Source organism: Zea mays, chromosome 5 (assembly GCF_902167145.1).
Source record: "Zea mays cultivar B73 chromosome 5, Zm-B73-REFERENCE-NAM-5.0, whole genome shotgun sequence".
NCBI lineage: Eukaryota > Viridiplantae > Streptophyta > Magnoliopsida > Poales > Poaceae > Zea > Zea mays.
Window position 1 is genome coordinate 182,761,644 of NC_050100.1, and position 72,089 is coordinate 182,833,732.

The following is a 72,089-nucleotide window of genomic DNA, read 5'->3' on the forward strand; positions in this document are numbered from 1 at the left end:
GGCGCACTACCGTGGGCGGCGGTTCGCTCCTCGTGTGGCGGTTCGCCTTCTCCGCACTCGGAGACCAGCACACCAGCTATATGACTTGTGGACCCGGGCCCCCATGTCATAGGCTGGGTTGCTTTGGTGCGCGTCGGGTGAGATTTTCCGCGGTGTCTCGGAGCGCGAGCGGGAGAGTATGCCTTGAAAAGGGATTTAGCCCGCGCGTAGCAGTTACACTTTCGCATTCTCTCCCAATTGTTGCGCCCCTTCGCCTCCGAGCTCTCCGCGCCCCTTTGCAATCGTGCTCTTCTGCTTTCCGCCGCCGTAGTCGCCATGGCCTCGCTAGTTCATCCCGAGCGTTTCCAGTCTGAGGGGGCACTCAACCTGGTGCGCAACCTGCTCAGATGGAGCGCACCGGCATTCGCCGGAAGGATTCGTGTCGGCTCCACCCCCCTCAGCGATCTCGCCGCCGGGGAGTTCGTGCTCTTCGTCTCCTACCTCTCCTGCGGGTTGGCACTGCCGATCTCGCCTTTCTTCCTGTTGCTGCTGCTTGAGGAGCTCGGCCTCCAGCTTCAGCACCTCACGCCCCACTCCATCCTCCAGGCGGCCATCTTCGCCCACCTCTGCGAGATGTTTGTGGGGGTGGCCCCTAGCACCTCCCTCTTCCGCCATTTCTTCGTGCTGGTGAAGTCTGGGAAGGCTATGGACCACCTCGACACCTACTACTTCCAGACAAGGTCATATTTAGTCGTGGCCTACATCCCCACCCTTGGCGGCGCAAGGTGGGAGAAATGGCGCGGCGACTAGGTGATCGCCAGCGCGGAGGCCAACGATCGCCTCGCCCTGCCGAGCAACGGGCCAAGACTCGACCGGAAGCAGTGGAGGGCCAAGCCATCCCTGGCGCCGGAGTTCCAGCTCATCCTGGATAGGATCAAGAGCTTGGCGGCGGGCGGCCTGACGTCAATGCACATGGTCGGAGACTTCCTGAAGCGCCGGATCACGCCGGTGCAGCAGAGGGCGCGCCTATGTTGCTGGTTCACCGGCTCAAACGACATCGGCTGAGTCCAGCGCGGGCCAGGGACCAACCTGTCCTGGGACGAGTTGGAAGTCTTGGTGAAGGGGATTACCGGTGAGTCTTTCATTCTTGAGTTCCTAATCCTTCCCGAGGGCATCTCCGCGCTCTGCGACGATCCAGGGCTGAGGACGATGATCTTGGCCACGCTGCCGACCCTCGACGAGAGCGGCGTGGTGATTCACCAGACCGACGGCCAGGACCCCCACCGCGGGATCCGGATCTCCAATGCGTCGGCTGGAGGCCCCTAGACTGCCGGCGTGGCTCCCAGCGTCCCCGTCGTGGCTCCCAGCGCCTCCGCCGCGTCCCCCCGCCCCTTGGACAAGGGCAAAGGGGCTGCAGGTAGTTCCTCCTCCCTAGGTGGCACCGGAGGGTCGGAGGAAGAGAGGTGGCGCCGACTGCACCGCGCCGATGGATCATTCATCTCAGACCCCCCCCCCCAGAAGCGTCAGAGGACTGCAGGTGGGGCCAAGGAGGCCGGCTCCCAAGCCCAGGGCGTGCAGAGGCGTGTCGGTCCTCCACCACCACCACCATTGGGTTCGCCGCCACCACAATCACCACCACCGTCGGGTCCACCACCGTCGGGTCCACCACCGCCACCACCACCCGGGGGCGATCTCCCCCAGGGGCACCAGCAGTAGCAGCAACAACAGCAGCAACAGCAAAAGCAGCGGTCGCCCCGCTTCTAGGGCCGCTGGAAGGTCCAGGGCCGCAAGTGAGTGTAGCCCTTTATTATTATTTTTTATTAGTCTATCTATTATGCCAACAGATCTTAACCCATCCTTTGCTTGTTAGGGCTTCCTCCCCCTCTGCTCCCAAAGCTGTGCCTCCTCCGCCCCCGGCTGCTGCCGCCGAGACAGCGCCACCGGGCCCCTAGGCTCTAGCTGGGGGTCTGGCAGCAGCAGCGCCAACGCCAAGTGGTGCCCCAGCGGCGGAGGGGGTCCCCACTGCTCTGACGGCTGCCACAGCCTCAACGACGGCGATGTCGTCGAGTACACCGTCGGCAGCGGCAGGGGAGGCCCCAACTGCGCCCACCCCCTCCATCGAGGTCGACGCGGGGGGCGCGGCCAGCTCCATCCCGTCGCCCACTCCGGAGGAGACGGAGGTAATTTTTGGGCGGCGGCTCCGGTCCGGCACCGAGCCAGAAGCGGCGCTGATTCCCCTCCCCGGGGTGTTGTCTCGTGCCCATCAGGCTCTTCACGAGACCAAAGCGGCGATCCTATGGGAGTGGGAGGCGCTTGAGGCCGAACACCAGCGCCTCGGCGACTAGCGTACCCAGCTGGAGGAGCGTACCAAGGCGACGTCCCGCCAGTTCGCCTCCGAGCGGTTCGAGCTTGAGTGGGACCGCAAGGACTACAAAAAGGACCTCCAGAAGGTGTACGCCCGGGAGCTGGAGGTGGGCCGGAAGGAGAAGAGGCTGGACAAGAAGGAGGAGACCTTGTGTGGCAGAACCGCCCGAATTATTCCAGCTTAAGTGCCGAAGTCACGCCCCAGGGGCCGTAACACACTTAAATCGGAATAACCCGTCAGTCCCTCAGATCTAGTCTGATAGAGCCACTTAACCAGGATCAAATTCCACAATCTCACTCGAAGGTGAGTCATAGAAGAAATACAATAAAACAGGAAACCTCAAGTTAAGTACTGAGTTATTACATAAATCGGAGTTTCGAGTAGCAAATAAAGTTCACAAAATAAAGTGCAGCGGATAATCGATGTCGTCGGTATCGAGGAATTGGGCAAGGCCTAGCCCACTACTCCTCGTGCTCCTGTCCTGCCGGAGCAACATCCCACTCGACCGTCCAACCTGGTGGCAGGGTGGTAGGCCAAGTCACACCATCAACCATTTCCTGAATGGTACCTGCAAAAATTGTGCCACAAGCAAGGCTGAGTATACTAATACTCAGCTAGACTTAACCGGCGTGAGGAGTCTACTCCTCTACCTCTAGACTATGCAGCTGTTTGGCTGAGGGGTTTGATTTGCCAAAAGCACTAGCTGTTTCTAAAATCAATTTTTAGCTTTTCAAATTCTATCCTCATTAACTTAGCTAGATTTGCTCCTTCTAAGCATACATGGTAACAATCATTTAGTTCAATCAACAAGTTATCTCATGTAACCACATTTCACTTCTTACTCGATGCAGTACAAGGGGTCAAGCAGTCTCATTAGCTACGAGAAGCAGACGATTCGAATCGAGTTTTAACCTTGCAAGGTAAACCTAAACACACGGCATGTCAGGGTACTCCGACCCCACACATGACAATCGTCCCCATCGATTCCCCATTCGCGTCCAGGCCTCACCGCCTTGGCATACAATGCTCCACTGACCTCGGCTGCCGCCGTGCAGTGACCGCACTTGTACCCACCATAGCTAGCATGGGAGACCCAGTCTCAGGTCGCATGAGGGATAAAGTCCGCGCCCGACTTCAATCAGGTATTAGGTTTACCGGTTACCATTTTTCCCGGCATGTGCTTAGTACGTTCAAAAGCTTGACTCAGGTATCCACACATTAATCCTTAATTCATTTTTCCCGTCTCATGGACAAGGCATCCTCCCTGGATCCAAGTCCATAGACTAACATATATCCCATTATCAAGATGAATACAATCGATTCCTGACCTCGCGCGAGTGCTAGAAAAATCACTCGACTTCTACCGAGATCCTGATTAGCAAGCAGCTACTCGACCTAGCATACTAGTATTCATCTCAAAAAGGAATCCTAAGTTCATGCAACTAGAGGTTTCAAGCAACTCCTACACTTAAGTGCACATTGCAATCCTACAAGCATTAAGTGTAGAAAAATAGCATAATTAACAGGTTATGCATAAAACCGGGGCTTGCCTTCAATTGCTGGGGCTGCGGGGAGATCCTCAATAGCAGCCTCTGAAGCCTGCTCCTGGTCCTCCTCTTGGACAGGTCCTTGCTCGGGGATGAGCACGTACTCTCCGTCGGCAAGATTACAATCTAATGAATGCAATGCGTAAGGTATATGCATGATATGATACGTGCTTCTAGAAATTACAACTTTAAAGGTGTATGATCTTCTTGAGTTAAACAAAGTTAACTTTACTTATGTAAGACCCTTGGGGGGGTATACTTGGTGATTTGGGTTAAACTAAGCTAAGGTAAGTGGTAGGTTTAATTTTGGGGTTCCACTGAATTCCTTTTAAGTCTCAGGGAGAATTGATAAGTTCTCAAGTTAGACTTATTGGGGTGAGGTTTATTTCTTCTTCCCTTTTCTTTTATTCTCTTTAATGTTTTGGAGTAGGTTTGAACTACAAGTTGCTTTTATAAAATTCTAAAAATTCTGCTAAAATTACAGTGGCTTGGTACTAGTGTATGTTTCTCTGTCTCAAAATTTGTGGATCAGAAAGTGGATAGTTTTCCCTGGACAAAATTATTAAATTCTAGGGCAGAAGGGGTGCTTTGAACTACAACTATTATTTAACAGTGGGTAATTCTCTAAAACTTATTTTTGCTGGCTTTTAGGTGTTATAACATGACTTGATACAAATTTATAGTCATTAATACCTTTTAATTATTTTTCTATGGTTTTCTCAAGTTTCTAGCCAAATGGGTGTTTTCTACTACCACTATATTTGAAAAACATCAAACAACAAAGTTCTTATTTTTCTTAGTTATTGTTTTGTGCAAGAGCAATCATTCTGAAATTTGGCATCTTTTTGCTTAAGGGAAGGGGTGGTATGCATTATTTGAATTAAGTGGCCTTTCCCATAAAATACTAGCAATAGGTATGAGTTTGCTTCTTTTTCATGGGTTTGCATTTTTCTTTGGTAGTTTATCACACTATGGACTTAGTTAATTTTTGGTTGCCCATTATCACATGATTAGGGGTTGTTCATGATTTATTTGAAAAATGCTTTATTATCACTTTATATTTATTTTCCTTGCTTAGAAGGTTGGGCTGAGGTGTTCTTTATTTTTGTAGTGGGGCTCTGGTGGTTGTAAATCCACTGGATTTTTATTATTCATTTTGGTTATAGTTTTGCTACTCTAATAATTGATTTTCAGTCCATATAAAGCTAAATAAAACATTTTAATTTAAAACTAGTCCAAATTAATGGTCTCTGTATTTTTCCTAGGTTCTCTGTTACATAAGTAAACTAGGAAAAATAATCTTAATCACTGTTCATTAATTTCCGATGTCTTTCTGATTTTTCCTAAGTTTTGGGCAAAATAGCTTTAAATGAATAAGCACATCATAATTTCTAATGCTAGGGTTCCTACTATTTTTAAACAGTGTCTAAATGAGATTTGAACATCTACAAATTTTCTTAGGTTCAGTACAGAAGAAAAACTAATTTTCCTTAATTAAACAAGGTTTGGTGTGTTTCTGTTTTTAATTTTAAACTTTAAAATTTAGAACAGAGAGTATAGGGTTTATCATTTTTAAATAACAGTTCATAATATTCAGGAGCTGGCAAAATTGGTTTGACAACTTTTTACGAAAAATTCATCAAGTTATGGGTTTTCTAAGTTCTCTAGTCATTTTAAAAAGAATAACAGAATTGGTTTAATGGAAATCCACTTTGCACTGGGGTCCCTGGCGGGTTTTTAAGTTTTCCTCGCGAATCAGTCCTTAAGCTACTATTCACATGAGTCACTGACGTTACAGAAAAACCCCTCGGGTTCTACAAATCCTAACCCGAGGTCCTTCGTCTAACTCAAACAGTAACCGCGGCGGAAGAAAGGGCGGAGGGGCTTACCGGCGGCGAGATTGCTCCGGTGAAGTGGTCGAGGACGTAGGGGAGGTCTCGGGGATCACAACGGTGTGCGGGTCGCCGTCGGAGATGGCCGGAGTCGGTCGGTCCACGCGCGCAGGCGGGGATGCTCGTCGGCGGCGAGGAGTCCGGCCTGGTCACGGCGAGATAGAGCAATTGGATGGGTCAGAGAGGTTCACGGGATGCCAGAGAAGATATGGGTGCAAGGAATCGGTCAGAGACTCACTGGATAGGTCGGTCCACGCACGGCGGCGGAAGACCGAAGTCCGGTGAGGTTGATCTCGGGCCTCCGGTGAAGTCTGGCCGGGTCCGAGGGCTTGACAAGCTTTACGGGCTACTGGCGGAGCTAGCCGAAGCACTGGCTCGACTTGAGGATGGCTGGAGTGGGCTGGCCACGGTGGCCGAAGCTCTAGCGGCAATGGCAGGCGGAATTGAGCTCGCCGGAGCTAAGGAAAGGGGGCTGGCCGGTGAGGGTGAGTGCGGGGCGAAGTGAGGTGCACCCGGGGAGGCTTTATAGGCGCGGGCGGGCACGACCGAGGGCGTGGGTGCGCGGCGGACTTGACCGGACGCCGGGGTGAGCGCGCGCGGGGGTTGGGCGAGCTCTGGCGTGCCGACCAGGGTCGAACACGTGTGCCCGTGCGTTCTGCCCAAGTTCTGGCGCGTGTGGTCGCTCATCCGAGCCTGCTCTCGCCTTGGTCAGTGCACAAAACCTCTTCTCCTCCCTACAAGCTACCATTCTTGTGTGGGGGTCATAGGATTTTGCCTACTGGTTGCAGAGATATGGAGCCAGGAAATCCGGTCTGTCTCCCTGCTCAAACCCGAGGCAAATCCAAGGTTTTGTCGTGTCTAGGGCTCGCGTCCCAATGCCATCTTCTGGCACACGACAGAGGGGTTAGTTAGACACAATTTTGTCAATGGGCCATTAGGATTCGAGTTAGGGATCAAGGTGAACATCCCTGATCTTTGGCTCAAGGTCTGAATTTCAGAATTCTGAAATTCAGAATTCCCATTAAGTCCCCACATGAGAAGCTTGATTTGGGGTTTTATTTGAGTTATTTTGGCCAAGCTTTCTCAACCTTTCTTGTTGCTCATTAAATATACTTCAATTTTTATAATTGGCTCAAGTCATAATTTTAAACTTTTCATCCCCTTTTTCTTATTTTATTTAATTTTGCCCATGGGGCTCACTTAGGGTTTTCATTAGGGTTGTACATTCTTATCTTTTTAAAAGACTCAATTGTTTTGATCATGATACTTTTAAGTATATACTTGGTGAATCCTTTAGTACTTAAGTTAATTTGATGCTCATGCTTACTTTGGTTCACATAAAATAATGGTTCTTGGGTTGGTATTTGAGAGAAACCCTAGGTGACACTGGGGTGTCACACCTTGAACTAGAGGGAGGAGGTTGTCACAGAGCTCCAGGCCAAGTTGAGTGCCTTCAATGAAATCCTGGAGGAGCAGCGGGTCTAGCAGACCGCGGCTGTGGAGAGCCTACAAAGGCTACAGCGAGAGCTCGATGGCAAGGCCCGCGATGCCGCCCCCGCCGAGGAGAAGCTTAAAGGAAAAGGAGAGTCCTTGGACAGGCGGGAGACAGAACCTCACCAGGCGGGAGGCGGACCTCGTCAGGCGGGAGAAGGATCTTGCCTTCAAGGAGGAAATGCTTGAAAGGCGGGAGAAGTCGCTGGCCGAGCATGAGCTTGAGGTGGAGGAGAATGAGCGGACGCTGGAAGAGTGGGTCCGCCAGTTCTAGGCGGCGCAGGCAGCACCGGGCCCCTAGGAGGTGGAGGCGATGAAGAAAACACTTGAAGATCTCCAAGCGGAGCATCGCGCCGGGGTCCAGCACATCGCCGCATGGGCTGGCGACGCGAGCACGACACTGGTGCCGCTAGGGGTGAGTCCCATCCCGGTGTCGGAGCTACCGACGTCCATCTCCGGCGCGCTCCCGGTGCTGGACTTCGCCGCCGACCGCCTCCAACGCTTGGACCAGATCCTTGGCGCCCGTCTAGAGGTCGAAGGCGACAGGCTCTGTCGGGTGGTGATCGAGTACGTCCTGACATGCTTCCAGAGCCACGACCCAACCATCTCCTTGGAGCCGGTGATCGCTGGTCTGGTGGCCGACACTGAAGACGCCGCCCGGGAGGCCGTACAAGATGTCGTAGAACTGGTGGTCGTACGTTTCCAGTGGGATCCTGCTGATGATGAGTAGCTAGATCTGCAGAGAGAAGGCAAGGGTCCCGCTAGGAAGCGGCTTTGTAATATTCTTTGGTCTTTGTAAGATACTTTTGAGTACAATTTTTCGAGCAGTATTAGCACTTATTTGTATGTTATTTGTCCTTGTTGTGTGTGGCATTACCAACTCCTCCCTGGTACTTGGCCCCCCTGGGATGTAGACTCGATGTGTCGAGGCTGGATACCAGTATACCTAAGAAAGAGTTGGTGACCCGGCCCCCAGGAGGTAGCCTCGACTGGGACCTGGACCTGTACACAGCTTCAGCTAGGAAGTGTTAGTAGCACACCCATAGGACCCATCGTCTGGTATCAGCCATCCTTTGATTCATGCAACAGGACCTGCAGGATTGAGTTTGGGAAGCCAAGCCTCATGTCTGGACCTACAAGATCACAGCTCCAAATACTAGGGCACCCGTTGCAGAGTGGGGGAGGTGCAGGCTTAGGGTACGGGACCAGGCTAAGCGGCTACACAGCTCCAGACCACCCCAGGAAACAAGCGCCCATTCTCTAGAACCGGACCCGTAGGTTGTCGGACCCCTGTATCAGGATAGGGGTCCCAAACTGCAAGCCTGGCTTACTCAATTCGGATGTCATCATACCAGCAAGGGTGGGAACTGTATGGGTGGGTTAGATAAAAAATAATATCTGAAAACTTTAGCAGAATTAAACCATCACAGAAGCACATCTAGGGGGGTAAATCTTTTCTTTATAACTTGATATGCATGGGTGCAGACCAACAGGCCGGGCTTATGAGGGCAGACCTCACCGGGCTGACGTACACATATGCACAACCTAGTTACAAAAAGAAGAAACCTTAACCCCTCAGACTTGCTCCTATGGATAGAACTTATGGAGATGCTCTATGTTCCAGGGGTTGGGAAGAGGCATTCCTTCAGTTGTGGCAAGGAGGACACACCCAGGTCAGCATACTTCTGTCACCTTGAAGGGTTCTTCCCAACTGGGGGAGAGTTTGTGGAGCCCTTCTTGGTTCAGTACTCGCCTTAGGACTAGGTCCCCGATAGGGCTGGATATCGAGATGGCCCGACTCGGCTCGGTTCAACTCGAGTTGGCTCGTTATGATAACGAGTTAGCTTGACTCGACTCGTTATGATAACGAGCTGGAGAAGCTGCTCGGCTCGGCTCGTTTGGTAACTCGGTCTGACTCGATTAACTCGTGAGCCAGCTCGTTATCAAAATTGACATAAGCCATAAAGCCAACAACCATACATATATAATATCAGATACAAGTATTTACAAAATAACAGCCATCTCATTCACTTAAACAAACAAAAAATAATTGTATAATACATGCAGCCACCAATTATAGACTTATAGTTCATAATAGTTCCATTCCATAATCCATAATTCCATACTTTCATAGTTTTAGTTCTAGAACCAAAATACATGCAGTGATGCAGCCTTACAGGAGTTCAGGAGTTTAGGACAAAGTTGTAGGGAACCAACAAAATATGTCAGGTTAGCAACAGCCAACAGTTGCAACTTACAAGTTGCAACCAATAATTACAGGCTTACAGTTACAGCCTTACAGTTATAGCCAACAAAATGTAATGACCATGTGCCTCTCATGTCTCCTCTCCCAGGTCCTATCTCTCCCTCTCCTCCATCTCCTCCATGTGAGTATGTGACCATGTGCCTCTACAAGTCATCAGAAAATCAGCAACACATAAATCAGAATCACTTATAAATCAGGGACAGCACCATGTTTTTCTACAAACATGACTACATCTACATGTCATATAATGATATAACTCATAAACGGCAACACATTCATATAATGATATAAGTATAGAACTCATACAATACAAATCAGCAACACTTACAATTACTTGCAACCACACAGTTTGGAAATTCCACGGACTCGATGTCACCATCATCACCTTCTCCCTACAAAATATGTACAAAGTGAGTGTCACATATTCAGATACTGAAATGCCAAGTAAACACTTAGAAGTTACAAGTATTGCCACCATACACTTACAGTTACAAGAATAGGTGAACTTCGAGACCCGCGTATCCAACTAGAAGCACACACCAAAGCCTGAACTGTTGCTGGCTTCAATGAACTCATGTAATCATCAAGGATCCTACCCCCAGTGCTAAAAGTGGATTCTGATGACACACTGCTAGCTGGAACAGCCAAGAACCTCTTTGCCATAGAAGATACCACAGGAAATCTATGACTATTCACCTTCCAATAGTTAAGCAGATCAAAGTGTTTCTCATCTATGGACACATTTGATTCATCTAGATAAATGAGCAACTCAGATTTGGAGCTTTCTGTAGCACTTGACTCTAAGAAAGTTTGGAATCCACTAGGAACAATAGAAGCTAAGGAGTTGCTTGTATCCTTTGAGGAAGAGGCTGATTGGGCATTACTTGGGCTATGTTCACTAATCTTGCGTCGGTATATGACCTCATACTTGTTGTACAACCTTTCCAATTCTTTATCAATGGCATCTATTTCTTTTTGAGCTCTTAAGGAGTCATAAATCTGACCAAAACACCATCTAATGTATCTCATTTTGAACCTAGGGTCAAGGATTGTAGCAATAACCATGACATTGTTTCTCACTTCCCAATATTTATCAAACTTGTTCAACATTGCATCAGCCATACTCATCATGTATGCATCACCTGACTGTTGTGCCAGTTTCAATGCAATCTTGACTTTAATTATATAGGGGTAAAATACATTGGTAGTGGGATAAGTTGATGCTGAAAAGGCAGTAGTTGCTTCTGCCATTGTTCCCAATATTGGTTTGATTTTGTCATACAAAAGCCATTGGGAGTCTGAAGGTTTCCATTCGTAGCTGTTGTCTATTTCAGAATAGTAACCAAAGGCCTCCTTATAGTCAAGGCAAGAATCTAGCATTTTGTATGTTGAACCCCACCTTGTTTTAACATCAAGGCACAACCCTTGTCCTACTTTAACAGAATATTGGTTGCAAACTTCTACAAACTTGTACATACGGGTTGGAGACCTCTTAAAGTACTTCACTGTGTTTCTAAGATCACTTATCAATGAATCAATTGGTTGCAACCCATCATTCACAACCAAATTGACTATATGGGCAGCACAACGAACATGAAAGTACATAGGGTCAAAGCTAGAGTTCTTTCTAGCAAGAAACTTGGACTTCAGATTTGTAATAGCAGAATCATTACTAGAAGCATTATCAAGAGTGATTGTCAAGATCTTATCCTCAATTTTCCATTCAACCAAACATTCAAAAACAGCCTGAGCTATGACAATACCAGTGTGTGGAGGATCCAATTCAATAAAGTTCAGAACACGACATTGCAAGATCCAATCAACATAAACATAATGTGCCACTAAACACATATACTGAATGTTTTGATTTGATGTCCATAAATCAGTAGTTAAACTTATTGATTCAGCCTCTCTAAGACTCTTCTTGAGTAGTTCTTTCTCAGATTCATAGATCTTCATGCATTCATTTTTAATAGTCTTCCTACCAATAGATTCATAATTGTTATTCATCCATTTCATCAAGATATTGAACCATTTATGCTCTACCATTCTAAATGCATATTCATGGACAATTATCATCTTAGCAATTAACACTCTAGTGTGCTCATGATCATATTCAGTGGGATTAACAACAACAGGTCCACCATCTGAAGTAAAGGAGAGACTACCTTGAGCAAGATTTTTCTTAGCTTGTGCCAGCTTGTTCAAATACTGTGTGCACTTGTCTAGGTGTCGGTTTAGTGTTGTAGTGCTGCCCCCTTGATGGTACAAATAAGATCTATGACAGAACTTGCACTTGGCTTTTGTCTCCATAACCCCAAGTTCCTTTCTAGAAGCAACAGTGACCACCTTAAAATACTTCCAGCAACCAGCCCTCTTTACTCTATTCGCCTTGCACTTGGAGGGGGACAACTGAATACCAGCTCTTAACCTCTTTCCTCCTCTATTTGTCTTTTTAGTTTTTGACAATTCATCTCCATCAGTGGAAGGTGGAAACTCATCATCATTATCAAACTCACTGTCATCTGATTCCGACAACATAACCTCCAATTCCTCCCCTTGTCCCTCCTCCATCACAGCATCAAGTTGCTGCGGAAAAAACAGTACAAACATTATTTATCATAAATCAAATCTATTCATGTATGAAATATTGAAATTTATCATACGTTAATACCTTTTCTACAGAGACAGAGACAGCATCACAATGAGATGTGGATGATGAAGGTGCAGTGCTAGCAGCCGCTGAAATTTTCTTAGCTGCTGGCACAAGCTTCCTTGTGCTCGTGCGCTGCAGCCTTCGTGGTATTGGCGGCGGTGGCGGACGCGAATGACCTTCGTGCCCATCCGGTTCTTGGGCTTCCATGGAGGCGAGCCGCTGACCGGCGATGGGCGAGTGGACGCCGGACAGCCGCCGAACAGGGCAGACGGGCAGACGGCGGCGCTGTCGGGGTCTCGGGGAAGACGGGCAGACAGGGCGAGGGCCGAGGGCACCGTCGGGGTCTTGGGGAAGACAGGCAGACGGCGGCGCTGCAGCCTGCTCTGCTCCATGGATCGCGGCGGCCGGCTGCTCTAGGGTTTAGGTTTTGGGGAGAGAGAGGGAGAGACCGAGAGGCGAGAGGGCAGGGAGAAGCGCAACTGCGCAAGCGCCCACGCTCGGCCGCACGGGCGCCGTCGGTGGAAGAAGCACTGGGGCCTGGCCTGGGCGCACGCCGCACAAGCTGATTGGGTGGGCCGTTTCACGTTTGTGTGGCTGCCTGGTTGGGCTGAAGTGTTGAACGCCGTGTGACTGTGTGAGTGTGGCTGTGTGGGCCGTGTGACTGGGCTGGGAGTCTGGGACCTTGCAGATTTGCACAACTCGTTTGGCTCGCGAGTAACTCACGAGCCAGCTCGAGTTTGGCTCGTTAAGAACCGAGTTAAATTGTTAGCTCAACTCGTGACTCGTTTTAAACGAACCGAGTCGAGCCGAGTCACTAATGAGTCGAGTCGAGCGAGTTACCGAGCCACGAGTTTTTTGTCCAGCCCTAGTCCCCGACCCTGAGGTCCCTACTATGCACGAACCGTTGATGGTAGCGCCTGAGCGCTTGGTTGTATCGTGCATTTCAGATCGCCGCTTGCCATCTGCGCTCGTCGATGAAGTCCACATCCTCACGCTGTAGTTGTTCCTGCATAGACTCATCAAACGACTGGACTCGTGGGGAGCCCACAAGGATTTCCGGGGGAAGGCAGGCTTCGGCCCCGTAGACCAGGAAGAATGGGGTCTCCCCGGTGGCTCGGCTGGGTGTGGTCCGGTTCCCCCACAGTACCGACGGAAGTTCACTGACCCAATTTGCACCATGCTTTTTCAAGTAGTTGTAGGTGTGTGTCTTGAGTCCCCTGAGGATCTCTGCATTTGCCCTCTCAACTTGGTCGTTGCTCCTGGGGTGAGCCACATACGCAAAGCAGAGTTGGGTGCCGATGCCCTCGCAATACTCCTGGAAGAGCCGACTTGTAAACTGGGTCCCGTTGTCCGTAATGATACGGCTTGGGACCCCGAATCGGCAGACGATCGACTTGAGGAAGGCAACAACAGCACCCTGGGTGATGCTAACCACAGAGGTGGCCTTAGCCCACTTCGTGAACTTGTCGATGTCGACGAACAGGAATCGGTACCCGCCGATGGCCCTAGGGAATGGTCTCAGGATATCCACCCCCCATACGGCGAATGGCCAGGAGGGTGGAATCATCTGTAGAGCCTGAGCTGGTGTGTGTATCTGCTTTGCATGGAATTGACACGCCTTGCAGGACTTTACCATCTCAGCTGCATCCTAGAGAGTTGTTGGCCAGTAAAAACCATGCCGGAAGGCCTTACCAACCAGTGTGCGGGATGCTGAATGACTTCCGCACTCTCCTCCATGGATCTCCGCGAGTAACTCACGGCCTTCCTCCTAGGTGATGCACCGCATGAGAATGCCGTTGGCGCCACGGCGGTAGAGATCCCCTTTCACCACCGCGTAGCGTTTAGCCAACCGCACTATGCACTCTGCGGATACATGATCTTCAGGAAGGATGTTTTCCTTCAGGTAGTCTCGAATCTCGGAGATCCATGCATCGGGACCACTCTGAGATACTGGCTGTGGCGCTAAGGGGCTGGCAGGACCCCCTGTAGCAGACACAGTCTTCGGTGGGTTCTGTTAATGGTACGCCACCAAGACCGCCAGCTTCGAGGTGCTAGTATCACCCCCTTCGTCCAGTCCGGCAGGCTGGGCGGTGGGTCTCAGCAGCCGTCTTTCGAAGACGCCCTCGGGCACGGGTGCCCAAGTTGATGCCCTCACGGAGAGTTCATCTGCCGCCGAGTTGTCAGCCCGAGGAACGTGTTGCAGTTTCCTTACGTGGAGGAGGTAAGCTGCAAGTTGGGCTCGTTGCAGCTACATTCCCCATGGACTTGCTTGATGATCAGCTGGGAGTCCCCCTTCACGAGGAGCTGGCGGATCCCCAGGTATAGGGCCACCGACAAGCCGAAGATCAGTGCTTCGTACTCTGCCATATTGTTGGTGGCCTTGAACTCAAGGTGCACCATGTACTTCACTTGATCTCCGCTTGGGTCGATGAGGACCACCCCAACCCCGCCAACTTGCTGACGGGTGGATCCATCGAAGAAGAGCGTCCAGTGGGGCTCGGTGAAGACCGGACCCCTGGGCTCCGCAGGTGTGGGGTCTGAATCGGGATCCGGACCCCCAGGTGCACTCGGGGGAGGTGTCCACTCCACGATGAAGTCAGCCAGGACCTGGCTCTTGATAGCGTGGCGAGGCTGGAAGTCCAGCTAGAACTCAGCGAGCTCCGCGGCCCACTTGGAGATATTGCCGATGGCGTTAGAGTTGTGGAGGATGGCCCTTAACGAAAAGGACATCACCACCACGACCCTATGTGCCTGGAAATAGTGGTGCAGCTTCCTGGACGCAACAAGCACAGCATAGAGAAGTTTGCGCGTCTCAAGGTACCTGCTTTTGCTTCGTGGAGGACCTCGCTGACGTAGTAGACCGGCTTCTGAACGGTCCGGACCCCTGCCGAGCCCTCAGGTTCCTGGCCTTCTAGCGCCACCTAGTCTTCTTTTGTTGTCCTTTCGACGACCAGCACCATACTCGCTACTTCTGCAGCCACCGCGATGTATAAATACAACGGCTCCCCAGGTTCTGGAGCTACCAATATTGGTAGGGACACAAGGTGCTGCTTCAACTCTTGAAAGGCTTGTTCTGCCTCTTCAGTCCAAGAGAATGGGTCGGACTTCCGCAACAGCTTGAAGAAAGGCAGCGCCCTCTCAGTCAGCCTTGAAATGAAGCGGCTAAGGATGGCTAACGACCCCGTAAGCTTCTGGACGTCCTTGATACGGGCCAGAGGCCTCATCGCCTCAATCGCCTTGATCTTCTCTGGGTTTGCTTCAATGCCCCAGTGCGAAACCAGGAACCCCAGCAACTTCCCTGCGGAGACACCAAAGACGCAGTTGTCCGGGTTCAGCTTCGTGCGTGTTGCTCGCAGCTTGTCGAAGACCAGGGTCAAGTCTTCCACTAGGGTCGATGAGAGCACCTAAAGGGGGGGTGAATAGGTGATCCTGTAAAAACTTGAAACTTAAAGCCACAAACTTGATTAAGTGTTAGCACAATGAAATCAAGTGGCTAAGGAGAGCTCTTGTGAACCACAATTAACATAGTGAGAACAAGCACAAGAGACACAAGGATTTATCCCGTGGTTCGGCCAAGTACAAAACTTGCCTAGTCCACGTTGTTGCGTCCCAATGGAAGAGAGTTGCACTCAACTCCTTTCAAGTGATCCAATGATCAACTTGAATACCATGGTGTTCTTCTTTCTTTACTCTTTTCCGTTTGCGAGGAATCTCCACAACTTAGAGCCTCTCGCCCTTACAATGAGATGATCACAAAGAAACACAGATGTAAGAGTGGAAAGAGCAACACACACAAGCCTCAAAGCACGAGCACAAACACGCACACAAGTCACAACTTGAGCTCTAAGATCACACACGGAGTTCTCAACTCAAGAGGAGCTCAAATTGCTATCACAACGAATCAAATGCGCTAGAGAGATGTCTTGATGCTAAGAGATGATCAAAGAATGCTTGGTGTACTCCTTCATGCGCCTAGGGGTCTCTTTTATAGCCCCAAGGCAGCTAGGAGCCATTGAGAGCAATCCAGGAAGGCAATTCTTGCCTTCTGTCGACTGGTGCACTGGACAGTCCGGTGCACCACCGGACACTGTCCAGTGCAGATTTCTTTCCTATTCTGGCGCAGCCGAGCTTTGACGATTTGGAGCCGTTGGCGCACCGGACACTGTCCGGTGCACACCGGACAGTCCGGTGCCCCCATCAGACCGTTGGCCCGGCCACGCGTCATGCGCGGATTGCGCGGTCGACCGTTGGCTCACCGGACAGTCCGGTGCACCACCGGACAGTCCGGTGCACCACCGGACAGTCCGGTGATTTTTAGCCGTACGCCGCCGACGAATTCCCGAGAGCAGCCTTTTCACCAGAGCCAGCCTGGCGCACCGGACACTGTCCGGTGCACCACCGGACAGTCCGGTGCACCCAGACTGAACAGCAGTTAGCCAACTCTTTTACCTTTTGTCTTTTCTCTGATTCTAGCACTAAGACAAATATGTTAGTACACAAAAACCAATGTACTAAGTCTAGAATCATACCTTTGTGTTGATTTGCACTTCTTCCACAATTTGGCATAGTTTCATACTTAACCCATTTGTGTTGGCACTTAATCACCAAAATACTTAGAAATGGCCCAAGGGCACATTTCCCCTTTCAATCTCCCCCTTTTTGGTGATTTATGCCAACACAACAAAAAGCAACACATAGAAGTGCAACATCAATGCAAATGAGAACAAGAATTTGTTTTGATTCAAATTTGGCATATTTGGATCATTATTTGCCACCACTTGGTTTGTTTTTGCAAATCAAACTCAATTTCCTATCTCTAAGTCAAATTCACTTGTTGAGGCATAGAGAAAGGTATTCCAAGAGAAATTGATCAAAGGTTCAAAAACTCCTCCTTTTTCCCATAATCAAACATTCTCCCCACAAGAGACCAACTTTTGACAAGAAGAGACATTAAGAGGATTTTGACAAAACAAAAACTCTAACTCTACTATTTTCAAAATTCTCAAGTGGTAGCTGATCCATTTCTTGCTTTGGCCTTATTTTCTCCCCCTTTGGCATCAAGCACCAAAACGGGATCAATCTTGGCCCTTTAACCTCATTGCCTCACCAAAATTGTCAGTTTAAGAGCAAAAGGCAATAAGAGCACGGAGATGAACTTGGAGTAAGTTACCCTCTCATCGGAGTGCAGTGGAAGTCTTTCATGGTCCAAGTCCACCTTTCCCTTTCAATACACCTTTGAGACTTATTTAAGAAAACTCAAGCACATGATTAGTCTCAAAGAGTCAAGTTGTAGCAAATCTCCCCCTAAATATGTGCATTACTCACACATGGCTTTTGAGGTTCGGGGATTTCTTGCACAACTTGAACACCATAAATAAACAACAATATGCATAAAGGAACATGATCAAAGGCATAAAACACATGTATGCTATAAATCAATCCAAGTTCCGCGAATCTAAGACATTTAGCTCACTACGCAGCCTACAAAAGGTTGACTCATCTAGAGGCTTGGTAAAGATATCGGCTAGCTGGTTCTCGGTGCTAACATAAAACACTTTGATATCTCCCTTTTGCTGGTGGTCTCTCAAAAAGTGATGCCGGATGTCTATGTGCTTAGTGCGGCTGTGTTCAACAGGATTATCCGCCATGCGGATTGCACTCTCAAAGTCCCGGAGGGTTTGCCTCATCCAAAGTAGTTGCGCGCAACATTGTCCTGCGGCAACATACTTGACCTCAGCGGTGGATAGGGCAACGGAAGTTTGTTTCTTAGAACTCCAAGACACCAGGGACCTTCCTAAGAATTGGCACGTCCCTGATGTACTCTTCCTATCAACCTTACATCCAGCATAATCGGAGTCTGAATATCCAATTAAGTCAAAGGTAGACCCCTTTGGATACCAGATCCCGAAGCATGACATAGCGACTAAATATCTAAGAATTCGCTTCACGGCCACCAAGTGACACTCCAATGGATCGGATTGAAATCTAGCACACATGCATACACTAAGCATAATATCCGGCCTACTAGCACATAAGTAAAGCAAGGAACCTATCATAGACCGGTATGCTTTTTGATCAACGGACTTACCTCCTTTGTTGAGGTCGACATGTCCGTCAGTTCCCATTGGAGTCTTTGCGGGCTTAGCGTCCTTCATCCCAAACCGCTTGATCAGATCTTGCGTGTACTTCGTTTGGGAAGTGAAAGTGTCGTCCTTGAGTTGCTTCACTTGGAACCCAAGGAAGTAGTTCAACTCGCCCATCATTGACATCTCAAACTTTTGAGTCATCACCCTGCTAAACTCTTCACAAGACTTTTGGTTAGTAGAACCAAATATTATGTCATCAACATAAATTTATATATATATATATCACAAATAAGTCACCATCACAAGTCTTAGTAAATAAAGTTGGATCGGCTTTCCCAACCTTGAAAGCATTAGCAATTAAAAAGTCTCTAAGGCATTCATACCATGCTCTTGGGGCTTGTTTAAGTCCATAGAGCGCCTTAGAGAGCTTACACACGTGGTCGGGGTACCGTTCAACCTCGAAGCCAGGGGTTGCTCTACGTACACCTCCTCCTTGATTGGCTCGTTGAGGAAAGCGCTCTTCACATCCATTTGGAACAACCTGAAAGAATGGTGAGCGGCATAGGCTAACAATATGCGAATTGACTCGAGCCTAGCCACAGGAGCAAAAGTCTCCTCAAAGTACAAACCTGCGACTTGGGCATAACCTTTTGCCACAAGTCGTGCCTTGTTCCTTGTCACCACCCCGTGCTCATCCTGTTTGTTGCGGAACACCCACTTGGTTCCCACAACGTTTTGCTTGGGACGTGGCACTAGTGTCCAAACTTCATTTCTCTTGAAATTGTTGAGCCCCTCCTGCATGGCCAACACCCAGTCCGGATCTAGCAAGGCCTCTTCTACCCTGAAAGGCTCAATAGAAGAGACAAAAGAGTAATGCTCACAAAAATTAACTAATCTAGAGCGAGTAGTTACTCCCTTGCTAATATCACCCAATATCTGGTCGACGGGATGATTCCTTTGAATCATCGCTCGAACTTGAGTTGGAGGGGCATGTTGTGCTTCTTCCTCCATAACATGATCATCTTGTGCTCCCCCTTGATCACACGCCTCTTCTTGATGAACCTGTTCATCGTCTTGAGTTGGGGGTTGCACCATTGTTGAGGAAGAAGGTTGATCTTGCTCCTTTTGTTCCTGTGGCCGCACATCTCCAATTGCCATGGTGCGCATTGCGGTCGTTGGAACGTCCTCTTCATCTACATCATCAAGATCAACAACTTGCTCTCTTGGAGAGCCATTAGTCTCATCAAATACAACGTCACTAGAGACTTCAACCAAACCCGATGATTTGTTGAAGACCCTATACGCCTTTGTATTTGAGTCATAACCTAACAAAAGCCCTTCTACAGCTTTGGGAGCAAACTTAGAATTTCTACCTTTCTTTACTAAAATATAACATTTGCTCCCAAAAACACGAAAGTATGACACATTGGGTTTGTTACCGGTTAGGAGTTCGTATGACGTCTTCTTGAGGAGGCGATGAAGGTAGACCCGGTTTATGGCGTGGCAAGCCGTGTTCACGGCTTCCGATCAAAACCGCTTGGGGGTCTTGAACTCTCCAAGCATCGTACTTGCCATGTCAATGAGTGTCTTGTTCTTCCTCTCTACCACACCATTTTGCTGTGGTGTGTAGGGAGTGGAGAACTCGTGCTTGATTCCTTCCTCCTCAAGGTACTCCTCCACTTGAAGGTTCTTGAACTCGGACCCGTTGTCGCTCCTTATCTTCTTCACCTTGAGCTCAAACTCATTTTGAGCTCTCCTTAGGAAGCGCTTGAGGGTCCCTTGGGTTTCTGTTTTATCCTGCAAAAAGAATACCCAAGTGAAGCGGGAAAAATCATCAACTATAACAAGACCATACTTACTTCCTCCTATGCTTAGGTAGGCGACGGGTCCGAAGAGATCCATATGAAGTAACTCCAGAGGTCTTGATGTGGTCATTACATTCTTGCTGTGATGAGCACTTCCCACCTGTTTACCTGCTTGACAAGCTGCACAAGGTCTATCTTTTTCGAAAGTCACATTTGTTAGTCCTAACACATGTTCTCCCTTTAGAAGTTTGTGAAGGTTCCTCATCCCCACATGTGCTAGACGGCGATGCCACAGCCAGCCCATGCTAGTCTTAGCAATTAAACATGCATCTAGACCGGCCTCCTCCTTTGCAAAATCAACTAAATAGAGTTTGCCGTCTAGTACACCCTTAAAAGCTAATGAACCATCACTTCTTCTAAAGACAGACACATCTACATTTGTAAATAAGCAATTATACCCCATATTACATACTTGACTAACGGACAACAAGTTATATCCGAGCGATTCTACTAAAAACACATTAGAAATGGAATGCTCAGATGAAATTGCTATTTTTCCTAGTCCTTTAACCTTGCCTTGGTTCCCATCACCGAATATGATTGACTCTTGGGAGTCCTTGTTCTTGACGTAGGAGGTGAACATCTTCTTCTCCCCCATCATGTGGTTTGTGCATCCGCTGTCGATAATCCAGCTTGAGCCCTCGGATGCATGAACCTGCAAGGCAAATTTAGGCTTGGGTCTTAGGTACCCAACTCTTGTTGGGTCCTACAAGGTTAGTGATAATAGCCTTAGGGACCCAAATGCAAGTTTTATCTCCCTTGCATATTGCCCCTAATTTCCTAGCAATCACTTTCTTATCCGTTCTACAAATTGCAAAGGAAGCATTGCAGGCATGATAAATTGTAGAAGGTTCATTACTTGCTTTCCTAGATACATGAACAACATTTCTCCTAGGCATATCATGCATAAAAGAAGAACTAGAAGCAGGCATAGCATATGAATCATAAGAATAATTCCTATAAGCATTTCTAGAGAATTTTCTATCACTATAAATGAAGGCATGATTCTTTTGAACACTATTAGCCATAGGGGCCTTCCCTTTCTCCTTGGCGGAGATGGGAGCCTTATGACTTGTTAAGTTCTTGGCTTCCCTCTTAAAGACAAGTCCATCCTTAATTGAGGGGTGTCTACCAACAGTGTAGGCATCCCTTGCAAATTTTAGTTTATCAAATTCATTTTTGCTAGTCTTAATTTGGGCATTAAGACTAGCCACTTCACCATTTAGTTTTGCAATAGAAGTAAGGTGCTCAACACATGCATCAACATTAAAGTCCTTACACCTATTGCAAATCACTACATGTTCTACACAAGAACTAGATCTATTTGCTACTTCTAGCTTAGCATTTAAATCATCATTAACACTTTTTAAACTAGAAATGGTCTCATGGCAAGTAGATAATTCATAAGAAAGCATTTCATTCCTTTTAACTTCTAAAGCAAGAAATTTTTGGACATCTACAAATTTGTCATGCTCTTCATACAAAAGGTCCTCTTGCTTTTCTAACAATCTATTCTTGTCATTCAAGGCATCAATTAATTCATTGATTTTATCAATTTTAGTTCTATCTAAACCTTTGAATACACTTGCATAGTCTATTTCATCATTGCTAGATTCATCATCACTTGAAGAAGCATATGTAATCGTATTCCTAGTGCATACCTTCTTTTCTTTTGCCATGAGGCAGGTGTGATGCTCGTTGGGGAAGAGGGATGATTTGTTGAAGGCCGAGGCGGCAAGTCCTTCGTCGTCGGATGAAGAGCAATCCGAGTCCCACTCTTTGCCAAGGTGTGCCTCGCCCTTTGCTTTCTTGTAAGTCTTCTTCTTTTCCCTCTTCTTTTCTTGATCCTAGTCACTATCATTATCAGGACAGTTAGCAATAAAGTGACCAACCTTACCACACTTGAAGCAGGAGTGCTTCCCCTTCGTCTTGCTCTTGTTGGGATGCTCCTTGCGACCTTTGAGCGCCGTCTTGAAGCGCTTGATGATGAGGGCCATTTCATCTTCATTTAGTCCGGCTGCCTCAACTTGCGCCACCTTGCTAGGTAGCGCCTCCTTGCTACTTGTTGCTTTTAGAGCAATGGTTTGAGGCTCGTGGATTGGGCCATTTAACGCCTCATCAACATATCTCGCCTCATTGATCATCATTCGCCCGCTTACGAACTTTCCAAGTATATCCTCGGGCGTCATCTTGTTGTACCTAGGATTTTCACGAATAGAGTTTACAAGATGCGGATCAAGAATGGTGAAGGACCTTAGCATAAGCCTGACGACGTCGTGGTCCGTCCATCTCGTGCTTCCATAGCTCCTTATTTTGTTGACCAGGGTCTTGAGCCTGTTGTAAGTTTGAGTTGGCTCCTCCCCCTTGATCATCGCGAACCTTCCTAGCTCGCCTTCCACCAACTCCATCTTGGTGAGCATGGTGACGTCGTTCCCCTCATGCGAGATCTTGAGGGTGTCCTAGATCTGCTTGGCGTTATCCAAGCCGCTCACCTTATGATATTCTTCCCTGCACAATGATGCTAACAAAACAGTAGTAGCTTGTGCATTTTTGTGAATTTGTTCATTGATAAATGTGGGACTATCTGTACTATCAAATTGCATTCCATTTTCTACTATCTCCCATATACTTGGATGGAGAGAGAACAAGTGACTACGCATTTTGTGACTCCAAAATACGTAGTCCTCTCCATCAAAGTGAGGAGGTTTACCAAGTGGAATGGAAAGCAAATGAGCATTGGAACTTTGCGGAATACGAGAATAATCGAAAGAAAAGTTTGAGTTAACCGTTTTCTTTTTCTCCTCGTATTCGTCGTCCTTTTGGGAAGAGGAAGACTCGTCGCTGTCGTAGTAGACTATCTTCTTGATCCGCCTCTTCTTCTTCTCGTCCTTCTTCTTTTGACTTGAGCCGGAGTCAGTGGCTTTGTCGTCCCTCGGCTCGTTGAAGATGGACTCCTTCTCATTGTCGTTGACCACCATCCCCTTTCCCTTAGGATCCATCTCTTCGGGCGATTAGTCCCTTCCTTGAAGAGAACGGCTCTGATACCAATTGAGAGCACCTAGAGAGGGGGTGAATAGGTGATCCTGTAAAAACTTGAAACTTAAAGCCACAAACTTGATTAAGTGTTAGCACAATGAAATCAAGTGGCTAAGGAGAGCTCTTGTCCACAATTAACACAGTGAGAACAAGCACAAGAGACACAAGGATTTATCCCGTGGTTCGGCCAAGTACAAAACTTGCCTAGTCCACGTTGTGGCGTCCCAATGAACAAGAGTTGCACTCAACTCCTTTCAAGTGATCCAATGATCAACTTGAATACCACGGTGTTCTTCTTTCTTTACTCTTTCCCGTTTGCGAGGAATCTCTACAACTTGGAGCCTCTCGCCCTTACAATGAGATGATCACAAAGAAACATAGATGTAAGAGTGGAAAGAGCAACACACACAAGCCTCAAAGCACGAGCACAAACACGCACACAAGTCACAACTTGAGCTCTAAGATCACACACAGAGTTCTCAACTCAAGAGGAGCTCAAATTGCTATCACAACGAATCAAATGTGATAGAGAGATGTCTTGATGCTAAGAGATGATCAAAGAATGCTTGGTGTACTCCTTCATGCGCCTAGGGGTCTCTTTTATAGCCCCAAGGCAGCTAGGAGCCATTGAGAGCAATCCAGGAAGGCAATTCTTGCCTTCTGTCGACTGGTGCACCGGACAGTCTGGTGCACCACCGGACACTGTCCGGTGCAGATTTCTTTCCTATTCTGGCGCAGCCGACCTTTGATGATTTGGATCCATTGGCGCACCGAACACTGTCCGGTGCACACCGGACAGTCCAATGCCCCCATCAGACCGTTGGCCCGGCCACGCGTCACGCGCGGATTGCGCGGTCGACCGTTGGCGCGACCGACCGTTGGCTCACCGGACAGTCCGGTGATTTTTAGCCGTATGCCGCCGATGAATTCCCGAGAGAAGCCTTTTCACCAGAGCCAGCCTGGCGCACCGGACACTGTCCGTGCACCACCGGACAGTCCGGTGCACCCAGACTGAACAGCAATTAGCCAACTCTTTTACCTTTTGTCTTTTCTCTGATTCTAGCACTTAGACAAATATGTTAGTACACAAAAACCAATGTATTAAGTCTAGAATCATACCTTTGTGTTGATTTGCACTTCTTCCACCATTTGGCATATCATACTTAACCCATTTGTGTTGGCACTTAATCACCAAAATACTTAGAAATTGCCCAAGGGCACATTTCCCTTTTAGTCGACCCTCTCTTAGTCTTGACCACGATGTCATCGACGTATACCTCTACTCTGTCCCTGATCAGGTCCCCGAAAGTCTTACTCATCGCCCGCACAAATGTTGGCAAGGCGTTCTTCAGACCGTAAGGCATTACGACATAGCAGTAAAGCCCATCCACTGTTACAAAAGCGATATGCTTCCTATCTTCCCTAGACACCTGGATTTGATGGAAACCAGAGTAAGCATCTAAGAAGGACAAGAGGTCGCACCCGGAGGTAGAGTCCACGATTTGATCTATATGTGGAAGTGGATACGGGTCCTTGGGACAAGCCTTATTAAGGCTGGTGTAGTCGATGCACATCCGAAGCTTCCCATTCGCCTTGGGGATGATGACTGGGTTGGCCAGCCACATTGGGTGATGAACCTCTTTGATGAAGCCGGCGTCTAGCAGCTTCCAGACCTCCTTTCGGATGAAATCCTGCCGCTCAACGAACTGTCTCTGAGACTTCTGACTCATCGGTCTGGCGTCAGGGTTGATCTTCAGATGGTGCTCGATCACCTCCCTGGGGATCCCAGGCATCTGCAACGGCTCCCATGCGAACACGTCGGCATTTGCCTGAAGGAAGGTGACGAGCGCGAGTTCCTATTTCTCCTCTAGATCACCCGCAATGCGAGTGGTCTGGGGGGAATCCGCGTAGAGACGGATGGCCTTGATGGGGACGTCGTCCTCTCCAGATGGCCGCACCTTCGGCACCTTTGTAGGTGCCTTGGTGCCGGAGGTCGAGGGGTTCTTCCCTCCGTCGTTCGGGCGCGCAGTTTCTGCCGCCAGGGCATGCAGCTTCTCCACAGCCGCAAGCGCAGCGACGCGATTGCCCCGCACGGTGAGGACCCCGGCTGGAGACGGCATCTTGAGGACCAAATACCCGTAATGGGCAATGGCCATGAACCGGTACAAGGCCGGCCTGCCAATGATGGCATTGAAAGGGAGGTTAACCTCCACGACGTCGAACTGGACGTTCTTTGTGCGGAAGTTTTCCTCGGTCCCGAATGTTACCGGGAGTGCGATGTTCCCTAGGGGATACACCGGTAGTGGGCCCACTCCGGAGAATGGACGAGAGGGTCCCAGTTGGGACCCTGGGATCTGCAACTGCTTGAATGCAGCATGGCTGATGACGTTGAGCCTAGCCCCACCGTCAATCAGCACATGGTGCAGCCGCATGTTAGCGATGACAGGGCGGTGATGAGCGGTAGTATACCGGCCCCTGCCATGTTGTCGGGGTAGTCGGATGCCCCGAAGGAGATGGTGGTGTTCCTCCACCGCTGATGTGGAGCAGCCTTCGGGAACCCCGGGACCGCCGAAAGGACCTCTCGGCGCAGGGTCTTGACGTTCCTATGGGAGGTGAGCTCCTAGCTCCCGCCGTACATGACGTATAGCTTCTTGTGGCGGTCATTGTCATCACCGGAGTCGGAGTCCCCAGCGAAAAGATCATTTAGGTCCCCTCAGGTGACTGATACCCGAGGTCCCGTTCTCCCGCGGCCACATCATCGTCGTCGACCTTTTCCTTGCCAAGCCGGCGACGAGGCGGGGAGCCATCCTTGGAAGTCTGCTCGCGCCGCTCGCTGACGCGCTTCGCGAGCTTGATGATCTCGCGGCACTCCGCTGCGCTGTGGCGACTGTTGGGGTGCACAAGGCATGAGCCGTTGTTGCCTCCCTGTGGCCGTGGGCGCTTGTTGCGCTTGTTCCGGCCCCTAGTCGCGGCTGCGACGACCGAAGCAGCAGACGGTGGCTTCTCGTGGCCGCGGTTCTTCTTCTTCTTCTTGCCGTCCTGAGCGACGGCACCCGAGCCACCCGTCTAGGCAACTCCGGTCTGTGGTGCCGAGTGCCATGCACGACCCTCGGCAGCTCTGGCACACTTGTCGGCCAGAGCGAAAAGTGTGGTGACAGTTTCCACGTCATGCGTGGCCAACTTCTCCAGCATCTTTTCATCACGTACGCCCTGGCGGAAAGCGGTGATGATGGAAGCATCGGTGATACGGGGTATAGTCCCTCGTACCTTAGTGAAGCGGGGATATGAAAGCCCAGAGAGTTTCCCCGGGTTCCTGCCTCACTGCATGGAGGTGGGCCTCCACACCATGCTGTTGATAAGCGCTGGCAAAGTTCGCCGTGAACCGCGCGTAGAGCTCTTCCTAGGAGTAGATCGATCCTGGGGTGAGATTCATGAGCTAGGTCCAGGTTGGCCCAGATAAGGCTACATGGAAGTATGTTGCCATTACGGTAGTGTCTCCACCTGCTGCCGTAATAGCGGTGACGTATACCTGCAAGAATTCCGACGGATTTGACGTACCGTCGTACTTCTCCGACAGGTGTGGCCAGAACTTGGATGGCCAAGTCGTCGCGCGGAGATGATCCGCTAGTGCGGCGCAGCCCACGCCGGCCAACGGGACACCCGCCTGAATTCGGACACCCGTTGGAGTTTGCGGTGCGACCGCAGCAAAGTCGGAGTCGAGGTTGCGACCCTTGAAGTTTAGCCGGCGCTCACGCGCCCTCTCCAGAGAGACGCGGGCATCCTCGCTCGCACGACTGTGTTGAGTTCTGCCCGCAGGTCATTCGACCTCTCTAGAGAGACTGGTGCGTCCTCTCCCGCACGCCTGCGGTCGAGCTCCGCCCGCATGTCCTCAATCGGTGCGGCCCTCACCGAGGGTGAGCGCACTGACGCCGACGCCTGTTGACGCCAGGATGACCGAGGCCTGGGCCTGGCTGAGCCAGAATGCGCCATGCTGAGTAGACGGTCAACATCGTCACGCCACTGCTTCATGGCCCCCAGCGAGGCCATGGAGCTAGGAGGGTGGCGTACCAACTCCTTGGCAGCTGATAGGGCCCCAGGCGCAGCCCTTGACGCTCTGGATGTCTGCACAGGAGTGTGCTGCCGTGCAGAGTGCACAGCAGCAGCACCAGGCGTAGGGCGGTTGGTGGCCCGCGGTGTGGAAGACGCAGCCTCTTCCTCCACCGAGAAGTCCTCGGGCATGAAATCATGGTGCTCAACTATGTGGACCATGGTGTCGAGCAGAAAAACAAGCAAAAACCTAATGCCAAGACCCCTACCTAGCGCGCCAAATGTCGGAGAGGAAATTCTCCGGCCGGATGGCGGAACGCACCCGCCCTAAATCCTAAGATGAGGAGGGGCCTGATCGTTTTGTATGTCTGCTAGATGATCGATGAACACGAGTGAACACGAGGATTTAGAGTGGTTCAAGCCGCCGGAGCGTAATACCCTACTCCATTGTGTGTTGTATTGAATCTATGAGCTTGAGAGCTTGAGTGTATGAGATTCTGAGAGTGTGTCTTGTAACGTTGTGTGCCTTCCCTTTTATAGCTCAAGGGAGGCACATACAAGGATACTGAGCCCCGACATGTGGGCCCAGGGGCAAAATGGAAGGAAGTAACTAATGCCTATAACGCCAGGGTGATCTATGAGCGCCATAATGTCCATAGTCCATATAGTATTGATATGTCGCGCTGCTTCCTCGGTAACGCGCGAGTCATGATGAGCGTAGTACATGCGGCGGTATGGATGTGCCGCCTGCCAATGGAATGGATAGGCACACCGCCTGCGAGATGGTCTAGTCACCGTCAGCCAGTGGAATGGATAGAACTTATTAAATGCTGAGGCGGCACATCGCCTACCAGTGGAATGGACAGGGCTCATTAAATGCCGAGGCGGCACATCGCCTGCCAGTGGAATGGACAGGCAGCGCGCTTTATCCGCAATAAATGCAGAGGCCGCACGGCCTAGAGGCCTTACGTCAGGCTCCGCCCGTTGGCTTACGTCACGTGCACCATGCCACGTGGCAGCATCGGGGCTCCGCCTGAGTGGGGGAGCAGAAGCGTATACGGTAAGGTCCGGACACGTGTCGGCTCCGGACCCCCGCCTGGCCTTGATTAAGGCCTGGGTATTCTTTGCCCCAGAATCCCGGGACCCTGCTGTGAGTGACCCGGACCCCACACAGAGGGGTCCGGAACCCATCCTAGGGGTCCGGTTTGCGCCCGTGGAGGTCCTGGACCTTACCCGGAGGTCCGGTCCACATATACAGGGGTCCGGCACTTTCCCATGGGGATCCGGACCCACTGTTGATACCTTGGACTATATCGTCTTCTCTGGCCACGTGGCGGCCCCAGAGCCGTCCATGTTCACCACGCGACTAGAGATAGTCGCGTGGGTACCACGTCTTCATGCTGTAGTAAGGGGTACCCCTGTTTCAGGGTACCGACAATGCCTTTTATTTTCTTTAATAAGGATTTCCTCTTGGCTGTCCAAGAGTTCATCCTTCTCATGAATGGCTCATATCAATTCATTTAAATTTTCCTTTTGTTGCATGTTAAGGTTGGCAAAAAGTGTAAGCAAATCATCTTCATCTTCACTAGAACTACCCTCATCACTAGATGTAGTATACTTGGGGGTAGTTCTAGTTTGTACCTTCTTCTTTTTGTCGTCCTTTGCCATTAAGTACTTGTGGCCAACGTTGGGGAAGAGGAGTCCCTTGTTGACGGCGATGTTGGCGGCATCCTCGTCGGAGGAGGAGTCGGTGGAGCTCTCGTCGGAGTCCCATTCCCGACACACGTGGGTATCGCCGCCCTTCTTCTTGTAGTACCTCTTCTTCTCCTTCTTCTTCCCCCTCTTGTCGTCGCCCCTGTCACTATCACTAGATATGGGACATTTAGCAATAAAATGACCAGGCTTACCACATTTGTAACACACCCTCTCGGGGCGGGGTTTGTAATCTTTCCCCCTACTTTGCTTGCGGATTTGGCGAAAGCTCTTGATGATGAGCGTCATCTCCTCGTTGTCGAGCTTGGAGGAGTCGATGGGGAGCCTACTTGATGTAGACTCTTCTTTCTTCTCTTCTGTCGCTTTGAATGCGGCGAGTTGCACCTCGGGTGTGGAGGTGTCGCCTTGCTCCAAGTTGAAGATATGTTTGGAGTCTTTGATCATTAGTTCAAAGCTCACAGACTTTCCAATTACCTCATCGGAAGACATTAGCTTATATCTAGGATCACCACATATTAATTGAACTTGAGTGGGATTACGAATTACGAGGGATCTAACAATAACCTTGATCATTTCATGGTCATCCCATTTTGTGCTCCCGAGGTTGCGCACTTGATTGACCAAGGTCTTGAGCCGGTTGTACATCGCTTGTGGCTCCTCTCCTTGGTTGAGGACGAATCGACCGAACTCCCCCTCGATCGTCTCCCTCTTGGTGATCTTGGTCACCTCATCTCCTTCGTGCGTGGTCTTTAGGTCATCCCAAATCTCCTTGGCACTTTTTAACCCTTGCACCTTATTATACTACTCTTGACATAGAGAGGCGAGGAGTATAATAGTTGCTTGGGAGTTAAAGTGTCGTATTTGGGCGACCTCATCTGAGTCGTAGCCTTCGTCCCCCACCGTAGGTATCTGCACTCCAAATTCAACAATGTCACAAATGCTTGCGTGGAGTGAGGTTAGATGATGCCTCATTTTATCACTCCACATACAATAATCCTCACCATCAAAATATTGTGGTTTGCCTAATGGAACGGAGAGTAGAGGAGCGCGCTTAGAAATACGGGGATAACGAAGTGGCATCTTACTATACTTCTTGCGCTCGTGGCGCTTAGAAGTGACGGACGTCGCGTCGGAGCCGGATGTGGAGGGCGACGAAGAGTCGATCTCGTAGTAGACCACTTTCTTCATCTTCTTCTTCTTGTCGCCACTCCGATGCGACTTGTCGCGGGGAGGGGATCCCTCCTTGGCTTTGGTGCCGGACTCCCTTGATGGATCCTTCCCGTGGCTTGTGGCCTTCTTGCCGGTCACGATCTCCCTCTTGGCGTGTTCTCCCGACATCACTTCGAGTTGTTAAACTCTAATGAAGCACCGGGCTCTGATACCAATTGAAAGTCACCTAGAGGGGGGTGAATAGGCAGAATCTAAAAATAAACTTAAGCACACACTACAAGCCGAGGTTAGCGTTAGAAATGAATTCGAGTCCGAAAAAGAGGAAAACAAATCAACGAAAAAATAAAGTGGATGAACACGGTGATTTATTTTACCGAGGTTCGGTTCTAAAGAACCTAGTCCTCATTGAGGTGGTCACAAAGACCGAGTCTCTTTCAACCCTTTCTCTCTCTCAAACGGTCACTTAGACCCAGTGAGCCTTTTCCTTAATCTCCCGGGTCACTTAGACCCCGTAAGGACCACCACACACTTAGGTGTCTCTTGCTTCGATTACAAGTCACTTGAGAAAAGAAATGAGAAAGGAAGAAGGCAATCCAAGAGGCAAGAGCTCAAAAGAACACAAAATCTCTTTCTCACAAGTCACTAAATGCTTGAGATGAATTGGGGACTTGGAGAGGCTTTGATCTTTTGAATTGTGTCTAGGAGTGAATGCTAGAGCCCTTGTATTGAATGTGATACTCAGAAATCTTGGATGCATGGAGTGGTGGTGGTTGGGGGTATTTATAGCCCTCAACCACCAACAAGCCGTTGGGGGTGGCTGCTGTCGATGGGCGCACCGGACAGTCCGGTGCGCTAGCCACGTCACCCAACCGTTAGGGTTCTGGAGCTTTTGACCATTGGAGGCTTTGTCCTCTAGTGGCACCGGATAGGTCCTGTTCATTGTCTGGTGCGCCTCTGACCTTTGTTCTGACTTCTGCCGCGCATTGTAGCGCTGTTAGGGGAACTATTGCAGTCGACCGTTGCGCTGGTAGCCGTTACTCCGCTGGTGCACCGGATAGTCTGGTGGCACACCGCACAGTCCGGTGATTTATAGCAGAGTGCGCCTGGAGAAACCCGAGAGTGGCCAGTTCATTCTTGTATGGTCCTGGCACACCGGACACTGTTCGATGGCACACCGGACAGTCCGGTGCGCCAGACCAGGGCACACTCGGTTTCTTACTCCTTTGTATTTGAACCCTATCTTCAATCTTTTATCGGTTTGTGTTGAACCTTTATGCACCTGTATATCATATACTTTAGAGCAAACTTAGTTAGTCTATTATTTGTGTTGGGCATTCAACCACCAAAATTAATACTGGGAAAAGTTTAACCTTATTTCCCTCTCAAAGACTATGTACCAGAAAGGAAATGGAAACATGTATACGTTGTACACCTATAAATCTATAATACTAGTGACATCACATTTCAGTGTCAATGGATATAGCTCCTAAGAGATGATGTTTTCACCACTAAGTCAGGAAACTATGTAAAGGAATAGTTTTATGGTTCCAAAATCATATACTCGAGCTGACTAACTTGACTAAGTAGAACATGGGAGAACACATTCCAAAATTGTAGTGTTTTGGCACCAGAACAAGCAGTTGGTTTGTTGATATTGATGGTGGAAAGACAGTGAGAACAAATGATGTCAGGTGCCTCAAATGAACCACGGAAACAGGGCAGCAGGGCTCACTTGTTCATCAGGATATATAGTTAAACTAGTTGGATGCCCGTGCGTTGCAACGGGAATATATAATACCAGTATACTACGATAACTTATATACAAAATCTGTGTTATATTGTTATGAGAAAATGTTTCATAATCAATTTGTGATCCTAGCCATACATAAATTTTGTTATTTTAATCTAGTTATTTCACCACTACATTGCAACCATCAGTATCATGCAGACTTCGATATATGCCACGATTTGTATGGTCTCATCATTGGAGAGCACGTTCCACACATGCCGGAAAAATTTCCTCGTACATCGTTAGTCATCAGACACGCACCACCATATGCTCTTGCTTAAACAAAAAGGTAAGTGTGTATGTGTTTGCGAAGAGAATTAAAGGCAGGCCGACACAAAAGCTACCTGACGGTGGCGAGGATGACGAACTGGTCACTGTTGTCGATCCTCCTCTGTGTCACCTCCGGCGCCAAGATGACGCCACAATCCTTGATATAGTAGTCGTCGAACGCACGCGACATGACGAGTACCGATGACTCTTGGTTGGGCTACCAAACGAAGTGCACCCCGGGCTCATCAGCGAGGTAGTACCCCTGGCCGTTGCACCACTGGATGCGCTATTCCACTACATACATCATGTTTGAGGATACTCACACAACGTCAGCAACGTCCATCGTTCCAGCGCACAAGAATTCATGTCTGGTCAGTAGCGACTTACGTGGCAGGTTGGGCTTTAGGTGGACGATGAGTTGGACGGTGTGATGGCGTCGTCGTCGGATGCGGTGTCTAGAACAACCCGAGAGTCGTCGACGTTGGCGACAACCATGAGGCCCCCCTGCTTAACGATGGACAGCATGGTGCAGCAGCTCTGGACCGCGTCCAAGCGGCGGCTTCGCGGGAGCTTGTCGTACATAGCGGCGCATGCGACCACGTAAGACTGCTTTTAGAGTTCGAACTGACAGTCGTCAAGCTTCTTCTCGTCATCGATGAGCGACGACAACGCAAGTGCCTCCTGCTCATGGAGTTTGTTCGGGGTTTGAAGTAGGAAACATGGATTCATGCTTGGCGTTGGTTTATGAAAATGACTCACAAGTCTAATCCATGGAAAAAAATATTACGAAGAAAAAATTTCACACATGCAAAAAAGGGAATTTAAGTATAATGCATTATTCAAACAAAAGAAATAGCATGCAAAGCTCTTCTTTAAATAATATTACCTCCATCCAAAAATATAATTCAAGAATATCGGTGATACTTATCTACTACTACACATTGTGCAATGGTAGCAAGTGAGCTTGGAGAGAGATGTAGTAGATGTGTTTCCTGTCATAGATGTAGACATAAACACATATAGGTGGGTGCCCGTGCGTTGCAACGGAAACATTTAATATCATGATAACTTATGAACAAATGTGTGTTATACTGTTATGTGAAAATGTTTCGTAATTAATTTGTAATCCTAGCCATACATAAATTTTGTTAATTCAATCTAACTATTTCATCACTACATTGCAACCAACAGTACCGTGCAGACTTCTATACATGATAGTTGAATGTCCGTGCGTTGCAACGGGAATATATAATACCAGTATACTACGATAACTTATATACAAAATATGTGTTATACCATTATGATAAAATGTTTCATAATCAATTTGTGATTCTGGCCATACATAAATTTTGTTATTTATAATCTATCTGTTTCACCACTACATTGCAACCATCAGTATTATGCAGACTTTGATATATATCACGATTTGTATGGTCTCATTATTGGAGAGCACGTTTCACACATACAGGAAGAAATTCTCTCGTACATCGTTAGTCATCGGACACGTACCACCATACGCTTTTACTTAAACAAAAAGGTAAGTGTGTGTTTTGCAAGACTAATGATCAAACATCGTATAACCATAAAGTTAGAATACTATATTAATATATTAAATAAATTAATCCAATAGACATAGATTAACCCAATTAACATAGGATAAATAAATATCTAATTATAAAAGTATGAAACATGGTATAATCAATGTTGTTACTGCGTAGTAAATATTCATACGAGATTAACACAACTGGAACGATTCAATTTGGAATTAAAATGGGGAAGTTACGAATTTCCAAAGTTTCTATGTATTTGATATAGGATTAATTAGGAAATCAATTTTATTGTTGTTTTCATGACAAAACAGATGTATTATGTGATAAAAATAATATTATAGAATTATAGAAATTGGAATGAACTTATTTGGATTTAATATGAAATTTCCATGAATTAAATGGGTTTCTGCAATTATTTTTAAACTAAAAATCAATTTCTAAACTCATTTTCCCTATTTTCTTTATTTCCTGGACTGCGTCCCAAATTCCAGAAAGATCAGGGGCCAAGCTATAAATGTTTTTCTAGACTTAGCGAGCATACAGAGTGGATGGTGGGTTAAACACAAAAGACGTCTTAGTTGAAGTTGTACACAATTCAACATGAGTCATGTTAGCTAGAGGGTGGAAGACTAGGCATTCTGCTCAATAGATCCAAGGTTTGATCCCTGGGTAGCCACGGTTTGAATTTTTTTTTTCTGCGCGCGGAACGGGGGAGGGCAGAACGGCAGACTACTCTTACATTCTTAATAAGTAGTATAGATATAGATATAGATGTGGTACTATGTTTACGTGCAAAAAAGGAACTTTTAATTGAATTCTGAAGAAACTTGCGGCGTACCCTTTGACATTGTTGGATATCGCCAAATACTAATCTGGTTTCTGAGTCCCCATGAGTGTGCACAATCTCGTTCATGTTCTTTGACTAGATAAGATTGCAAGACTGTAAAGTCATTGAGCACCCTCAGTACATGTGAACAAATAACATGTTTAACCTAGTATTCACTCAGGTTTATACAAACAAAAAAAGTTGGTTTAACAAAGAGAGATATCTCAGAGTTTTCAATAATAATTATGTATTAGTGGAGTCACATTTCCAACACACCTAGGCCAAAAACCAGGCAATTATAGCTAACACCATAACACCAAGAACATAAAAAACTTGGCGAAACATGTGCTTAATGTAAACCAAGAAACAGGAACATAGCACACCGCTAAGGAAGATGATGCAATTTGGTTCTCACTTCCACTGTTTCAAGCCCACAAAGTTTATTTTGCGCCATTCAAAAACTTAAAATATTTCACATTATCCAAAGGACTTGTATGAAAGTAGAAGTATTCGAATTCGATCCATATAAAAGGGTTGAGATCTGGTCCGTATCTGAATCCGGTATTCAGTATCTAATCTGTACCTATTATATATCTGTATCCGTAATAAAAATTGAATATTTAAGATGTTGATATTTATTTAATATTTATCCAACACAATTTGATAATATCCGTATTAAATCTAAATGCAAATAAAAAATAAATATAAATATAAACGAGTAATACCTATTACATACCTCTCCGCACGGGCAACTGTCCAAAAATTCGAAATTCATATATCATACCACGCCACGCCGCGATCTCGATCCACCAACCGCGCTGTATACCGGCGTACCGGCCCGCTGTTCGGTGTCCGCGAATGCCATTTCAGACCCACAATTTCGTTTCGACTGCACGCGCTTGGTCCATACACCGGATCCATCACTGCCCGTTGGCCGTTGCACTTCGCCACACGAACGTCCAGATGTGACTCGGGGTCCACCAAAGGCACCGTACACGGTACACCGGTTATCTCTCCTTCGCCATTTCAAATAGGTTTAAACATCCCGCTCAATAGCCGGAGACCGTAGCAGCGTAGCCAGTAGCCCAGTACCCAGTAGTACCCAGTAGCCATCTCCATCCAGGCTCAAACCCTAGGGAATCTACCCAGAAATCACACCCCAAGCAGGGTCCTATCGTATCAAGAAGCCGTCGCGGGGGCCGGATCGCCGCGGCTCGGAGAGGAGCGGAGCGAAAATCGTGAGCAACCTTTGCTGTTCTCCAGTGGATATGTTCTTGCATCTTTTCGGGCGGTTCGTGATTCGATTCTTCTTTGTTGGTTCTGTTACCACAGATCTGCGGACAGGTAAGGATTCGGAGGCGGGATCAGGAGCTGAGGGAACCTGTTCGAGGTGAGAATCGAAGGACAGCAGGGGGGGTTTGGTTGGTTCTTTCGTGGGATTTTGTTGGTTCAGCCTCCGTCTCTTTGTTCTTACGTGTTTGACTGGTTATTTTGGTTCGAATACCTGCCAAGGATGGGGAATATGAGTAGAGCGGCTGGGATTTGCATGGTTTTGATGGTTTTCTTGAAGCTCTTGTCTGAACTGTTGCTCTTGTTTGCCTTGTGTTTTTCTTGCAGGTGGCCTAGACTCGTAGGGATCGCGTTGACATTGGGAGAAATCACGGAGAGGCGGAAACCGAGCAATAGCCAATAGGTGCGTAGAATTTGGTGAATAGGTTGCTCACGTCCTCTCTGAATATTTCTTGACAATCTGGCAATTTCATCCAAAAAAAATATTTCACGCCTCCAGGGGAAGGGAAGAGCAACAGTGCCCGGGGCACCAAGAATTCGTTGCATAGATCCAGGAGAAGAACAATAGAAATCTGGGCAGAACGAGAGCAGAACTGTAAGAAAATTTATGGTTTCTTGGTCCATTTACTGATGTGCTGATTCATTGTCTGGTTGGTTCTTGAATCACTGTCTCACCGATATGAGCTACACAAACTTCTCGCAGGACTACAAGATGCCTCAATTGAGAACTGCCAGCAGGCCGGCGCTCGCCAGCAACTCTGCTGGTGGTTTTTTTATCAGGAGAAGGGTGGCATCACCAGGAACTTCCCAGGCAAAGGGCGCCGCCAAGCCGCTGGCTCGACGGGTCCGAACACCTGCAGCGAGGGCTAAACCAAAGAGGAGAAGCCCCCTACCTGACTGGTACCCAAGGGTCCCACTCCGTGACATCACATCAATCGTAAAGGTGGTGAACTATTTCCCTAGACTGTATTTGGATGTTCCATAAATTTCTTTAATATTGTGTATGTTCTGTGCTAATATTATGCCATAAACTTCACCATGCTAGAACTAATATTGTGTAACCATGATTTGATTGAGGATGACAGTAGCATGAAATTGCAGGCTAAGCAAATCTTTTATGCTTAATCCAGTGATTAACATAAAAGTTGTTGTAGTTCAAATGGATTAGCGATGATTTTGTTAGGCCAATCAGCACCCTTTTGTTTTATTTGATTGGATTTTGCTGTTCTCAGTTTATGCAGTCAGCAATATGAATGTGCTTAAAACTAGAGAAAGGTCTGATGCTCCCCTCTTTCAAAATTAAGTTGCTTTAGTTTTGACCTAAGCCAAACTCTTCTAACTTTGCTCAAGTTTATAGAAAAAATATTTAACATATACAATTTACGGTACATAATGAATGCGTTATTTAAGACTTATTTCATTGTGGATTTAATGAAATTAAGTTGATGTTGTGATGTTGGTGTGTTTTTCTATAGGCATAATCAATTTTAAAACGGTTTGACTTAGAACGATAAAAGACTTACATTTTTGGGACCGATGTAGCTAGCAGTATGCAATAAGGTCAATCTTATCGATATATTTTGCACCATTTAATATATATTGCTGCTTTGCAATCTTGTAAATGCAGTATCATCATGCACTGAATAACATATCATGTTAGACGTTCACTAACATTTCAGTATTTCACTATAGGTAGTCCATGCTTTTGTTTGTCGATGCACACTCAAAAATTGCTTGTCCACCATGCTACTGTACTAACTGCAATTTACAGGCTCTTGAGAAAAGAAATCGCCTAGAGGAGGATGCGGCTCGGCAACACATCCAATCGAATGAAGATTCTTCACAGCCTGTGGATCCAACAACTGCAGAACATAGTAATCCTGATTCTCAAAGCACGCAAACTCAAGAAACACCGGGTGCTGTTGCTTCTGGTCCAAGCTCAACTTCAGCTGTTGCAAACCGTGTGACTTCTGTGGCTGAGGGCAAGCAAGAGGCAACGGACTGCTCCTTGCAGGTGGCTCCATCCAAGCCAAATGATCCATCTCCCGCTGATCTGGTGAAGAAACTGTCAGGTTCGATAGAGCAGATTGAAAAGATGGTGAGGCGCCATATGAAGGAAACTCATCCAAAGGCTGCTCAGCCTTCCAAGGTAGTTGTCCAAAGGCGCATACTGATGTCCATGCGATGAGCTCAGCAACGATTTCTCTTGTCTGCTGCGTTCTTGGCCGCTAGTCAAGGTATGTCTAGGGATGGGGATTCCTGGTTCTCTGCTTGAGGACACTGTGGTAGGAGTAAAAGAGGGATTTCTAGCTTCTCTGCTTGAGAGCATGGCTATCTGTTGGTACAACTTGCCATGGTATGCTTACTGCATACGACTTCAGTTGGCTTCACCAGAAACGAACCACTGTTGTTCACGTCTTTCTGTTTGTGAAGTATAAGACTTCACTGCGTAGTAGTAAGGCGTACTAGATATTTGTGGCGTTTAGTTCACCGAAAAGATAGAGCAGTTACGAGTTGTAGTAACAGCTTGAATTCTTGACACTTCAATTGATACAGTTAGCCTTGCTTATTGTTCCAGATTTTGGTTGTGGTTGTGCTCATCAAATTCTAGATTCTGAGTTGATATCCGAAAATGGCATGAATACCTTTCATTTCGTGTTTTTTTTTTCTGTCTCGTTTTACTGGATGCAGAATTCCAGACTCGTTTAGGTTTACAGCAAATTTCCCGTGCTCTCTTCCAAGATTATATAATCCAGCTTATGGAAGCACCTAAGAACCTGCTTACGGATTATTATAATCTAGACATCGAGATTATATAATCCATCTAATAATTTGTGATGTTTGTTTATCGCTTAACTTATCTAAATTGGATTATATAATCTAGAGAATAAACAAACAGAGGTGTTTGTTTAGGATTATGATGTGTCCAAATTATATAATCTAATTCAAAATTTATTGGATTATATAATCTGGACAATTATAATCCTAAACAAACACTCCTAAAGCCTTCTTCGTTTGTCTAGGAATGGATGAGAAATCGTTCCAGCTGATCAAAACTTATATAAATTAGAGAAGCGCTAGAAATTATTCCATGCCTCAATTCCGGAAAAAGGAACGGTCCCTAAGTGTGCTTGTCTTTCATTCTCTATACACGATATCTTGACCATGGAGTTCTCCACATAAGTTATTCGTCTCTCCTAGACATCAGGCCATTGCATACCGGTGATAGAAACTAGAACCGTCATAGAAACACCTTCTACCTTTCTTTGCGAATGCAATCTCCTCCCACCAAGTGCTCAACTGAAGAGAGCCTTGCGTGAACTGTATCATCTGCGCACCAAAGTGTTCCCAGGCTAGAATTCGACCCTGTTTGTTTTCGCTTATTTGACAGCAGCAGGGGTGAGAATCGTATAATCCCAATAAACACCCTGCAATAAACTTGCTTCTCCCAATCGCGCCATCGTCCAAAATCGAAAACTGAACTACTAATCAAGAATAACGACGATTACAAGAATCATGTCCAAGAAAACGACGATTACAAGAATCATGTCCAAGAAAAACAGAGCCGATGTGTACAGTGGTGGTGATCCAACTCTTTAGAGCTGATTTGGTGACGAGGATTATAAGAGATCTATGGGGGAGGAAATCTCTTGCCATTCTTTTTTATATATAGCAAGAGATTTCTTCTCTATGGGTGCATTTTTGTGAATGGCTGCGTATTCATCAGTTCTTGAAAGACGGTTATTGCTGGCAGCACTTCGAACCTAGTGAGTGTCCAATGCACCAGCAAAGCAAGGTTTACATGCTGCACATAATTCTTTAATGCACGATGGAGATGAACAAACACCATTGTGATTCTGCAGATGCACGATTGAAGATGCTGCGTGGAGGAAACGGCATGTCATCAAGGCTCTGGATTTCTGATACTCTTGTACTTTTGTGATAACATGAGCAACGATGAGAACTGGAGAGGTAAACAGTTGGTCAGTGTTTTTGAACCTCACTCAAGTAGTCAAGTTGATGGGATTCATACGGAACGATATCTGATGCTTAACAAAACAAATAAAAATCCTCCAATTCCATACAAGAAGTTAAGACAGGACATCATTCAGCATATGTGTATTTTCATTCCCGCTTGTGGGAATCATGTATGCGACCACAGAAGGAAACCAACCTGTGTACCAGCAATTATGGTGTGACTGAGTGGATGGGCTGCACAGGAAAGCACCCTTTGGGATAAAGGAACAAACTTGTTTCCTGCAGGTTGATTTTCCCCGGAGACTCTTGTTTCCTCTCTGGAATGTGGAAAACAAGTGGGAAAAGGGGGCATAAATATCATATGATAAATGGGCAAAATTTTTAAAAAAAAAGTCCAGGGAAAAATCAATAGATAAAACAACCAGAAGTCTGGAGCTTCTTTAGGTACATCTCCAGAAAATAAACAGAATATGAAGGATCATCTACAAACCAAAACAAAGGGTAGAGCAACTTACTTGTAGTCCACATGGCATGCAGAGCTGGTATCTGGATGAAAGTCTAGTAGATAGATTCCATCATATGAGGAAGATCCAACTGCATAGATCTGGACAATTTTTTAACATCAAGGGAACTTCTCAACAGTAAACAGGAGTGCATCATTCAGCATATTTTTTTGCAGGTACTAAAGTTTAGTGTACTCAGAAATGTTCTTACTGAAGATGTCAGCAGCCAGGTTGGCTTTCTTAATTGCTTTTGCAGCACCAAGTCTGTGCCCTCCCTAGTAAAAGAAAAGGAAGAGTACCTCAGAAGTCGGAACAGGCATACTTTAATTAAGAATATTTGTAGGCACCTAGGTTACAAAAAGACACGGTGGGATACTTACAACCAAGCAGGAGGAGGGCAGTGAAGATGAGTCACATTGAGATTGTTAACATTCAGGACTCCAGACCTAACATGAGATGTGCGTAGAAGAAAATCACTGAAATCTAATGCGCTTAAACCAGTGGAAGAGTTATCTTGGGCTAAATTTGGCGATTTGAAAGGACCATAGATGGAAATTTCTAAAATGAACAATGATCCTTAAAGGTGAATTCGGAGATACATACCAGCCATCATCAAGATGGAAGGCCAATTGATATGAACAACTAGGGTTGAAGTCTATCGACAGAATCGGACTTGAAACAATGTTTGATTGTTCCTGAAAAATATCAATGCCAGAACAATGGTTTGCAAAAAGATATGTTTCAGAATCAGACAGGGTTCCCGATTTTAGTTTATGAGTAATGCAAAAAAAATATACTGGTTTATATCATGTAATCTGCTAAAAACAAATATATTTCAATGTTTTCGTTGAAAATGTTGGAATATAACAAAACGTGGTTGGTGTTTCAGAATGTTACGCTAACCAGGGACACTCTAAAGAGAAGAAAATGGCAGGGGGGCTCCAGATCCTGTTTCTATGATTGTGAGGAAGAAGAATCAATTCAATACTTTTTGGATGTGGGGCTTAACTGTGCAACTGAATCTTTCTGGGTAGTATGATATTTGGATTGATAGCTGGTTTCTATGGGGAAACAGTTCCATATAGATATAGTTAGCCCAGCTGGTGTTTGCTGGCCGATAGGGAAAAAAGCAACACCATGCATATACTATGAAAACAAAACCATCAAATCTCCCACCGAGATTATCTGCTAGAGGGCAGGATTAAACCCCAGGATAAACATTTTCGAGAAGGGGCAGCCATGTTGCATGCAGCAGTGCTGTTTCCATCCTTGACAAGCAAGGCCTCAGCAGCATAATGCAAGCAAGGTGCTGAACCTACAAGGTGAGACCTGACAGTTGAAGAAGATAATATTAAATGGGAGATCTTGTTGGTGAAGGTCAGCTAGTACAGAGGAAATTGCATCCAAAATCCAACAGAAAATGGTAGGATTGTAAACTTGTGTTAGTAGATTTTCCTTCTCTGTGGCAGTTTTTCTGCGTGGGAGTATGGTAATCCAAGGTGTTGCTTTGATGTATGACTTGAAATATTAGGTGATACACATACTTATCACAAACTTCAAATGATTTGTACTCATTACCATGGTAAAGAAATTCAGAAGCCGTCCACTATAGATTATGGTTTTGGATGTTAAAAATCCAAAAAAAAAAAAGTTTTCAACATCAGTCCAAGTGTAAGAAGATGCTTTCTGCAGAGATGAGTAGACACTAACAAAAACGGATTAAGGAGGTTCAAAAACCTAGGTTGAATGGACATAAAATTGTATTCTCAGCAGACAAAAATATCATGCATTCGAAAATTCAGAAGGACTGCAACAAGTATGTGTCAAGCAATGGAAGGACCATTACCCAACAGCGTTATGAACTTGCATGTTAGGAACTTGAACGGATCAGTTGGAAATCTCAGTAACGATGGCAAGCAGAATTTTGGGAGCTTCCTGACTCCAGATGACCTGTGGTATGGTTGTTAGGGGTGCCAAATCTCAGCCCCCACCCCCTTTTTTGAAAGACCAGTTGCCTGGCTTAATATTAATAAGGGAGAAAGAAAGAGTCAACATGTCCTTACAAGCGCGAGAGGCACTACACCCATGACAGACTGCCATATGGATCAAAAATATTTTTTCTGAACCCAGGGTAGGACCACGGTACTCTTTCGGAGTATGCCTCCAACTTTCAGTACTCTTGTATGTTATCTTGGACACTTTCAATGGTATTGTTAAAAAAAGCAATTCTAAATTACATTTAAGTGTTAATAAATAATGAGGACTCCTTTAATGCATACAATTCTCATTATACTATGTGTACAAAAAAAGGAGTCAATGTGTCTTGAAGCATAGAAATGGGCATGTTCATTTTAGCAGGTAAATCCATAATGACAAGTCTTTATTTTTCTTCTGCATACCTTTAGCGATGCAATTTTGCCCAATAACGTTGATAATTTCACTGACATCAATTGCTGAACCTGGAAATATTAATCAAGAATACAAACCCTCATGTCACCAATACAACTATATATTGCTGCATCAAAAAGTACCGAAGAATTTATCTACAGCATAAATAATAGCAGTTTATTCAAACTAATAAAGAAACTAGGTAGACAAGTCTGCACAGATCCAAAGAATAGTTTGGCATTAAACAAAGGCCATGATCGGTGCAGCAATTGTGACCATTTTTTTCTCGAACAACAACGGAACTGTGTGTCATTTCATTTACAAAAGAAGAAACAATAAAAAGAAGAGGCTAAAGAACACTCAACATACACCGGTCGAAACAGTTACAAGCATGCCTGCCACTGTGAACCTGTAGAGCGATGCCATGACAAGGCATGGGTTTGTGGGCTGTGGGGGATTTTCCAGCCCAAGGTTTTGCTTGGCTCCTTGACAAGGCAGGCAATGGCGATGCTTTTGCACCATGTCCCTAAATGGAAGAATTATCATGCAGGGCCCCACCCCCTAGAGTTTCAATTGGAAAACTTTGTGACAATTTTCAATATCGGTTGGGGAAAGGTGGGCAACTCATTTATACTCCAACAGAGAGAGAGAGAAAAGACTACAGAACCACATGTGTTGAATACATAAAGTTAATCTGCTAAACACCCAAACCCACCTCGTTGTGGCTTTGAAAAGCAGCTGATGCCCTCCCTCCACGGAGATCCCAAACATGAATTGTGCCATTTTTAGTTGCACCAAACACAGTCTGCAAAACAAATGGTAAATGTCCATCTATGGGATGGCTTGATAAGTAAAAAAACTTGAATTGGCTGCTTAAGTTAAGGGTGTAAATCAGATGAGCAAACAAAGATAATAGAAAATGTAAAGCGCATTGAAAACATAAAACAGCTAGCAAAACCTCCATTTGTTTTAAGAAGAAAAAAATTGGGGTTTGGAGGAAACCTTATAACACTTATCACACATCCACTAACTCCTAAGCTTATGGAAACATACTGATATGATCTCTACTCCTTAGGTTGTATGAGTGGTGGGGGGTAGAGCGCAGGCTGGAAGAACGGGGGCGAGAGGACGCCGTGCTGTCGCACGGCTGGGCACAATGAGAGGCAAGGAAATAATCTCTTCTTTAGATTAATTTCTCGCTGACCATCCTGGTTACAGAGATAGGACTTATATAGTCCCTGATCGAAACAAACTCCCCTAACAACTCCTTATTTCTAGGACTTATCTAATCTATAACAAACTCTCTATCCTAACAAACTCCCTCTAACAGCTCCTTACTTCTAGGACTTATCTAATCTGTTTGCAACAGAAATTGCTAATAACTCTCTATGCTTTATCTGCGCCATCCCTTACAATGGGCCGGCCAGTCGGCCTTTTAGACCTCCGGCTGTACACATTGCCGGTCATAACATCTCTCCCTCCCTCGACGAACAGCTCGTCCTCGAGCTGAAATTGAGGGTATGAAGCTGTGAACTGCTGCAGGGGCTCCCATGTTGCATCTTCTGGCTTTGCTTCACTCCACTGCACTAGCACGTGCCATTGTCCTCTCTTCAATCGGGCTCTGATAATCTTCTCTGGAGATGGCAGCAGTCGACCGTTTTCCATCGGTGGCATGGCTGGAGGCAGTAAGGGGGGACTACCCCGAAATGGCTTGAGGAGTCCCACATGGAAGACGTCGTGAATGCGTGTCCCTTTTGGCAGCTCCAGTCTGTACGCCACAGTGCCCACCCTTTCAATCACACGGAATGGTCCTGCATATCGTGGTCCCAGCTTCCCTTTAGGGTGGTCGACTAGTGACTGGGCATTTCGATGTAGGAGACGGAGCCAAACCCAATCATCAATGCTGAACTCGAGCTCACGGTGTCGCCCATCATAAAACCTGTGTGCGTGTTCTTGAGCTTGTAGTAGCCTGTCTCTGACCTCCCCAAGGAATAGGTCACGTTCCTGAAGCATCTGGTCCACAATTTGAGTTTCAGCAGTCCTAGGTTGATATGGAACAAGTGGTGGAGGATCTCTTCCATAAACTACACGAAACGGAGTTGTTTTCAGTGCTGAATGGTATGATGTATTGTAGCAATACTCAGCCCAGGCTAGCCAGTCCACCCAAGCCCTAGGTCGATCCCCCGTGATGCATCTCAAATACATGGCAATGGTTTTGTTGACTACTTCAGACTGACCATCTGTTTGGGGATGAAATGTTGTACTCATCTTCAATTTCACCCCTGCAAGTTTGAAGAGATCTTTCCAAACGTTTCCTGTAAACACCGGATCCCGATCACTGACTATGGAACTTGGGAAGCCGTGTAGTCTTACTATGCCCTCAAAGAAGGCTCGAGCTACTGTGGCTGCGGTGTATGGGTGATTCATGGCAATGAAGTGTGCATATTTAGAGAACCGATCAACCACTGTCAATATTACCGATTTTCCATGGACCTTTGGCAGACCCTCAATGAAGTCCATTGCAATATCTGCCCATACTTGTCGTGGTACTTCTAAAGGCTGAAGCAGGCCTGCTGGTTGAAGAGCCTTGGTTTTATTCTTTTGGCAGATGACACAGGAGCGCACCCAATCCTTTACTAGTGCCTTGTCTTTGTGCATGAAGAAGTCTGATCTGAGCCTATGTAGTGTCTTTTGTACTCCACCGTGTCCTGCAGAATGTGCGGCCTCTAGTATTGCTGGAATGAGTGTGGAGGAGGCTGGTACAAACACCCGGCTGCCATGCATTATTAGTCCCTCCTGTGTATGCCATGGATCCCCCAAGCTTCCTTCTTTGATTTGTGCACTGAGCTGCTGCCCTTCCTCGCTGTGTGCACATTCTTCTTCTAGATCTTTGTACAGTTGGAAAGTGGGTGCTGTCAGAGCATAAATTGATTCATTGGTTGTATCACGGCGCGATAATGCATCCGCCACTGTGTTAAGTCTTCCTGCCCTATATTCTACCTTGAAGTCAAATCCAAACAGTTTACTAATCCACTGATGTTGTGGTACTGTTGACAATCGTTGGTCCAGCATATATTTGAGGCTAAAATGGTCAGTACGCACCACAAACTGTCTACCCCATAAGTACGGACGCCAATGGCGTACTGCTTGTACCAATCCAATGAGCTCTCTTTCATAGGCTGCTAGCTTTATATGGCGTGCTGCAAAGGGCCGGCGGAAGAAGGCTATAGGTCCCTGGTCTTGGTGTAGGACAGCACCAAATCCTGACCCTGACGCGTCGCAGTCCACTATGAAAGGGCACTCGAAATCTGGGAGCTGCAGTACTGGCGCTGAGGAGAGTGCCTGTTTAAGTGTTTGGAATGCTGAGTCTGCGTCAGTTGACCACTTGAAGCCTTCTTTCTTGAGGAGCTTTGTTAATGGAGCAGCGATTACTCCAAAATCCTTGATGAATTTCCGGTAATAGCCTGCTAGTCCCAAAAATCCTCGCAGACCCCGTGGTGATTTTGGGATTGGCCATGATGTTACTGCCTCAATCTTGCTACTGTCCATGGCCACCCCTTTGGCTGATATTATGTGTCCCAAATAAGCAACAGATGTAGCCCCAAAGTTACACTTGGACTCTTTGACAAAGAGCTTGTTGGTGTGTAGCGTTTCTAGGACTGCCTTGACATGTATTAGATGTTCTGTCCATGTTGCACTGTATATGAGAATGTCATCAAAGAATACGAGGACAAAACGACGGAGAAACCCTCCCAATACTTCATTCATTAAAGCCTGAAATGTTGCTGGGGCATTTGAGAGGCCAAATGGCATAACCAAAAACTCAAAGTGCCCATGGTGCGTCCGGAAGGCAGTTTTGTGGACATCATCTGGGTGAACCCGAACCTGATGATAACCAGAACGGAGGTCCAACTTAGTGAAAAATTTTGCCCCTTGAAGCTCATCGAGTAGTTCATCGACCACTGGTATAGGGAATTTATCCTTGACTGTTTTCTCATTGAGTGCCCTGTAGTCAATGCAGAAACGCCATGAATTATCTGGTTTCTTTACTAGAAGGACAGGTGCTGAAAAAGCTGAGGTGCTATATCTGATAATGCCTTGCTCTAACATGGTCATGCACTGTGCCTCAAGCTCATCCTTTTGAAGCTGTGGGTACCTATATGGCCGAACTGCTACTGGTACTGTTCCTGGCAGAAGATGGATCCTGTGATCACACCTTCTAGCTGGGGGAAGGCCACTAGGTGTGGTAAACACTTCCTGGAACTGTTGTAGCAAGCGGTCCATCATAGGTTTTGAATCTTCACTTGCTGCATTGACTGTTCGAACTGCCGGGTGCATGTGAATGTCATCTCGTGAGGAGCCCATGCCTTTCCATAGAATCCGCTTGCCTCGTCTCCAGAAGGCAAGACACAAGTCTTCCAGATCCCAAAGGGTTGGCCCCAGGGTGCGCAAAAACTGGACTCCGAGGATAATATCGAAGGAGTCCAGTGGAATGGCATATGCGTCCATTAGGAAGTCCTCGAGGCCGATAGTCATGCTAATGCTGTTTGGGAACCTGCAGCAGGAGACCTTGTCACCGTTTGCCACCGTAGCATGGAGACCTTGGCTGGGATTGTACTCCAGTTTAAGAGTGCTTGCAGTGCCTAAGTTGATAAAGTTGTGAGTAGAACCCGTGTCCAGTAGTGCTGTGAGAGCATGTCCTCTGATAGATACCTCTAGCTGCATTGTGCCCTCAGATTGAATACCAGTCAAAGCATGCAGTGATATCACTGGTTCTGGTTCCTCAAGATCGGTCTCCATGGCTTCCCCCTCCTCAAAATCAGTGACCTCTAGATAGAACAGCCGAGGGCATCGGTGTCCTCTGACAAACTGCTCATCACAATTGTAACAGAGCCCCTGACGTCGACGCTCGGCCATCTCAGCCGGTGTCAGCTTCTTGAATGGTCGTTGCGGCGCTGTACTAACTGCTGTTGGAATTTGTGGCTGTAGTGCCGGGACAGGTACTGATGGGCGATGGGGCTGTCGCAGAGCCTTGCTGGGTGTTGCTGCTGGATGGATGTCCAGGGCCTGGGATCTCCTTTCATATGCTCGCGCTAAGCTCAGCGCTTGATTAAGGTCTCGTGGCGCCATAAGCTCCACATCGATCTTGATCCGATCCGGTAGTCCTGCAGTGAATAGTTGCACCTGCTGCTCCTGGGAGAGAGGTGCTGTTTGGGCTAGCAGATCCCAAAATCTTTCCTGATAATCATCCACTGTCGTGCGAAAGGGTAGTCGTGCCAGTTCACCCAATGGATTGCTGCGAAGTGGCGGTCCAAACCTTTGTTGGCAGAGCTGTTTGAAATGAGACCATGATAATGGCGGTGCATCACGCTGGAGTTGTCCATACCAGGTTCGGGCGACCCCTGTCATGTGATATGAGGCCAGCCAGACCTTCTCTTCTATCGTGCGTTGGCCATCGAAAAACTGGTCACACCGGTTTAACCACTGGATGGGGTCCTCCTTGCCATCAAACGTGGCGAATTCCAGTCGGTGGAAACGGGGAACGCCGACCATGGATGGTGGGAATGGGTTGCTGGGCATGTGCTGTGGAATGTTTGGCATTTGTGGCAGAGGTGATGGCGAGTGCGGCAAGGGCAGTAGGTGGATTGGCAGGGGTGTGGTGGTGGTTGTGTATGCGGCGGCGGAGGTGTGGATGGGCTGCGGGGGTAAGGATCCCTCAGGGACTAGTGTGGTTGGCGGCAGGCCGCCGTACCCTGGCATGCCGTAGGGGCAGCCAGATGGAGGTGTATCAGCTGAGGTTCCTGGATTTTTTTCCATGGCTGTGACGCGAGATGAGATGGAGGACATCTGGGAGTTGAACTCCCCCAGCTGGCGCTGCATGTCGGCGAGCATCGTGGTGATCGACTCCAATGATGGCGGCACCGTGGCGGAGGCCAAACTATCGCCGGTGTTGGACCCTGGCATCTCTGATACCAGATTGATATGATCTCTACTCCTTAGGTTGTATGAGTGGTGGGGGGTAGAGCGCAGGCTGGAAGAACGGGGGCGAGAGGACGCCGTGCTGTCGCACGGCTGGGCACAATGAGAGGCAAGGAAATAATCTCTTCTTTAGATTAATTTCTCGCTGACCATCCTGGTTACAGAGATAGGACTTATATAGTCCCTGATCGAAACAAACTCCCCTAACAACTCCTTATTTCTAGGACTTATCTAATCTGTAACAAACTCCCTATCCTAACAAACTCCCTCTAACAGCTCCTTACTTCTAGGACTTATCTAATCTGTTTGCAACAGAAATTGCTAATAACTCTCTATGCTTTATCTGTGCCATCCCTTACAATGGGCCGGCCAGTCGGCCTTTTAGACCTCCGGCTGTACACATTGCCGGTCATAACACATACACACCAGTGCTAGCTTGGGAAAAAAAACCTCGACGGCTCAACCTAAAATTAACCCTCATCTAACACAAGGGCGTGGAGATGTGAAATACCTCGAGCCTAAGCCAAATCCCATAGCTGCAAGTCCTAGCAAGTAACATCACACCTGCTAGACTAAGGGAAACTCCATGACAGACAACTATTACTATAGTAGAATGATAAGATTAAACCCTTTTCTGATCTGACCAGTAACTGTCTGGTTTGCATTATCCCACCATCATCAGAGGGCCTCACATCTGGCTGTAATGTCCTTTTTGTTCAATATAACTATGTAGTATTAGGTCCATCATAACAACAAGATTAAGTTCGTGAGATGTTTTTATTCAAACATCATAGTAACAAGATGATTAAGTTCATGGGATATCGTTTTTACTCAAACAGCGTATCCATGATTAATTACCCATTATATAAAACAAAGTTACCTCAATAAGCAAGCAACATTTGTTATTGAATATTTCAAATTCTTATGCATACCCGATTATCCACAGTTAACTTGACAGTGTTGAACTGAGCTTCTGGAGATGCCACAAGCTCAAGACAGTGTGTCTTACTTGATCGCCTGTCCCACATGTACACTGCCCCATCAAGGCCAGATGCAAATATCCTAAGAAAGAAAACTGGTAAGTGCAAATCCTCATAGACAGAGCTAGAGCAAATTCAAGGGGGTGTGCTTTCCTTGTGGTGTGGGTGCAAGGATTTGTAGTGAAAATTTGGCTCTTATCACTGTTTTCTTTATTTTTGTGTGTACACGGCTGCACCCATTTTACTCTTATCACTTAATATAGATCACCCCAGTTTCCAGCAAGGCAAAGATTTGTTTGCATATTGGTACGTACACCGAAATACCACTAAGATATCGATAATGACATTCAAGTGCCCTAAATAGAATAAATTTTCAACGGTGATAGTGACACTGGCAACCAGCTGGTGCTGGCACAGCACGTGTGAAGTGGCAATGTGTGCAGTAATGGCAGTACGGTGTTGTGCAGCTGCTGTTGTGACCATTTTCCGCAGGTTGTAGTGTTGTTGATAGTGCTTTCACTTGTTGTGGTAGTTCTTTAGCTTTGTTGCTTTGTCTTGGTTGTTGGTGTACTACTTAGTATGACCTTGTTTTTATATAATCAGCATTCCAGGATTTGTTAAAAATACCCTTTATTTACTTTACAAGGCAGCAGACACCCCTAAAAGAAGGCATTTAGGTTCATGAAGCAGCAGCAACCATCAGCAAAATCTACATATATCTCTTCTTCGATAACTCACCCAGCCCAACCCGCATAGCTACACTTCTTTGGTAACACGTCATGTTTTGCAGTCCTTGGTTTCTTCAGCTTCACAACTGTCCATATCTCTTAATTAAAGGACCAAGGACAAAGAAAACCAGAGAATACGATACATCTTGATTGTCTAGAGCAAGCTCCACGGTACTAAATAGCAATATTGTGTTATTAGTCTTATTTCACAGAGAGAGCTGCGGCACGAAGAGGTGAATTGCCCTGAAATTTGTTACCTACCGTGACTTATCATCTGAAGTAAAAGTTATATCAGTCAAACTCTTGCAGGATTCAGAGTAGAGCGAGGGGAATTTCGATTTTCCTTTATGCAAAACCTGAAATGGTAATAATTTAGGTCAGAGGAGATGAATGCTTAGAAAACGGTTCATACATAAAGCTATAATCCCTTCTAATTTACAAAGATTTACAATATTTAGAGAAGTACAAAGATGTCATTCAGAACCTTTTTTACATTGTGGAAATTCAATTTTGATGCATACTGATGGAAAGTTTATCTCTGATTCAGACCCAAAACACTATTTTTGTCATAGATTCTTGAACATTATGCAGCTATATAACTGACAAAAAACTGTGGGGAAATCATATTGAACAAAGAGACAACATTGTGTGATAATCTAGGAATAGAAAGAAAATGGAAAGCATAACACATGATTTGCTAATGTAAACCAACAACAGACATGTTTTCCTTGCATAAAAATGTGAAGCATTTATGAGGAACAACACAAAAGGGGAGCTTACTTCAGTTGGTGTAGATGAGACATAGCCAATATCAAAGAGGAAAACGTTATCACTTTGATTTGATGTGCAAGCAATCTGCAGCAGAAAAAAAATTACAATAAAATACATAGAAACCAAATGAACTCATAAATATCTCAATCTTTTTTATTACAAAGTACAAAACGTATTGCAGTACCAAGCTGCATGGTAGTTAGGCTTGGTAAACATTGATAGTATAAAGTAGCTAAATATTTTGGGAACTGAAGTATCTGAAACTGAAAAATCACATACTACATTAAGAACAAATATGCAGTTATACACTGTACCTCGTCTTGGTTTCCTGGATTCCATCGGACAGCATTTAGGGGAATTCGGTTAGATATATGGAGCACATAATTTGATGATTCATCTGGCATACCTACAAAGAAAAAGAAATGAGTTGCACACCTAAGCTTATAAGCTAAGAAAACTTTAACAGCTTTGCAAATGAAGATTTAAAGAGTCCTAGTTCTCCCACTCTGAGTGTCATTTTTTCAACTATCTTGGTGTGCTTTGAGAATATACAAATTAGAATTATATTTGCATGGACAAGAATGTATCATCAGAAGGTGCAGAGGTAGCTCTTTGTCTAGGAAAAGTCAGGTTCTTAAACTGATTCCTAGTTTCCAAATCACATGAAGATAGGAAGCTATGGTTAGAGAAAAATAATTTTAACCAGAAGACGATGCATGTTAGAAAGGAGGTCATGTGGGTTCTAGTTTTAACTTACTGCATGGTGGGCCATATTTAGAGCAGTACAAAGTCTCAAAGTCATGCACCGTCAGACACCCTGAGAGTGTCACTGATGCAATGTATATTCCCTGCACCATTAAAATCAGAAATGAGGATGCTCTGATATTACTCGTATGACAAATTTATTCTGACAAAATGGAAGGCAGGGAGCTGGAATTTGCAGTCATGCTAAACTAGAAAAAATATATTTGCACCGAATATGCATTTTACCTTTCTATCGAATTCTATTGCTGAAACACCCTCCCTGTTCAAATACAATAGCTGTTAAAATGGATTAATGGAGCTGTAGGAAGGTGACAATTACATCACTATAAATAAAAAAAATACTCGGCCGGAGAGGGAAAGATCGCCCTCCCGGTATTAAAGACCGAAACATGGTCTCGGCCAAGAAATCCCTGAACACTGGCCCACATCGCTAGCGGGTCGTCACCGCCCACTCTACAACGGCCCAGCCAGAGGGTGGCGCGCAGGCGCGGGACGTAACCTGGGAGCGGGCAAGGGCGAGGCACAGCGAGGGGATTTTTTTAACCAAGCCAGAAATTCGCCCCCGAGGGGAATCGAACCCGAGAACTGGAGGTGCTACTCGGAAGCCTTAACCATTACGCTAGAGGCCCTTTCGCCATCACTATAAATCATGAAAGGTAACACTCCAAAAGCTATAAAAAGACTGACCTTACTGGATGAAAATTTATAGTTGAAGCACTAATTATTCGATCCACCTGATAGAAGCAATCACAATAAACCTGTCAGTTGTATGAAGTACTGCAGCTCAGTGTTACAAGAAAAACATGGACCAAAGGATCAGCATTACGTATGTCCGACACCTTTCCTCGCCATGAATGTAATACTTGTGATCGAAGGCCCCAACCTTGTCAAGATAAAATTAAATGAGAAAATTAAAAACAAGATTGGAAAATGTATATTGAAAGGTAAGAATAAAACAGACAAAAAAATGTCCCCCATTTTCCATTTTCCAGAGATGATATCTAAAGTTCTAAACTCCTAGTCCCCAGTGCACAACCGTTAACACAAACAGACCATAGGAGCTAGTCGGCAAAAGTTGTGAAGCTCATAAGTCATAAAGATATTTCTCCCGGATTACAGTACCTTTATTCTCTATTTTGGCATTGAGGAGCAGATATTCCACTAAATAATTTAACATTTTGTTTTTGAGCAGAAACATATAGCTGTGCTAGGATTAACTAAAGGGGGTTCTAGGCCAGGATAAACTAAAAAGGGATAGTTGCACTAGGATTAGGTTACTATAATTAAACCTTGGCCTGGAGAGTTACCCGTCCTGTTTAACTCCTACTATTAAGAAATCTCAAATGGTCCTGTTTAGCTCCTACTACTAAGAAATCACAATGGCGAACTAAATAAACAACAAAGAACCAAAAGCAAAACTATTATCAGCTATCTGTTTCGAGAGTATGGCACCTCGGTGAAGGAATCAAGAAGGAGGCGCGAATCTCTGTGCTGGAACCTGGAGTCTATGCGGCCGTCCAGCTCCGCGATGATGCGCCTCCACCGGTGTCTCCTGCGGCCCAGAAGAGGTTCAGACTTCAGAGGGCAACGAAAAGCAAAAGGCAATCGAGGGTTGTTCTGAGGGGGCGCGGAGCACCTAGGAGGCGGCGCGGGCTCCTCGCCACAATGAGGCGGCGCCGGCACGAGGAACTTGTCCATAGCCGACGGCTAGGGAAGGCACCACTCGATTAGGGTTAGAATGCCTGTTTGGTAGGACTCCCAACCAGCTCACACGGGCTCCCGCTCCAGCTAAGCTCCATGTTTGGTAGCGGTAGCGCTCCCGAACTCGCTCACTCTCGACGGCGCGGGAGGCCGCAGCGGTGCAGGATGACGAGGAAGGCGAGCTGTGAGAGATCGCCGCGGCTCGGGAAGCCCTCCAGGCAGCCGTGAAGTAAGAGGAGGCTCGCAGAGACCGCCGCCGCCGTCGAATCCTGCCGGAGAAGGGCGGCGGGAGCAGCGGAGAAGGAAGCGACGGGAAAAAAGGCGAAGCGGGGCGGAGAATGGACGGTTGGAGCCGGAATGCCGGATGAGCGCTTCTCACGCGAGCAGGATGCCGAATCGCGGCGGCGTTTGGAAGCGCGCTCCCGAATCTCGCCGAGTGGAGCCGAGTACCAATTACCAAACAGGCTAGACCCAGAGTATGTTCCCGCCAAAATGAGAATTGGCTGAAAATGCAGCTAGCGCGGCGCGCCGGCGCCCGCCCCGCAAGACGCGATTTTTTTCCAGAAGTAGTGTTTGCCAGTTTTTACTTAGGGAACATATCGATGCTCAAAAGGGTACGGTGCTCAAATACATATTTTAAATCTAGAACGTTCATCCAACATCTAACATCTAACAAAAACACTAATTTTACAAAAAAACTTCTTTCACCTTCCTCCTTTGGTGAGAGTGGTTTTTAATCAAATTAACTGTTGTCGCTGGACGTGAGATGGATGTCTCAGATTTAAAATGTATACTTGAGCACTATACCCTTTAAGCACCAAATATGTTCCCTTTTACTTATGCTTAAACACAGGGCCATACATGAAGGGTGCTGAGGCGCCGGAGGCACAGACGGAGGGTGCAACCGCACTCAGGGCTCTAAAAATTGAGAGCCTCTAGCCATTAGATACTAGCATTTTTTTGTTAAACTTATTTATTAAACTAATGTCTAAATTACTTATTAAATATTTTTTCCGTTCTAAAATAATATTTTTAGATTTTACTTTTTTATATTTATATTTAAGATGACGACGAATATAGACACATATATGAAACATATACACTATGAATCCACTAATAAAAACAAATTGAATTCTATTATGATACATACATGATGATTGCTTCGGTGGAGAGAAGCTTTTTAAATAGAAATTTTTTTATGAACAATTTAAGGTCAACAATGACTCAAGAGAGGTTAAATGGTTTGGTGATTCTTTATATTGAAAGGAAGTTGGATGAGATTGATCTCAATGATATAAACGATAACTTTATATCATAAAATGTTAGAAGAAATTTTTAGTAATATCATGTAACAAGTGTTTTTGTTATATTTCTATATTTATTACTTTATAAACTTCAAAACAGTATGACACTTTTTATACGTTAAATATATATATATGTGGATAGGGTCACCATATCGAATTTCGCCTTAGCCTCTAAAAAGTCAGAAACGGCTCTACTTAAATATAAAGATACTCGATAACATATCAATTATGAAGTTGTTTGGTTTGGTGCACAACCACCTATCCTGCTATACGTATGCAAATATAAAGATTCTGTTGACTGACCTAGGTTGTGCAAAAGAGATCTCCTAGACTCGCTCTAGATAAATGCATTTCAGGCTGTCTCCGGCAACGTCCCCTAAATTTGAAAGTCGCCTAGAGGGGGTGAATAGGGCGAAACTGAAATTCACGAAGTTAATCACAACTACAAGTCGGGTTAGCGTTAGAAATATAATCAAGTCCGCAAGAGAGGGCGCAAAACAAATCGCAAGCAAATAAAGAGTGTGACACGCGGATTTGTTTTACCGAGGTTCGGTTTTTGCAAACCTACTCCCCGTTGAGGTGGTCACAAAGACCGGGTCTCTTTCAACCCTTTCCCTCTCTCAAACGGTCCCTCGGACCGAGTGAGCTTCTTCTTCTCAAACACTTGGAACACAAAGTTCCCGCAAGGACCACCACAGAATTGGTGTCTCTTGCCTCAATTACAAGTGAGTTTGATCTCAAGAAAGATTGAGAAAGAAAAGAAGCAATCCAAGCGCAAGAGCTCAAAAGAACACAAGCAAATCTCTCTCACTAATCACTAAGGCGTTGTGTGGAATTTGGAGAGGATTTGATCACTTGGGTGTGTCTAGAATTGAATGCTAGAGCTCTTGTAAGTAGTTGAAGTAGGAAAACTTGGATGACTTGAATGTGGGGTGGTTGGGGGTATTTATAACCCCAACCACCAAACTAGCCGTTTGGTGGGGCTGTCTGTCGCATGGTGCACCGGACAGTCCGGTGCACACCGGACAGTGTCCGGTGCGCCAGCCACGTCACCAGGTCGTTGGGTTCCGACCGTTGGAGCTCTGACTTTTGGGCCCGCCTGGATGTCCGGTGGCACACCGGACATGCACTGTAGAGTGTCCGGTGCGCCACTTCGCGCGTGCCTGACTTCTGCGCGCTCTGGCGTGCATTTAATGCCTCTGCAGGTGACCGTTGGCGCGAGGTAGCCGTTGCTCCGCTGGCTCACCGGACAGTCCGGTGCACACCGGACATGTCCGGTGAATTATAGCGGAGCGAATTCCCGAAGCTGGCGAGTTCCTGAGATGCTCTTCCTTGGAGCACCGGACAGTCCGGTGAATTATAGCGGAGTGCCTCTAGATTTTCCCGAAGGTGAGGAGTTCAGCGTGAAGTCTCCTGGTGCACCGGACAGTCCGGTGCGCCAGACCAGGGCACACTTCGGTTATCCCTTTGCTCTCTTTGTTGAACTCAATCTTAGTCTTTTTATTGGCTAAGTGTGATCCTTTGGCACCTGTATAACTTATACACTAGAGCAAAACTAGTTAGTCCAATTATTTGTGTTGGGCAATTCAACCACCAAAATCAATTAGGTGTAAGCCTAATTCCCTTTCAATCTCCCCCTTTTTGGTGATTGATGCCAACACAAACCAAAGCAAGTATAGAAGTGCATAATTGAACTAGTTTGCATAATGTAAGTGCAAAGGTTGCTTGGAATTGAGCCAATATAAATACTTATAAGATGCGCATGGATAATTTCTTCATTTCTAACATTTTGGACCACTCTTGCACCACATGTTTTATTTTTGCAAATTCTTTTGTGAATCTTTTTCAAAGTTCTTTTGCAAATAGTCAAAGGTAAATGGATAAGATTTTGCGAAGCATTTTCAAGATTTGAAATTTTCTCCCCCTGTTTCAAATGCTTTTCCTTTGACTAAAACAAAACTCCCCCTAAATGAAATCTCCTCTTAGTGTTCAAGAGGGTTTTGATATATCAATTTTGAAATACTACTTTCTCCCTCTTTTGAACATAATAGGATACCAATTTGAAATTTCCAATTGAAAATCATTTTTAAAATTAGGTGGTGGTGCGGTCCTTTTGCTTTGGGCTAATACTTTCTCCCCCTTTGGCATGAATCACCAAAAACGGAGTCATTAGAGCCCTTAGAATTACTCTCTCCCCATTTGGTCATAAATAAATGAGTGAAGATTATACCAAAGACGAAGTCCTTTTGCTTGAGACTTATGCTCTCTCCCCCAAAGATGGAGAGTTGCCCGGAGTGACGACGAAGGATGAGTTACGGAGTGGAAGCCTTTGTCTTCGCCGAAAACTCCAATTCCCTTTCAATACACCTATGACTTGGTTTGAAATAGACTTGAAAACACATTAGTCATAGCATATGAAAGAGACATGATCAAAGATAGATGAATGAGCTATGTGTGCAAATCAACAAAAGAAGTTCCTCGAATCAAGAATATTTAGCTTATGCCTAAGTTTGTTAAAAGTTTGTTCATCAAGAGGCTTGGTAAAAATATCGGCTAATTGATTGTCGGGGACCATAATTAGGGGTACCCTCAAGACGCCTAATTCTCAGCTGGTAACCCCCATCACCATAAAGCTACAGAGGCCTGATGGGTGCGATTAAGTCAGGGATCAGTCCGTACGAGCGACTCGATCACGCCTCGCCCGAGCCTAACATCGGGCAAGGGCAGCCGACCCCTAGGGATTTCCGTCTCGCCCGACACGTAGCACTCTGCTACACCCCCAATGTACACCTGGATCCTCTCCTTACGACTACAAAAGGAAGGACCAGGGCCTTCTTAGAGAAGGTTGGCCGCGCGGGGACGAGGACGGGACAGGCGCTCCCTTGGGGCCGCTCGCTTCCCTCACCCGCGTGGACGCTTGTAACCCCCTACTGCAAGCGCACCCGACCTGGGCGCGGGACGAACACGAAGGCCGCGGGATTTCCACCTCTCTCACGCCCGTCTCCGGCCACCTCGCTTTCCCCCCTTCGCGCTCGCCCACGCGCTCGACCCATCTGGGCTGGGGCACGCGGCACACTCACTCGTCGGCTTAGGGACCCCCCGGTCTCAAAACGCCGATAGTTGGCGTGCCAGGTAGGGGCCTGCTGCGTGCTGACGAACAGCTTCCCGTCAAGCTCCAGATGGGCAGTCTCCAGCAACCACTCCGGCCCGGGACGGTGCTCCGTTTCGGGAGTCTTGAGTTCATGTCCTTCGACGGCAGCTACGACATGATACTCCTTCCACCGCCGCGCGACAACGACAATGGCGGCCGACAACCCGCCCGCCGGCGGCGAAATCGACGACATCTTCCCCGCATGGTGGGAGAACAACATTCGAGCTCGCCCCGTCCTCTCCCCCGCCAACGGAGGAGGAGGCGGGGCAACCAAGGCCAAGCGGGAGGCCGCGCTTCATCGGCTGTCGAGCGAATCGACGTCCCCAGCGCCCCAACGGAGGGCACGCCGGGCGTCGACCTCGCATTGGAGACGAAGGCGAGCGCCGTCCCCCCGCGACACGCCAATCCTGAGCAAGTGGACGACTCCAGCGCACTCGCGGAGAGCTTGCAGGACGTCGCCCTCGTACCTGAGACGACGGTACAACCAGTCCCCGACGTGACTATGTCGCTCTTCATCGACCAAAAGGTACCGACTAATTCCCATCTTACATCATTTCGACTTGGCCTCAACCCGCCTAGCGACCTTGCTTTGGCGGGCGCTCTCGTTGAGGCGAGTGCAACCCCACTGGGGTTTCGTATGCGGTCGCCTTGGGACCGGTTGACGGACGTCTCGACCTACGGGCCCTCTGGGTCCGAGGAAGACGACGATCCCAGCATCTGTTGGGATTTCTCCGGATTTGGCAACCTCAGTGCCATGCGGGACTTTATGACCGCATGTGACTACTGCCTCTCCGACTGTTCCGACGGTAGCCGCAGCCTTGACGACGAGGACTGCGGCCCAAGCCGTGAATGTTTCCACATCGAGCTAGGGGATCCCTCCGAAGGCAACCATCTCGGCATGCCGGAGGACGGTGATCTTCCTAGGCCGGTGCCTCGCGCCGACATCCCGCGGGAGCTAGCTGTGGTCCCCGTTCCGGCGGGGGGTCACGACCCACAGCTCGAGCAAGTCTGCGGGGCGCAGGCCAGGCTCGACGAGGGAGCAAGAGCGCTTGAGCCGATCCGTCGGGACGTCGGACAGGTATGGGCGGGCCAACCCCCGGCCGGAGAAATGCGTCACCTGCCCCAAGGTTTCCAGCACCGCGTCGCCAACGACGTCAGGGTCAGGCCGCCGCCCGCATCCAGCGGAGTCGGTCAGAACCTGGCAGCCGCAGCGATGCTCCTCCGCGCGATGCCGGAGCCATCAACCACCGAGGGTCGGTGAAAGTCGCCTAGAGGGGGGGGTGGATAGGCGAAACCTGAAAATTAAAACTTTATCCCCCAACTAGATCCTTTGATTAGTGGTTAGAACAAGATGAACAATTATCGGAGTATAAAAACTAAGTTCTTGCTAGTAAAGAGTATAGCTTTCAAATAATGCGGAAGAGATAAATCAATACAACTAATAATTCTATGATAACAAAGCAAGAAAGCTTAGATGAAAAAGAGCACTAACTCAAGTTCTTTTCTTGTGGAGTGTTGCTTCACTTAAATGAGATTTTAACTTGAAGCAACACCAAATGATATGAGCAAAGAATAGTGCAAGAGAACTTAGAGTAAGGGAAAGCAAACAAATCACAAGCAAAAGCACAATGAACACGGGTGATTTGTTTTACCGAGGTTCGGCCCTCGAAGGCCTAGTCCCCGTTGAGGAGTCCACTTAAGGACGGGTCTTTTTCAACCCTTTCCCTCTCTCTCCTAATCACACAAGGATCGGCGAGCTCTTCTTCTCAAGGATCACTCTCGATCCCACAAGGACCACCACAATCTTTGGTGTCTCTTGCTAGCTTTTACAAGCCTCCAACACTTTGGAGGAAGTTCGAATGGGAGTCGAAAACTCCACGCGCAAATGAACACAAAGATGTAGCACACACTATCTCTCAATGAATTCTCACAAGGCGCTAGGGCTAAACTCAATTGAGTAGCTCTCAATTGCTTGCTCTCTCTTTTGTGGCACTTGTGTTGGTTGTAGTGGACTAAATCTTGTGTATAGGATGGATCAATGAATATAGGTGGTTGGGAGGGCTTGAGTATGTCAACTAGATGACTTGGAATGTTGCTTGGACTCCCACCTCTCAAAGTGGCCGGTTGGGGTGGTATTTATAGCCACCATCCAAAAACTAGCCGTTGATGAAGTCTGCTGGCGATGGGCGCACCAGACAGTCCGGTGCACACCGGACATGTCCGGTGCACCAGCCACGTCATCCTAGCCGTTGAGATTGGAGCTGGTCGACCGTTGGAGGCTTTGTCCTCATGTGGCACCGGACAGTCCGGTGCACACCGGACAGTCCGGTGCCTCTCTGATCCTCTGCTCTGACTTCTGCCGCGTGTACTGTTCTGCACTGTTTACTGTCAGAGTCGACCGTTGGCGCGAAGATGACCGTTGCTCCGCTGGCACACCGGACAGTCCGGTGCACACCGGACAGTCCGGTGAATTTTAGCGGAGCGGCTGCCGCGCGAACCCGAGGCTGGCGAGTTCTGGAGACCGCGCTTCCTTGGAGCACCGGACATGTCCGGTGCACACCGGACAGTCCGGTGAATTATAGTGCGCCGGCTTCCGAGAATTCCCGAGGGCGAAGAGTTTGAGTCTGAGTCCCCTGGTGCACCGGACAGGTACTGTTCACTGTCCGGTGGCACACCGGACAGTCCGGTGCGCCAGACCAGGGGTGCCCTCGGTTGCCCCTTTGCTCCTTTATTGAATCCAAAACATGGTCTTTTTATTGGCTTTATGTTGAATCTTTGGCACCTGTAGAACATATAATCTAGAGCAAACTAATTAGTCCAATTGTTTGTGTTGGACATTCAATCACCAAAATCATTTAGGAAAAGGTTTAAAGCCTATTTCCCTTTCAATCTCCCCCTTTTTGGTGATTGATGCCAACACAAACCAAAGCAAAAATATAAGAGCATAATTGTACTAGTTTGCCTACGGTAAGTGCAAAGATTGCTTGGAATTTAAACCAATATTGATTTCATAAGATATGCATGAATGGTTCTTTCTTATTTAGTATTTTGGACCACGATTGCACCACATGTTTTGTTTTTGCAAATTCTTTTTGTAAATCCATTTCAAAGATCTTCTGCAAATAGTCAAAGGTGAATGAATAAGAGTTTGCAAAGCATTTTCAAGATTTGAAATTTTCTCCCCTTGTTTAAAATGCTTTTCCTTTGACTTCAACAAAACTCCCCCTAAAAGAGATCCACCTCTTAGTGTTCAAGAGGGTTTTGATATACCATTTTTGAAATACTACTTTCTCCCCCTTTTGAACACAATAGGATACCAAATGATAAATACTTTTGGAAAGCACTAAGTTTTTGAATTTAGTGGTGGTGGTGCGGTCCTTTTGCTTTGGGCTCATTTCTCCCCCTTTTTGGCATGAATCGCCAAAAACGGAATCATTAGAGCCCTTGAAGTGCTATCTTCCCCTTTGGGCATAAATAAATGAGTTATGATTATACCAAAGGCGAAGTCCGGTCTTTTAGCTTTGGGCTCTTACTCTCTCCAAAGACGAAGTCCTTTTCTTTGATGCTCATTTCTCCCCCAAAGAATAGAGAGTTGCTTGGAGTGATGGCGAAGTATGATATACGGAGTGGAAGCCTTTGTATTCGCCGAAGACTCCATTTCCCTTTCAATCTACGACTTTAGCATAGTAATATACTTGGAAACATATTAGTCGTAGTCATGGTACGGGAATAATAGGATATATGCATTTGTACCAAAATGAAAGAGATATGATCAAGAGATATGTCAATTAAGCATGATCATAGTTCTATTTAATATAGATTTCTCCCCCTAAATATGTGCCTTGAGAGGAATACATATTTTGGCCTTAAATGCCAAGTGCACATAATTAGGTTAATGAGAACAAGTCTATATCATAGAGAAAGTGAAGTGCATATAGTATATGAGTGATGCTCAAGACAGTTTATGCACTTATGAAAGCATGTTGCAAACATTTTAAGCATTTTCCTTTAAGGATTTCAAAGAGACTTAAGGACCATCCACCTTTGGAACAAAGGCAGCTTATCCTCGTTACAAGGTTAAGCTTTAAGCTCTTTGACAATAGGATCACTTCATCTAGTTTTAGCAAAGATGCAATAATGCATGAGTGAGGTTTTAAGAGGTTAAACTAGGTATGAAGCAGGGATAAATGCAAAGGACATGCTTTCTCTTCCTTATGTATAAGATATGCAAAGAATGCTTATAAGAGGAAGATTTAGGTACAAGTTTAAATGAAAGGAAGTGATTTTACCCTTTTGTACCTTCTCATAGAGACGCTCTCTTCATTGTGCTTTGTCCATAGACTTAGTTGCTTAAGACCTATACTCAATGACAATATATGGAAATACTTTGCACAAGAGAGAGTTCTACAACTAGTGATCTTTTTCAAGTTATTGTTAGCATATATCAAATGGATCACAAGTTGCATAAATGAATCATGAATTCTCCTTTTTCCTTAGTGCATATTAAGATAGATGTCAATTAAAATTACCAATTGAGAATTATCAATGACAATTGAAATCAAATTGAAATTACATGAGGCACTAAGAAGTATCAGTGATAATTGAAGTTGTTCAATGATCAACCAATTGATGCGATCAAGAGAACAACATAGGCATTAGATTTACAATCAAGCTCAAAAATAGGAGAATCCAATAAGCATGCTACTTTAGGAATGAAAGCAACAATCCTTGATACAAGCGACATTATTTTAACAAGTTGGATTGATGTGAAGTAGCATACTATATGAGAAACATTATTCTCATGCAAGAGACTATATGAAATTACTAAGATAAAGCAATAGTCTCAACATAATCAAACTATAATAATGGACTCCCCCTAAAGATATGCATCAAGTAATTGAAAGAATTGATTTCGATGCATTCACTTTTAAGGACATAAAGGGAGAAGCATTATACATTTTGATCAAGGCTCATAAATTCAGCAATAAACAACTTGAGCCTTGTAACCTCATAAAGAAAAAGGATTTAAAATGCTTACAACCACACCATTGATTGTTGTGAAAACCTTATTGTCCAAGTAGGTGTTGTTGTCCTTGATGTTCTTCTTTTTCATTTGAGTGTCCTCCCTTTGTAGTTGTCTCTTTTTCCTTCCAGACTTATTGAAAATACTCAAGAGAGATGTCAATAGCGCAAGGGAGTATATGGTGAAGGATGATTACTTTAGATAATCAGCATACAAAATTCATCATCCACAAGTCACACAGACATGAAGTAAAATCCTTAACATTAGTGCATTTCATTGGAGAAGAATGAGTGAGCACCTCTTAAGCATTTTAATAATCATTGGAGATTTTACTTTATCATATTGAAGTTAGTTAATCATCACTTGGAAGCAAATCAATATGATAACACATATATATAAATATCGCAAAGGCATTAAATAGATTCTAATGGACATGAGCATTAAGAAAATGATATTTGAATGCACACTTAGTTAATTTCGGTCCAATAAGGAATCTATTCCTCTCAAGGGTAGAATATGATAATTTAGATTAAACACCCATTGAGATGGGAACTAAACTTAATTAAGAAGATGAGTTCTCATACCTTTGCTTTTACCTTTCTTCTTTTGGGTGAAGATCAACCCATGAGGCTTGTGTACTTTCCCTTCTATGCATATTTATAAGTAAGCTCAAGATATACGTTAGCAACACAAGCACTAGTTTCCATTTAGTAATTATTTTGATAGGGAATGAAAAGGTGAATTACTAAAGCATGGAAACTTTATAATATGAACTAGATTATTCATAGATGATGTTATGCTCAATTTTAACTCATAAAACAAGCATAACTAATCCTTTGAGATTATAGGAATAAATCTAAGTCATGATTTGGAAAGCGATAAATGTGAAAGAATCATATCCAATTGAGCAATAAGAGATACAACATGAATTATTGGATAGAATTTCCTAGACATGATGAGATACGCATTTCCATAGAGAAACTTATTCTCTACAAGTGAGACTACTTAAATTACTTAGATAAAAACATTAGTCTCACTTTTCTAGCTATAGAGAGAATTTTTCCTTTTATAAGTGTCCTAAGAATTTGAATTTCTTATATGACACCTTATTCTTTTAAGAACATGAAATATCTCTTTATACCTAGAGCATGGCAATAATAGAATAATTAATGTAAAGACATGCCATGTGAACTTGCAACAATTTAAAACATGTAGATTGTCATAATATAGAATTGATAAATACACAATCTACCGTATGAAAGGAATTTCTTCAAAGAATGATGACATAATTTTAAAGCATCCTTAAGTGCTTTCTATTTCTATGTGACTACACAAGACACATGACAAATTAAGACAATTGCACTTAAGAATATAAATGTTACCATCCCTTGACTTTCCTCCATGTTGTAGGCTTTGAAATTCCGCACATGATAATTCTTTAATTCCTACAACATCAATATCTTCCCCGAGATGATATGGGTTTTGAATAACATATTGAAATAACCTTGGGTCAATCTTGAATATGTAGATCATTTGAAGATTGATAGCTTGAGTTGATAAGAATTGAATTAACTTCCTCAAGCACCCCAAAGGTTCATATCATCTCCTTCTCCTACAAATCTTGTCAAGCACATTTTGGTACCCATCGCTTAATGGGTCCGTTAAGGTTAGTAAACAAAGATCTAGGAACCCAAGTGTCCTTTGTGCTAGCGTTTGGTAAACTTGTTACCTTTCTAGCACAAGTTGCAATTTTGGGTTGCCTAGTTACATGAAAATTAATTGACAAGCTAGGAGTGGAATTGTTACCAATGGGACAATCCTTGCATTGATGTCCCTTTCTTCGGCATGTGTAGCATAGGCGTTTTTCAAGTTTTGAAGTTTTCTTCTTTCCTTGCTTGTTGCCTGCTACATGGTCAGTAAAAACTTTCTTTTCTAACCCTATGCCTTTTTGTTTTAAATGGGGACAAGATCTAAGCAAGTGTCCCTTCTTAGAGCATTTAAAACAAAGTCTATCATCCTTGTTAATAATCAAGCCATTAATATAGGGACATGACCTAATCAAGTGCCCCTCTTTAAAGCATTCACTACACCTCTTAATGTGAAGTGTGGCTTGATCATTACCTTGGATGTTACCTTTTGTGGAGACGTGGTTGAGGCTTTTGGAGGAGGTGTTGAATTTCATCTTTTGTTTCTTCCTCTTGGCAATCCTCAAATCCTTGACATTTTCTTCAAGGGATGTAGTACATGCCACGGTTGTTCCCGTCTCAAGCTTCTTCACCATGTGATCACGGTTATCTTGAGAAGGTTGGGCAATGCATTTCCCTTTTAGTTGTGTCAAGCTCATCTTTAGCCTCTCATTTTCTTGTTTGAGCTTTTGATATGTATCATCATTTGTTCCTGCAAATTCTAGCTCAAAAGAAGATTTGCTTGTCGACAGACAACAAGCATTAGCACATGGTAATATAGTATCAATATGAACACATGTGCAAGAGTGAGGTTGTTGGAATTTTAAGTTTTCTACCACAACCTCATGAGCAATGTTTAATATGATATGATCATCTCTAAGATTTTCATGAGAGCATATGAGCATATCATATTTTTCTTGAAAAGCTAGATTTTCAATTTTTAGCTTTTCTACTTGGTCCTTAAGCAAGGTATTCTTATTTATTAATTGAGCGATACAATGTGAAGCGTTATCTTGCTCAATTGAAATAGTTTCATACCTTTGGACCAAATCAACATGAGAGCACTTTAGCTTCTCATGTTCTTTAGTCAACTCGTCAAAGTGTTGCATCTTTATGGAAAGAATATCTTCTAGCCTTTGACGAGCTTTGCTTTGTTCTCTCGCTCTTTCTAGAAGTTTGAGCATGACCGCCTTATCTTCTTGGCTTAGGCGAGCGTAGAGATGCACAAAGCTTCTTTCTTCCTCCTCATCCTCATTTGTGCTTCCGCTATCATTTTCATTAGCCACACAACACATGTGGGAATCGAAATGGGAAGACAAACCTTTTGGAGAGGTGGATTCATCGTTTGGTCTCCATCGTTCATTCTCTTCTTCTTCCTTGCAAGGGTTAGTATCACAAATACCAAAGGAAGTAGAGACACAAAATGAACTATCATGTTTGGACTCATCAAATTTGCTTCTAATTCTAGTCCAAATATCATGCGCATCATGGACGGATTCATCATAGTTTGATATGAAGGCATGATAATCTTCTTTGCTAAGAGAATTAGTCAAGATGTCAAAAGCTAGATAGTTTAAGCGATAACATCTTTGATCCTCCTCGGAATTAATTTTTCCATTGAAATTAGAGGGAAAAATACTCTTGTCTATAATTTGTTCTAATCGAGGATCTATGGTTCTAAAAGCATTTATCACACTAGATGACCATGAATCATAGTTAGAACAATCATCAAATAAAATCTCAAGAGTTACCTCCTTCCGAGTTGGGTTCTCCTGGGTCTTCTTGTTCTTTTGGGATCTTCTACGAGCCATCACTTCGAGTTGTTAGACTCAAGATGAAGTGCCTAGCTCTGATACCAATTGAAAGTCGCCTAGAGGGGGGGGTGGATAGGCGAAACCTGAAAATTAAAACTTTATCCCCCAACTAGATCCTTTGATTAGTGGTTAGAACAAGATGAACAATTATCGGAGTATAAAAACTAAGTTCTTGCTAGTAAAGAGTATAGCTTTCAAATAATGCGGAAGAGATAAATCAATACAACTAATAATTCTATGATAACAAAGCAAGAAAGCTTAGATGAAAAAGAGCACTAACTCAAGTTCTTTTCTTGTGGAGTGTTGCTTCACTTAAATGAGATTTTAACTTGAAGCAACACCAAATGATATGAGCAAAGAATAGTGCAAGAGAACTTAGAGTAAGGGAAAGCAAACAAATCACAAGCAAAAGCACAATGAACACGGGTGATTTGTTTTACCGAGGTTCGGCCCTCGAAGGCCTAGTCCCCGTTGAGGAGTCCACTTAAGGACGGGTCTTTTTCAACCCTTTCCCTCTCTCTCCTAATCACACAAGGATCGGCGAGCTCTTCTTCTTCTCAAGGATCACTCTCGATCCCACAAGGACCACCACAATCTTTGGTGTCTCTTGCTAGCTTTTACAAGCCTCCAACACTTTGGAGGAAGTTCGAATGGGAGTCGAAAACTCCACGCGCAAATGAACACAAAGATGTAGCACACACTATCTCTCAATGAATTCTCACAAGGCGCTAGGGCTAAACTCAATTGAGTAGCTCTCAATTGCTTGCTCTCTCTTTTGTGGCACTTGTGTTGGTTGTAGTGGACTAAATCTTGTGTATAGGATGGATCAATGAATATAGGTGGTTGGGAGGGCTTGAGTATGTCAACTAGATGACTTGGAATGTTGCTTGGACTCCCACCTCTCAAAGTGGCCGGTTGGGGTGGTATTTATAGCCACCATCCAAAAACTAGCCGTTGATGAAGTCTGCTGGCGATGGGCGCACCGGACAGTCCGGTGCACACCGGACATGTCCGGTGCACCAGCCACGTCATCCTAGCCGTTGAGATTGGAGCTGGTCGACCGTTGGAGGCTTTGTCCTCATGTGGCACCGGACAGTCCGGTGCACACCGGACAGTCCGGTGCCTCTCTGATCCTCTGCTCTGACTTCTGCCGCGTGTACTGTTCTGCACTGTTTACTGTCAGAGTCGACCGTTGGCGCGAAGATGACCGTTGCTCCGCTGGCACACCGGACAGTCCGGTGCACACCGGACAGTCCGGTGAATTTTAGCGGAGCGGCTGCCGCGCGAACCCGAGGCTGGCGAGTTCTGGAGACCGCGCTTCCTTGGAGCACCGGACATGTCCGGTGCACACCGGACAGTCCGGTGAATTATAGTGCGCCGGCTTCCGAGAATTCCCGAGGGCGAAGAGTTTGAGTCTGAGTCCCCTGGTGCACCGGACAGGTACTGTTCACTGTCCGGTGGCACACCGGACAGTCCGGTGCGCCAGACCAGGGGTGCCCTCGGTTGCCCCTTTGCTCCTTTATTGAATCCAAAACATGGTCTTTTTATTGGCTTTATGTTGAATCTTTGGCACCTGTAGAACATATAATCTAGAGCAAACTAATTAGTCCAATTGTTTGTGTTGGACATTCAATCACCAAAATCATTTAGGAAAAGGTTTAAAGCCTATTTCCCTTTCAGTCGGCGAATCCAGGGAGAGCTCAAGAATCTCCTGGAAGGCGCTGCGGCCCGACGGGCCGAGAGCTCTGCCTCCCGAATGCAGGGGTACCCCTCGGAACCTCATGCCGCGACTTCCCGATTCATGCGGGAAGCCTCGGTCTACACCGGGCGCACGCGCAACACCGCGCCTGCGGCCCCGGGCCACCTCGACAACGAGCACCATCGTCGCGACCGTCGGGCCCACCTCGACGAAAGGGTGCGCCGAGGCTACCACCCCAGGCGTGGGGGACGCTATGACAGCGGGGAGGATCGGAGTCCCTCGCCCGAACCACCCGGTCCGCAGGCCTTCAGTCGGGCCATCCGACGGGCGCCGTTCCCGACCCGGTTCCGACCCCCGACCACTATCACAAAGTACTCGGGGGAAACGAGACCGGAACTGTGGCTCGCAGACTACCGCCTGGCCTGCCAACTGGGTGGAACGGACGACGACAACCTCATCATCCGCAACCTCCCCCTGTTCCTCTCCGACACCGCTCGCGCCTGGTTGGAGCACCTGCCTCCGGGGCAGATCTCCAACTGGGATGACTTGGTCCAAGCCTTCGCCGGCAATTTCCAGGGCACGTACGTGCGCCCCGGGAATTCCTGGGACCTCCGAAGCTGCCGCCAACAGCCGGGAGAGTCACTCCGGGACTACATCCGGCGATTCTCGAGGCAGCGCACCGAGCTGCCCAACATCACCGACTCGGATGTCATCGGCGCGTTCCTTGCCGGCACCACCTGTCGTGACCTGGTGAGTAAGTTGGGCCGCAAGACCCCCACTAGGGCGAGCGAGCTGATGGACATCGCCACCAAGTTCGCCTCTGGCCAGGAGGCGGTCGAGGCTATCTTCCGAAAGGACAAGCAGCCCCAAGGCCGCCCATCGGAAGAGGCTCCCGAGGCATCTACTCAGCGCGGCGCCAAGAAGAAAGGCAAGAAGAAGTCGCAATCGAAACGCGATGCCGCCGACGCGGACCTTGTCGCCGCCGCCGAGTACAAGAACCCTCGGAAGCCCCCGGAGGTGCTAACCTCTTCGACAAGATGCTCAAGGAGCCGTGCCCCTATCATCAGGGGCCCGTCAAGCACACCCTCGAGGAGTGCGTCATGCTTCGGCGCCACTTCCACAGGACCGGGCCACCCGCAGAGGGTGGCAGGGCCCACGACGACGACAAAAAGGAAGATCACCAAGCAGGAGAGTACCCCGAGGTCCGCGACTGCTTCATGATCTACGGTGGGCATGTGGCGAATGCCTCGGCTCGGCATCGCAAGCAAGAGCGCCGGGAGGTCTGCTCGGTGAAGGTGGCGGCGCCAGTCTACCTAGACTGGTCCGACAAGCCCATCACCTTCGACCAAGCTGACCACCCCGACCACGTGCCGAGCCCGGGGAAATACCCGCTCGTCGTCGACCCCATCGTCGGCGACGTCAGGCTCACCAAGGTCCTGATGGACGGGGGCAGCTGCCTCAACATCATCTACGCCGAGACCCTCAGGCTCCTGTGTGTCGATCTGTCCTCCGTTCGAGCAGGCGCTGCGCCCTTCCACGGGATCATCCCTGGGAAGCGCGTCCAGCCCCTCGGACGACTCGACCTTCCCGTCTGCTTCGGAACGCCCTCCAACTTCCGAAGGGAGACCTTGACATTCGAGGTGGTCGGGTTCCGAGGAACCTACCACGCGGTACTGGGGAGGCCATGCTACGCGAAGTTCATGGCCGTCCCCAACTACACCTACCTGAAGCTCAAGATGTCGGGCCCCAACGGGGTCATCACCGTCGGCCCCACGTACAAACACGCGTTCGAATGCGACGCGGAGTGCGTGGAGTACGCCGAGGCCCTCGCCGAGTCCGAGGCCCTCATCGCCGACCTGGAGAACCTCTCCAAAGAGGTGCCAGACGTGAAGCGTCATGCCGGCAACTTCGAGCCAGCGGAGACGGTTAAGGCCGTCCCTCTCGACCCCAGTGGCGACACCTCCAAGCAGATCCGGATCGGTTCCGGGCTCGACCCCAAATAGGAAGCAGTGCTCGTCGACTTTCTCCGCGCAAACGCCGACGTCTTTGTGTGGAGTCCCTCGGACATGCCCGGCATACCGAGGGATGTCGCCGAGCACTCGCTGGATATTCGGGCCGGAGCCCGACCAGTCAGGCAGCCTCTGCGTCGATTCGACGAGGAGAAGCGCAGAGTGATAGGCGAGGAGATCCACAAGCTAATGGCAGCAGGGTTCATCAAAGAGGTATTCCATCCCGAATGGCTTGCCAACCCTGTGCTTGTGAGGAAGAAAGGGGGGAAATGGCGGATGTGCGTAGACTACACTGGTCTCAACAAAGCATGTCCGAAGGTTCCCTACCCTCTACCTCGCATCGATCAGATCGTGGATTCCACTGCTGGGTGCGAAACCCTGTCCTTCCTCGATGCCTACTCAGGGTATCACCAAATCCGGATGAAAGAGTCCGACCAGCTCGCGACTTCTTTCATCACGCCCTTCGGCATGTACTGCTACGTCACCATGCCGTTCGGCTTGAGGAATGCGGGCGCGACGTACCAGCGGTGCATGAACCATGTGTTCGGCGAACACATCGGTCGCACGGTCGAGGCCTACGTCGATGACATCGTAGTCAAGACAAGGAAGGCTTCTGACCTCCTCTCCGACCTTGAAGTGACATTCCGATGTCTCAAGGCGAAAGGCGTCAAGCTCAATCCCGAGAAGTGTGTCTTCGGGGTGCCCCGGGGCATGCTCTTGGGGTTCATCGTCTCCGAGCGAGGCATCGAAGCCAACCCAGAGAAGATCGCAGCTATCACCAGCATGGGGCCCATCAAGGACTTAAAAGGCGTACAGAAGGTCATGGGATGTCTCGCGGCCCTGAGCCGCTTCATCTCACGCCTCGGCGAAAGAGGTCTGCCTATGTACCGCCTCTTGAGGAAGGCTGAGTGCTTCGCTTGGACCCCTGAGGCCGAGGAAGCTCTCGGGAACCTGAAGGCGCTCCTTACAAAGGCGCCTATCTTGGTGCCCCCAGCTGATGGAGAAGCCCTCTTGGTCTACGTCGCCGCGACCACTCAGGTGGTTAGCGTCGCGATTGTGGTCGAGAGGCAAGAAGAAGGGCATGCATTGCCCGTTCAAAGGCCAGTCTACTTCGTCAGTGAGGTACTGTCCGAGACCAAGATCCGCTACCCACAAGTTCAGAAGCTGCTGTATGCTGTGATCCTGACGAGGCGGAAGTTACGACATTACTTCGAGTCTCGTCCGGTAACTGTGGTGTCATCCTTCCCCCTGGGGGAGATCATCCAGTGCCGAGAGGCCTCGGGCAGGATCGCAAAGTGGGCGGTGGAAATCATGGGCGAAACAATCTCGTTCGCCCCTCGGAAGGCCATCAAGTCCCAGGTGTTGGCGGACTTCGTAGCTGAATGGGTCGACACCCAGCTGCCGACGGCTCTGATCCAACCGGAGCTCTGGACCATGTTTTTCGACGGGTCGCTGATGAAGACGGGAGCCGGCGCGGGCCTGCTCTTCATCTCGCCCCTCGGGAAACACCTACGCTACGTGCTACGCCTCCATTTCCCGGCGTCCAACAATGTGGCTGAGTACGAGGCTCTGGTCAACGGGTTGCGGATCGCCATCGAGCTAGGGGTCAGACGCCTCGACGCCCGCGGTGACTCGCAGCTCGTCATCGACCAAGTCATGAAGAACTCCCACTGCCGCAACCCGAAGATGGAGGCCTACTGCGATGAGGTTCGGCACCTGGAAGACAAGTTCTACGGGCTCGAGCTCAACCACATCGCTCGGCGCTACAACGAG

General features: G+C 46.9%; 2 protein-coding genes across 2 annotated transcripts; one reads left to right on the forward strand and one right to left on the reverse strand.

The window, feature by feature from the left end:
- The first annotated feature begins 35,624 nt into the window (after positions 1-35,624).
- LOC100275429 (uncharacterized) lies at positions 35,625-38,420 on the forward strand. Its single transcript, NM_001196684.1, has 6 exons — positions 35,625-35,786; positions 35,881-35,938; positions 36,166-36,241; positions 36,338-36,433; positions 36,542-36,781; positions 37,610-38,420. Exons 5-6 carry the CDS (start codon positions 36,551-36,553, stop codon positions 38,024-38,026), a joined length of 648 nt encoding a protein of 215 aa, NP_001183613.1. The 5' UTR covers positions 35,625-35,786; positions 35,881-35,938; positions 36,166-36,241; positions 36,338-36,433; positions 36,542-36,550; the 3' UTR covers positions 38,027-38,420.
- An 885-nt stretch (positions 38,421-39,305) lies between these two features.
- On the reverse strand, positions 39,306-54,097 carry LOC100382616 (uncharacterized). The gene is made up of 18 exons (NM_001175341.1): positions 53,567-54,097; positions 53,383-53,482; positions 52,757-52,813; positions 52,618-52,664; positions 52,156-52,189; positions 51,923-52,013; positions 51,480-51,571; positions 51,175-51,249; positions 50,656-50,750; positions 49,619-49,748; positions 43,423-43,512; positions 42,719-42,778; positions 40,923-41,014; positions 40,700-40,765; positions 40,531-40,594; positions 40,332-40,420; positions 40,013-40,133; positions 39,306-39,802 (listed from the first exon to the last, which is right to left on the reverse strand). Exons 1-18 carry the CDS (start codon positions 53,626-53,628, stop codon positions 39,743-39,745), a joined length of 1,425 nt encoding a protein of 474 aa, NP_001168812.1. The 5' UTR covers positions 53,629-54,097; the 3' UTR covers positions 39,306-39,742.
- Between the last annotated feature and the right edge of the window lie 17,992 nt (positions 54,098-72,089).

Bases quoted from the DNA above. Each gene is read 5' to 3' on its own strand.
- LOC100275429 (NM_001196684.1), top strand. From the start codon at position 36,551: ATGCCTCAATTGAGAACTGCCAGCAGGCCGGCGCTCGCCAGCAACTCT. The intron at 36,782-37,609 runs GTGGTGAACTAT...TGCAATTTACAG, and splicing joins ACATCACATCAATCGTAAAG to GCTCTTGAGAAAAGAAATCG.
- LOC100382616 (NM_001175341.1), bottom strand. From the start codon at position 53,628: ATGGACAAGTTCCTCGTGCCGGCGCCGCCTCATTGTGGCGAGGAGCCC. The intron at 52,190-52,617 runs GTCAGTCTTTTT...GTATTTGAACAG, and splicing joins ATAAATTTTCATCCAGTAAG to GGAGGGTGTTTCAGCAATAG. The intron at 43,513-49,618 runs GTATGCATAAGA...TTTGTTTTGCAG, and splicing joins AGTTAACTGTGGATAATCGG to ACTGTGTTTGGTGCAACTAA.